The sequence below is a fragment of the Medicago truncatula genome, chromosome 5 (genome assembly GCF_003473485.1).
Source record: "Medicago truncatula cultivar Jemalong A17 chromosome 5, MtrunA17r5.0-ANR, whole genome shotgun sequence".
NCBI lineage: Eukaryota > Viridiplantae > Streptophyta > Magnoliopsida > Fabales > Fabaceae > Medicago > Medicago truncatula.
The window spans coordinates 26,237,558-26,298,505 of NC_053046.1; the positions used below are offsets into that span (position 1 = coordinate 26,237,558).

Consider the following 60,948-nt stretch of genomic DNA (forward strand, 5'->3'; position numbering starts at 1 on the left):
TAGTGATCAATTTGATAATTATTCAAATAATCAAGGTTTGAAGGTTTTTGAATTGGGGAAGAACGTTATCATTGATTATTGGAAGAAATTTTGGGAATTTTGGAGTGTAGATTACTTATTGTAAAATTAGAGTTTCAATTTTATATATTTAGGGAAGAAATAGCCATTGGGGAAGAAAGAGCAAAACATTTTATGCAAATCAATCAATTTGGTCCTTGTAAATTTTGATCACTATCGGCCAAATTAGTCTCTGCTTATGTGGCATCTAACATGGAGACCCATGTGTGAGATTAACGGTCACAGCAATGTTAACACTCAAATTGGACAGAGGGACTAAATTGATTGACATATGACAAATTCAGGGACTAATTTGATTTATCGCATAATTGAGGGATGATTTTGACCGATCCTTGCAAATTCACGGACGAAGTTAATGATTCACTCTACATTGTTATATGCAAGAGTCTGGATTCGAACGCAAACACCTCATTTATTCATCTTAAAAATGAATTTGAACAACTAGATTAGTTGAAAAAAAAGTCTTATAAAAAATAGATAATCCCTTCAATCACATAGCGCAATTAATTGAAATTTTAAAATCTTAAATTTATATTAACTTAATTATTGCCGCTAGGTATATACCATATACGATGATAAAACTTATTATTTTTAACCTAAAAAATGAAGTGCAAAATAAAGATAAAATACATAAACCTGATTAAAAATGTTAATTTCATAACTTTCTAGAAATTTAAAGTGCAGCATTTAACTTTTTCTTCCAACCTCTAAATCATCGATCATGCATTTTTATTCGTTACAAGTTTCTACTTATACAGGCAATTGAATTAGTCATAGGTTTTACTGTCCTCGTGAGCTTAACTCAGTTGATATGAATAATGCATAAAATATGTAAGGTCTACGGTTGTCAAGTAGCCTAATGACTAGAAGAAGTGGAGTGTTCGAAGTTCGAACATCAGCTCTGCATATAAAATGCAATATTCCTATCAAGTGAACTAAACTCACGGAGATAATTTCTTCTAAGAGAAAAAATTTCACTCCTTCTGCACGTGCATTTAATTAAAAAATTCAGAGTAAGAGGCTGCTTTTATCATTCTTTTTTAAAACGGCGGCTTATTATCATTTGAATTAGACTTTTAAATGATAGTAAATGATATCCTGTGATTAGTGACTCAACAAAATTCAGATATGTTCAACCGAGTTGTTTGGGCTCTAGTAGCAAGGAGCTCCTTCCAAGGACGTATCTGGAGAATATCGGGTTCGATTTCTAAGAAAATAACGCTTGATCAGTGCGCATGCCTCTACGTACGAGCCGGATTAATAGTCCATCTTTGGTGGGTTGGAAATTGGTGCGAAAGCCAAAAAAAAATCAGATATGTTAAAGAAGAATTTTATATTATTAAGATATAAAAGATATAACCTATTAACTTGAGTTTTCACCAACAAAAAAACTTATTAACCTGTGCAGTCAAAAAAATATACGTAGGTTCAATTTACTATTTAGCCGCGAGCAATCTGCGTTTCTGATCTCGTATATTTCGCTTCTCCGACATATCTTATTGAGTTTCTCCCTCATCTTTTTGCAAAAAGCCGCTCCACGGTAGTAAAGTCTCATATTGTGTGTTGGTCGAAGTTACAATAATCACATTGAATCCTCGAATATGTTCGAAGATCTCGATTTTAACAACAATATCTATTTTTTTACTACCATATCATAGATATGATGTTTACATTGATATTTAACAGATTAATCTTTTGAAATTTTATGAGATACACAAGCTGAATTCTTTTCTTCCTAACCAACAAACTCTATAATTTAATATGTTCAAACAGACAAAATTTTAATAACATGTTAATTTTTTTGAAAGAATGACATATTAAATTATAAGCAATAATCATATCGTGTAAACATGTTACACGGTTGAAACATATTATTATTAGTTATATTAGTTATTTAGTACCGTCCTTCGAAGTTGTTGTCACGACGAACATTTCATTTATTGTTTTGATATGGAAAAATCGTAGTCATTGGCTTAATGTTCTATTTTTGCAACAAATATAAAATCGTATTCATTGGACACTTGGCTAATGTAGATTCTATGTTATATGTCTATGAACAACTCCCTACCTCATTGACTCACGTAACCTCTCAACAATAAGCCATCTGTCCACCTTTCTTTAGTAACTATTATTATTCTTATTCTTTTCTGTTTTGACCGACTATTATTTTTTTTTTCTTCTTTTGCACCGGTTTTTGACTCATTAAAAAGAGGCGATTAATCTGGTTCGTGCGTAGAGGCATGCATATTAGTCAAGCGTTGTTTTTCCTGAGAATCGAACCAGGTATTTTTGAAATACGTACGTCCTTAGAATGAGCTCCTTGTCACTGAAGCCCAAACAACTTGGTTTGACCGGCTATTATTCTAATTCTTATGTTGCTAATCATAACGGTCATCCTGATCAATTATTTTTTAGTTCATTAGTTTTATTCTAATAGTTTGATTCATTAATATATTACACTTAGGTAGTTTATTGATATGTTTGTATAATTTATTGATTGATATTGTTGTATGGAAACAAATTTGGAGGTGTTGGAGTTGGCTGCATGACACGTCTATGTGTCGGGTTTGGAACATTATTTGTCTCTAAGTTATATAGAAAATGCCAGGTGGGAAATGGTACCACCCTTTGCCTTTTGTTTTTGCAAAAGTCACATTTGACCTCTTATTTTTTCAAGAGAAATAATAATTACAGCTTCAAATTCTTTTGTTTATAAGCATTATTGTTTTATAATTTGAATAGGATTGTTTGTATTGAAACAATTTAGCATATTTTATGATTGATTAAGGATTAGAATAGTTAAAGAATTTAGGTTTAGCAATATACATGGACGCGGAGAATAGTAGATGGTTAAGCACACAACATGCAGAATACACGTAAATATTAATTTAGACAAACACATGTGAGTCACCATTCAAGGGTACATGCATGATGTAATTATCTAATCAAGGATTTACATAGTTCAAATTTTCTAGGTGTTAATTTAATGTGGCAGGTCAATTTATACAGAGTTTCGTTTTGATTTTAATGGAGTCTCTGTTATTATACATTGAAATTGATTCTTCGAATTAGTCTTTTCTTAATTGGATATTGAGTGTAAGAAAAAGAAAAAAGTTGTTTAATATATACGAAAAGAAAAAATTATGCAAGTTTTTTTTTTACTATGAGTGGTGCATAAAAAATAGAAGAGTAGTCATCAAGATGAAAATTTGAAACTTACGGGTGGTAACCCGTTTAACCCGATCATCTAACCATACTTTATTATATTTTTGCAACAGCAAAAGAATTTTATTAAAGATTTGTTGACCTAACCCAAACCCAAATCGATCCGTTTATCATTTGGGTTGACCGGTTTGCGTTTGACATAAAAAAAATATGAAGTGTTTGTCCAACTAAAATAATTTAAACGAGTCAAATAGCGGGTCTCACCAAAACTCAACCAAATCTAACCCATGAACACCCATGAAGTTTATGTTCTCTTAATCAATATGACACATACATATATAGCATTTTGATTAAAAAAGAACCACTAAGGATGTATGGATATATAATTATACTATAAGAATTAAGAACTAAAAATTGAAATGAAAAAGGAAAAGATGGACGAAAGACATAATTGAGAAGAAGCCACACACTCTCAAAACAAGTTCAATGAGAATTTTTCATGTACCTAATCCTTGAGTCCATTTGGCCTCCAACAAGAGCTCCTTGGTCATGATCATGCCCTTCCTCATTGAAAGAATATGACCTCAAATTTAGCACCTGCATAACGTACAAAATGAAAGATGCTCTAGTCAATGACAATATGACATTATCCTTCTGCTAATATGTAATGGAAATTGGTGAAACTCACTATTATGAATAAGAGGATATGGCATGGTTTTAGATCTCATACAATGGAAAGATAGTGAGTATAACGCTCTTGACGAGTCATTGTAATGGATAAAGTTGATAATGTGAAATGATATAATTAGTAGTCTTATTTATTGAGTTAATTGGTCTAACTAACTTCGTAAACAACTTTACTAATCTAACTACTAGAAACTAATATTTAGTGAACAACAAAAATTGTAGGTAAATGTCATTTTTTTCGTGGTCAATTTCTCCATTAAACAAAATAAATAGGTTTTACCTACAGATTTGGGACTTAGGTATTTGACCTAATCAGAACTACACATGTTTGTTTACCTACACCTATTTTCGTCACTATAGACTTCTACGACACCTAATATTATGTTGGTATAAATTGTAACGGTAAATAACAACTACTTATTTTCACATTTTATCTCTATCAGTACACACTTTAAATGTCAACTTTTACAGCTATGTACACATCTCACATTCTTGATGCAATATTATTTAAAAACTATTTTATGAAATTAATCAAATTACAAACTAGACAATTAAAATTAATATATTTTTCGGCTGACACCTATTTCGAATGAAGTACTTCAAGGTTGAAGTGTGCACTTTCAACCAAGAAACATAATGGGAAACTAACAATTATATATCAACCCTTTGGGGAAACAATGATCTTGTTTGATTATCCTAGCTTGCAATCCTATCCCGTTACAAACATATAAAAAGTGTCTCTTAATTTATGGTTGCTTTCACAAGAAATGTAGTAGAGATATAAGTTTATAGTCAATCTTATGGTAGGATTTGATTTTTTATGAACAATGAGTGGAAACAGATCACCTTGTCATACAATGAGTGATAATGTGAGGTGAATTTCAATTTCTCATCGACTAGAGTCATTCTTTGATCGGTAAGATTTATAATTCATTATGTTTTGAGTTTAGTTTGTGTTTACACCTAAAATTAATAATCCTTTTAGCTTATCTCAAAAAATAATTGATTAGATTATTAGACAAGGAATCTTTGAAGTCGGACGAAGGTCAGGCAACACTAGAGCAGCCGAGCGAAGGAGCTCATTCTTTCTCGAGGCCCCTTAACTTAAAACATGAGTCTTGTAAGGCTCAAAACTGAGATAAAACATAGTGGGTCTAGACAATGACGAGATAACACCATGATCGTTATTTTTAGCACCACTAACCACTTTGAGAAATGATGGAGAATACACTACCTATAGTGGAGCGGTGAACCAAGGACATTGTCACCAAATTACGCCGAAAAGAAAAGACTGAAACCAAACATGGGGTGTCACAATCCCACTAGCAAGGGAGTTAACATGCATAGCCAATGAAGTTAACCCTGAAAATCATTGTAGGCCAGATCAATTGGGCAGGTGGCTTAATTTTTGCTATAAATATCAGATCATATACTTTAATTAGACACATCCAATCAATCAAACAATTTTTTTTTTCACTTTTTCCCTTTACTTTTCTATCTTTATATTTAATTAATGCACTTCTTATGATAGTTTAAAGGCTTAAACGATCCATTGGTCCCTTAATTAATTACCAATTTTCATTTTGGTCCCATAAGTAATAAAACGTACCTTTTGGTCCCTTAGTTTTCTCTCTGTTTGCCAAAAAAATCCCATCCGTAAAAAAATTTGCTCTCCCGTTAGTTTGAGCCACGTGTCGTGTCCTACGTGGCTAGTATAAAACGTTATGTTTTAGTTTAGAGAGAGAATCAGAAGTGTTTTTCAGAAATAGAAAGAGAAAATGAGAGAGCGAAGAAGTTGAAGAGGTGAGAAGCTGAAAAATTCTTTGGAACTAAAGGAAGAAGACGAAGTGGAAACTGAAGCAAAATCGTTCCATGGTAGGATCCGACTCCAATGAAGATTTCGATGCGAACGACGAGGTTAGTTTTCCTGTTTCTTCTCCATTTCGAATTTAGGGTTTATGTTTTGTTGAAAACCGGTTTAAGGTTTTGGTAAACGTGAATGGTTTCTGGTTTAGGGCTAGGGTTTTGATTAAAAAACACTTTTTTAAACGAAAACATCATTCACTGTTTGAAAATCTTAAGGTTGTTTTTCATATTCATGTTAGGCTTTACTGTTTGTATGTAAAACTGTGTGCAAAAAGCTTATGTTGTTTTGAATTGTAACAGTTAGAAGGTAGGTTTGTGTTGGTTCTTCACCATGGGGGGGAGTTTTGATGAGTTTCACCATGCTGGTTACAATGGGGTTGAGACTGTACTAGAGTGTGAATCAGACTATTGGAGTTACTTCTCCATTTTATCAACTGTAAAACGTATGGGGTACCCAATAGTTAGGTCACTTTGGTACCATGACCCAAGTTTAGATGTTGACTTAATTAGGTTAAGGAATGACAAGTGTTGTAGGAGGATGATGAATATAGCAGAGATGTTTGATAGAGTACATTTTTATGTAGAACATACAGTAGGAGAGCAACCACAAATGGGAGAACTGAACCCTTTGATAGAGTATCCTATTCAATATCCTGTGCACAATGAGGGAGAAAATGTAGGTGTTCATTTGGAGGAAATAGTTGAGGAAGTGGACAATGATGGAGTTGCTGTGGAGATGGAGAATGAGGGAGAAAATGTAGCAGTAGGTGTGGAGATTGAGAATGAAGGAGATGTTGTGGATATTGGGAATGAAGGAGTTGCTGTGGAGATGGAAAATGAGGGAGATGATGAAAATATGGGGTTTGGAAATGCAGAAGGAGAGAATGTAGTGACTGATGAGGGTCCCACATATGTGGTGGATGATAGAGAGATTGTGGGTCCTACTGTGGGAGTTGAAAGTGTTGATGTGGGTCCTACTGTGGTGGAGGAAAGTGTTCATGTGGGCCCTACTGTTTTGGAAGATGGAACAAATAATGGCCCCACTGATTTAAATATGGGAGTTAATGAAAGTGGGTCTTCTAGTGGAGTAAATGACTTTGAGCCTCCTATTTATGGACATGAAGAGTATAGGGATGAGTATGTGGATGAAAATGGTTCAAAAGGGGATGGAAATGTAAGTGAAGACAGTGCACTAGGTGTACAATTTGGGGACCCAGAAGAAGAAGAAGAGATCTGCAGGGAAGATGGTTTTGGTGATGCAGTAGATGAAGAAACACAACAAGAAGATGACTTATTTGCTGAATGGATCTCTGAACCAGTTGATAATTTTAGGGATGAAGAGGTGGTAGTTGAAGCAATTCCAGAAGGAGTTACTGAATCTGTAGCTGAAACAGATAGAGTGACAGAGAAAGAAGCAAAAGTAGGTCAGTCAAGAGATAAGGCTAAGAAGAAGAGGGGTAGACCACCAAAGCAACTACAACAACAAAGAGTAAGTGAACCTGTGTTTGAAGAAGAATTGACAGCTGAGGTAGTTAACAACTTTGAGCAGGGTGGACCATTTGGTGTAGTTAGAGATAGGGGGTTGAGTGAGGATGAGGAGTATGACAGTGAAGATTTAGATAGTGGGTGTGATACTGAAGATGAAGATGGGGGTCCTGTTGTTAAATTTCCAACTTTTAAGCTGCTTGATAACATGAGAGACTACCATTGGGAGTTAGGTACATACTTTGTGTCTAAGAAAGCATTTCAAGATGCAATAAGAACATATGCAGTTCATTCTGGAAAGGATCTAAAGTTCAAGAAAAATGATAAGAGAAGGGTGAGAGTGATCTGTAAGGGAGCTAAGGGCAATTGCTTGTTTGAGGCTTTTTGTGCTAAGCTTCCAAATGAAGAGACTTGGCAACTGAGAAAGATTCAAAGGTTACACAAATGCAGCAGAGGGTTTAAGTTGAAGATGTTGAATTCTGATTGGTTGGGAAGTAGACTTCATAGTAGAGTTAGAGAAAATCAACCTTTGAAACTGACAACTATCATGAACAAAACAGTTGAGAAATGGGGTTTGGAAATCAATATGAACAAAGCTTATAGAGCTAGAGCTAAGGCAATAGATATGATTGATGGGTCTTTTAGGGATCAGTATACCAGGATATATGATTACACTCATGAGCTTATGAGGTCAAATGTGGGGTCCACTGTGAGAGTGAGTACTATGCCTTTTCAAGGTACTGAGGAAGATATTGAGAGGCCTGGAGCAGTGTTATGTCCTCATTTTCAGAGGATGTATATTTGTTTCAAAGCTTGCAAAGATAGTTTTTTCAAGTGTAGGCCTGTGATTGGACTGGATGGATGCTTCTTGAAAGGATATTATGGTGGGCAATTGCTAGCTGCAATTGGGAGGGATCCAAATGATCAAATGCTTCCAATTGCATTTGTTTTGGTAGAAGGTGAAACAAAGGAGTCGTGGAAGTGGTTTTTGGAGCTTCTGATTGCTGACTTAGGTGGAAGCAGGTTGTGCAAGACATACACCTTTATTAGTGATCAACAAAAGGTAATTTTCTATTTAAAAATGTCTGATGTTTATACATTTTGTTGTTTCGTTAAAACTGATTTTATGCTGTAAACTCAATTTGTAGGGTCTTTTGCCTGCCATGGATGAACTACTTCCAGGTGTAGAGCAGAGATTTTGTGTTAGACATCTCTATAATAACTTCAGAAAGAAGTTTCCTGGCAAGAAATTGAAAGAATTAATGTGGAAGGCAGCTAAGGTAACTTATGAAAATGCATTTGATGATGCAATGAAAGAGATAAAGGACATATGTCAACCTGCATATGATTACCTCAAATTGATTCCTGCTAAGCATTGGAGTAAGTCCAAGTTTTCAGGTATGTATATTGGCTTTATGTCTAGCATTTTTTAATAACTTTATGGATGGATAAATATTGTTTTGTAAATATGTTTAAAACTGATTTATGATTATTTTCAGGTAACTCAAAGTGTGACGCTCTAGTCAACAATATGTCAGAAGCATTCAACTCAACCATTGTTATTCCTAGAGAAAAGTCAATTGTGACAATGTGTGAAGATATAAGGGTGTACTTGATGGAAAAATGGGATGCAAACAGGACAAAAATTGCTAACTATGAGGATGATGTGCTTCCTAACATCAAGAAAAGGATTGCTAGAGAATCTGCCTACAATAGTAACTGGTTGGTTAGGTATGTTGTTTATTGAATTTTCTGGATGTCTGTTGGAACTTATTGAAAATGTGCAAGTTATGATAATTCTGATATGCTTTATGTGATTTTCTGTGTATAGGAGAAGCACTAAGTTTGATTATGAGGTGAGACATGTGTCTGGTACATGATACAAGTACCATGTTAATCTGCAAAGGTGGGTGTGTGACTGTAGGAAATGGTTATTGACAGGGTTGCCCTGCTGTCATGCCATTTCCTGCATGAGGAACCAAGACTTGAATGTTTATGACTATGTTCCAGATGATTACAAAAAGGAGAGATATGCTGCTCGCTACTCAAGTGTCATCTACCCTGCTAATGGACAGCCCTTGTGGGAAAGAACTAAGTATAATGATCTGCAGCCACCCCCAATAAGGAAGCAACCTGGAAGACCAAAGAAGAAAAGGAACAAAGAGGCGCATGAACTATTGAAATATGATGGCAAGGTGGGGAATGAAGTGTAGCAGATGCAAGCAAAGTGGACATAATAAGGCCACTTGCAACCTGCCACCACCTCCTCAACCTCCTACATCTCAACCTCCACCTCAGCCTCCTACATCTCAACCTCAACCTCCACCTCAGCCTCCTACATCTCAACAAACTGCACCAAGAATTGCTAGAACACAACTAACAGGTTAGAGGAATGCTGCTAATCCAACTGACCAAGGTGCACAAACTACTCAAGTGAATGTTCAAGGGACTCAAAGTGCAGGAACTACTCAAAGGAATGGTACAACACAACAAACTGCACCAAGAATTGCTAGAACACAACCCACAATTCAAGGTGCTGCACCAACTGTAGGTGCTCACACTTCTCAAAGACCTGCAACTACTCAAAGGAATTATAATACTAAAAGTGCTTCAGCTCATAGGAAAAGGAAGGGAAAACAGCAGGTGTCTGCAACACAGCCTGAAGGTTCAAATGCCAAGAAAAAAAGATCTTCTGCTAGAGTTGAGGGTTCTGTTTCAACCCAGCACTAGACACTTGTTTATGATGTTTCTTTTTGGTTTATGTAATGTTTATATTTCTTGCTTATAATGCAAGCTTCTGGTTTTTGGGTTTTTGTAAGCTTATAATGCAACTTCTGGTTTTTTGGTTATGTAATGCCTATAATGGTTATGTAGTAGTGCCTAAGTGAGTGCAAGCTAGAAATTGCAACTTCTGAATTTTTGGTTATGTAATGCCTAAGTGCAAGTTACTTATCACATCCAATGTGCAATGAATATGAGTATGTTTATGATTAATTACAGTTACTTCTTATGCTTCTTAACTGAATTTATACTTCTACTTATATACAGAAACTGGTTATATACTTATGCTTAAACCACATTTCATACAATTCATACAGCAACTTCTGCTTATATTTTCCAAGAAAAAACATAAACATTCATTTCATTCAAACTTACACATTACAACCATAATCCTTCATTCATTCAATTCATATCAAATAGCATTACAACCATAATTTCATTCATTCATTACACATTACAAATTCATTCATATAAAATAACATTACAAACATTCATTACACATCATCAACTCAATTACAATCAAACTATTTCAAATACATATTACTCAATGACCCACTGATCTTGCATATCAGTACTGTCCCTAACACCAGGCAAAAAGCAAAACATGTTAATCCAAAAATCAATGACATCTTCAACCAGTTCCTTGTTTTCTCCAATTCATGCTTCAACTTGGCATTTTTCTTCTGCAGCTTTGCAATCAACAAATCCCTCTCATCAGTAAGCTCTTCATCCAGTAACTTAAAAAAACTACAACCTTTATCATAGTGATTTTTGTAGTTCTTGCATCCCCAAAATCTTTTTCCACAGTTTGGATTTGTGTTATCAGTGACAGTACGAATCACTGATTCTTCACCACACCTACATTCAGTCGCAACTCTTCTTCTCATGCTCGAACCAACAGACCCAAAGGATTGACCCATTTGCTTTGACATCTTTGACATCTTTTGGTTTGAATTTGTATAGATTCGATTTTTAAAGGAAGTGGAATTTTTCCAGATTTTCGAATCTATGAAGATGATGACGAATGAATTTGAATACAAAGGTTAAGGATTCGAAGGAATGGAAGAGGAGAGGAGAATTTTATACAAAGGGAAGAAGAGGAATGAATTTTATAGAAAGGGAAGAAGAGGAATAACAGGGAACAAGACCGGAACCCTAATTATGGAGAAAGGGAATGAATTTTTTTTTGTCCCTTTTTTTATACTAGCCACGTAGGACACGACACGTGGCTCAAACTAACGGGAGAGCACATTTTTTGACGGATGGGATTTTTTTGGCAAACAGAGAGAAAACTAAGGGACCAAAAGGTACGTTTTATTACTTATGGGACCAAAATGAAAATTGGTAATTAATTAAGGGACCATTTAAGCCTAGTTTAAAATACCCAAGAACAAATCGTGTCTAACGTTCTACTTGAGAAGTTAGGAAACTCATAACTAAGGGACAAAGTTTCTCCCTCAGCTTCAATCGCTTTAAGGAAACAGGTAATTTCAACTTCCCTCAACTGTTTGAAAATACATTTTTCTTTATCCTTAATTTTATTGATTATTCTTTGAACTATGTTGAAAAATTAAGAGTCGGTGCGTTGAAAGAATCCTTTTATTTTATTTTATAAAATTCATGTTAAGCAGTGCATTTCCAATTAAGGTGTGAAGGCGTTTAATCATGAATATGATTGGTGAGGGTTTTAATATATTAAATTGGGATGTCATAGACTTGCCACATAACATGACCACTAGGTTAGGTTTTTTTACGCTTACACTGTTGATGTACGAAGTGTTGTTATCAGTATATCATTATGTCATATGAGTCGTAATATGAGATATGGTTTGTCTAATGATAGTCATTTCATTGTAAATGAAATTGAGTTGCATTATGGGGTTGAAAGTCGTTTGACAGTGTCAATGTTGATAAATTAATTCATTGTAAGTCAACTCAAATTGCATTATGGGTCGAGTGTCGTTTGATGGAGATTTTATAAACAAATTTCCTTTCATTCATATAAATTACACTTTGGGAGTTAGTTTTGAAATTCTAGTACTCGTAGGACAAATGTTCTACATGATGTCTCTGACAACAGGTACAACAATATAGCACACTAAATTATAGTCAGAAATAAAGTAAAGTGCGATAAAGAAGAACACAAGAGTTTTGATAACCAGTTTATGCAATGTCACCTACATTTGGGGGCATTCAACCAAGAAAAAAAAATTCATTCTCAATAGTATCAGTTCCTAGTCTTATGTTAACAAACCTTGTTCACTTCCTCTTCACCTAATACTCTCTGTAGGGGTGGGAATAAGCCAGGTCAGACCAGACTTTGATAGGACTGAGCTTGATGTACGAAATTCTTTGTAAGTCTGAGTCTGGCCTATGGCCTTTCGTAGGCCTTTGTTTTTTGTTTTTTTTTTTGCCTGACCTGGCCTGGAAGTCTATTTACAGGCCTACTTGATATTAAAGTCATTAAATATTCAATTTTGTCTACTTCTAAATAGGCTAAATTGGTCTTAAAGCCTATTTCACCGTAAGGCATGTCTATTGCTATATGGCCTTAAAGGCCTATTTGACTATAAGGCCTCAAAGCCTATTTAAAAAGACCATTATTTGAGTTTCTTTCTTGATTTTTATGTTTAATATAATTATATTTTAATATAAATAAAAAATAAATTTTAATAATATGTATAAATAGGCCGACCTATCAGGCTTCGTAGGATTTTTTTTATAGCCTAAGCCTGACCTATTTACTTAAATTGGATTTTTCAAAAGTCTAAGCCTAGCCTTTTTCATAAACAGGCCAGACTAGGTCAGGCTTAAACAGGCCAGGCTGTAGGCCCCTGTAGGCCAACCTAGCCTATTCCTATCCCTAACTATATCCGTGTATTTATATCTAGGACTCCGCGTAAATATGAGAAACTCTTCTCACTTTCTCTCAACCACTATCCTTAGTGATTGACTCAATCACAGTTAGAATAATATTAGGAGAACAACTCCAAACACAAACCAACTCTTGCTAGAAGCACCAGAGTGGTATACAAAAACAAATTACAACTCAACTAAACAAACCAACCCTCAGCCTTTTGATATTCAATGGCGGAACAATAGAGGTGTACAAAATAACACACAAAGACTCACAAACAGGGTATGTGCCTCCTTAAATAGCCATCCACATGCTAGGCTTTTTCCACAACAGGCCAAAATATATTTTCATCAAATATTCCTTCTAGAAGTATATTTGCATCAAATCTTTATTCTATAAACATACGGTACAAAAGATAAATATGTCTACTCTTCTTGGTGAAAAATGCCTCCACAACGATCATCCACTAATAGTAACAATGTTGAATAACAAATGTGATTACAAGAGTTCCTTTAAACTATCCTAGTTCTTCAACCCCTATGTAACCACTCCCTTAAACTTCAAATGCCTTTTGAATTTGGTGCTTCTTGATGTCTTCGAATCCTCAAGTACCCATGCAACCCTTCAAGCTCTTCACTCAAGCTCTTCGATGCTACGTCCGGTAAATGAATCCCCTTGAACACAAGAACAATTATAAAGAACCCCCATGACCTTTGCAGGTGGAATGATATTATTCACTTCATTTTAGAACCTTGATTAAGCCCAATCAATTTCCTTGAAAGAACCAACTTACAATCCCTATTAGCACCCTAGCAAATCATATGACTCAGAAAACAAAGTGATTCTAAGAAAAAGTGTTTAATCTTGAAGAATGTATGAACAATGAGTTTTAGAGACCTGGAGAGAATAAATGCAAATGATTCAATACTTTGGGTGTTATGAGGAAGTGAGTATATATAGAATGGGGCCGTAAGTGCAAAATTTCGGACAAAAACAACATAGTGAATCAATCCACTAAATATGTGAATCAATTCAGACAGCAAAAATGCAAATCAGATGATCTATGATGATTGATACAATTTAGTATATATATGAATCGATTTAACTGAGCCCAGGATGAAGATTGATACGATTCAGACTTTTTTGAATCGATTCAGTACAAGTTAAAGAAAGTCCATGATACGATTTAGGCAAAATCAATACGATTCAGTAGTGATACGATTCAAAAACTAGTAAATTGATTCAGACACTGAAAAAGATGAATATGGCTAAGTTTCATATATGTAAGAAATGCACAGGACACCAATGAATCATATGAAAATGATACATAGTTGTTAGGTGCTTTAACATGACTATATGCTAGAAAAATAATAGCAAAACAACTATCAAAAGGATGAACTAAAAGACATCATAAAAAATACAAAAGGTAAAACTATACAAGCTTCCTACCCTTGCACAAGCTTTTATTTATTCAAAAAGTTGGCGGTATATGGCAATGGTCAAGCATCCGGAGTTTCAAAGATGATTTTCTTCCTCCTATTGTTCTCTAGCAATGTCTTTATTTTCTTTTGTTATTTCAATTACCATGAGTAACTAAACCTCTGAGATTTGGAATATGAGATGAACGTCTGTTTATTTGTTTCACGATTTAAATCTTGTAAATACTAAGTCAGGGTTCATAGACTAAGTCTTGCACTTTAACCGAATCGTTACATATGATTTTTGGTCAAGAGTATTTAGTTTATTAGGGACCCTTAGGCTATGAGGGTTAGACATCTTCATGGAGTGTAATTCTTTTAGATTACAATTTAGGAGGCATATGAGATGTTGATTTCAATGGATATGTCTATGACTTTCATAATTAAGTTATAGTGGTTATTGAGAAATCTAACATTTATAGGAATAAGAATATTTTTCCTACAAATTAACCTTTGTTTACATAATTCTTATGTCTTAATTAATTGTTACTTTGAACTAATCCAATAAAGAAGATAATTAAGATTCAAGGAAACCCTAATCACTGCTACTTAGTTGAATCAACCATACCTAATCTCGCATTGGGCAAGGCAATTCAAAACTTGCAACCTATATTCTCTCTTCATGCTTTTTAAACAAATAAATTCAATTAATTGCTTAGTTGAACGACAATCTCTATATAGACGATAACTTACTACTTTAATACTTATTACGATTTGTTGAACTTGCTAATTCGTCTATCAATAATCTTCGTCAAATAAACGTCAAGAATGTTGTAAACGTGAAATTGTTATAGAAAACAACTGTTCAAATTATTGTGGTCATAGTTAAAAAGCCGAAAAGAAAAAATGAAGTGTAAGATTTCCTAGCAATGTAGATATCTTCTAAAATTTACTAATATCTAAAGTATCTTCTTTTCATATAATAAATATTAATGCATTATTATGGCAACATAAAATTTCATCTTTATTGAAAACATTAATTACATAGAGTTGTTGAAACTATTAGGATTAATTTTTAATTATATACATAAACAAGTCGATTTGTTAGTTTTATAGCCTTTTTTGAGAGGTAGGCTTGATTACATGTGATTACAGGTCATCTTACGTTATTCTTAGCATGTTTTTCAGTAGATTTCAGCAGCAAAAAAGAGGAGTATTAGAGAATTTGCCTATGATTTTGGGACATTTGTAATGTTTTATATATTTGAATTTGTAATTCTAGTTTTCCCGAAACATATCAATTTTAGGGGGTTTTTGAAGTAATTCACGAAGAAATCATGCAAATCAACAAATCAAAAACATATGAAGATTTGTGAAGACTTTGGGAAGATCAAGAAAGAAGATTCAAGAGGCCTCAAGAGATTGTACAGAGGGAGGAATGTTCCCAGGTCCCGAGGCAGGTTATGTTGAGGAAAACACCTAAAACAACAAAAAAAAACGGGCACTATAAGAATTTATGGATTTTGCGTGCGACAAATTCTCACGCAAAAGGTAAAAAAGCCCACGCAAATAGCATTTTGCCGCGGAAAAAGGCCCTAGCAAAAAACACCCTTGCAAAAGGTTACGGCGGAAACTGGCCACAGCAAAGGCCAATAGGCATTTGCGTGAGACATAGGCCGCCGCAATTACCATGCTCTAGGCTGGCTTAAAATGCCATTGTGTGGGGCTCTCAGTCCGCCGCAAAAGCCAGACGGACAAAGAAAATGTATTTGCATGGGACTGTCTTTCGACAGCAAAGTACATGGATTTTGCGTGGGATTATGGCCCACGGATTGCCACATAGACACACATACGCATTAATTTAATAATAATAATAATAATAATAATAATAAGGGTTAATTAAGAAAATGGTCCCTATAAACATTCAAAATTTTGTTTTTTGTTCCTATAAAATCACAGTTTTTAGTTCCTATAAAATTTTGCATCAACATTTTTAGTTCCTATAAATTTTTTCCATCAGCATTTTTAATCCGTGTCAAAAATTTTCATCAACATTTTTGGTCCCCAAAATGCTTAAGAAAAATGTCACAGAGACTAAAAAGAGTGAGTTTATTTTGCAAGGACTAAAAACAAAACTGTGGATATTTATAGAGACTAAAAACTTAATAATAGTAATAATAATAATAATATACATTAGTTATAAAACATAATTTACTTTTTGTAATACATTTAATATTATTAACCCATATTATTAACCATAATGCATATTATTACTATTTTATTAAAGATCATGTTAACCAGTGCCCCCGAGACACTAGTTAAAAAAGTAAAAATTAAAAATTTTATCTTGAAAACAACAAAATTTTGACTTTTAAAAACTTAAACATATCACTTTTTAACAATTTTCAATGCAAAATTTCTATATTAGTATCCTTAACTAATGCCCTAGGGCACTTGCTAACATTACCCTTTTATTAATAATAAGTCAAAATTAAAAAAGTGTAAATATGGATGTTGTAGATAGAAAGTAAAGAAATATTGATAGAAAAGTTGAAGTATAGAAGATGTAGAGAGAAGATTGAGAAGTTGTAGACAGAAGTAGTAGTGTAAGAATGAAGTAGTAGTGTCCATATACAAATTTCGCGTCCAGTATTTGTGTGGGTCGTGAACCGCTACAAAGAAGGGAATGAGATAGCAGACGCCCTAGCCAACATGGGTTTATCTTTACAAGCTTTAACAGTTTGTTTAGAGGTGCCTAGTTTTATCAGTTCGTTTTATGTGAAAAACAAAATAGGAATGCCTTCCTTTAGGTTCATCTCTTTTTAATGGAGTTTTGGTCTGGACCCCTCCATTTTGTTCTCGGTTTATCTTATATATATATATATTTTTTAGTAAGCTAGCACTTTAGCTGCCTACTATTTTGCAAAAAAAAAAAAAAAGGCTTTTGCGTGGGACTATCTTTCGCCGCAAAATCCAGGCTAACTAAGAATGGCTTTTGCGTCGATTATTACTCCCCGCAAATGTTAAAATCAAATTTCACGTCCCTTATTTGCGTGGAACTTTTTCCGCCGCAAAAACGACTATGCATTCCCTTAAAGTGCCTTTACGTGGGACTGTACGTTCGCCGCAAAAACCAGGTTGACTAAGGAGATCATTTGTGTGGGATTCTTTATCCGCCACAAATGATTTTTTAAGTTTTTCAAACAAAAATACATTTTCGTGGGCTTTATTCCACTACAAAAGTATATATTGCCGCAACAAATTTGCATGGGACTCAAATCCACCGCAAAATATGCTGCTAAAACCATTAAATTGTTGTAGTGGGAGAATTTGGGCCAGAACACACACACATGCGCCTAGAGCATGTGCCATGCGCCTAAGGCAATTGAGCATTAGAAGTTTCATGCAGGTGTACTTGAGCATTTGAAACTCTTTTGGAAGAGTCCTTGAGCAATTGTAATTTAGTAAGATTATAGTGAACTCCCTTGGAAGTGCTAGGGACTGGACTACTCCTGTGTTGTGGGAGGAACCAATATAAATTGCTTCTCTCTCTCTCTCTCTCTCTCTCTCTCTCTCTCTCTCTCTCTCTCTCTTATCTATGTGTTATGTTTTATCCACTGCACCCAAACTCTGAGTCAGACTATGACCAGTATCAACACTTAGAAAAAGAACAAGAAAAAAAGTCAACACAACTCAAACCCCCTTCTTCTTGTGTTTTTCACACCTCCAGTAACATTGATGGGAGAGGTTTGAATTATTTTGAGAGTTTCATGTAAGCTTTTGGAGAATTTTAGAACATCAGATGATTATTAGTTTTATAATAGGCTCAAATTTTAAGTGTAGGGTACGTTCTGATGAATGGGGGTAATGAGAGATCATATAAGGCTTGATTGATTTTTGGTGAATGGGGAGATTAGGATAATTTCATAAATTCATCATTCTACATTCTCTAATTTTATACTTAAATGCATGCATCATTAGATTAAAATCCCCTAATGTCAAGTATTAAATTTCTAACCAAGTGTGTGAGAAACAAGGGAGAGAAACCCGCCTTCCTACAATGAGGAATGTTCGTTACTAATATTCTCCTAATACTTTTCTCTTATCTTTGATTCAATATAAACCTTAATTCTCCTTCAATCTCCCTTCATTATCTTGAAACCATAAATTTTCCTCAATCTTTAATCTTCAATCTCTAAGCTCTTAAAGCCTTATAATAAGATAAACAATCATAATTAACCAATTTCATGAAGGATTATAGGGTTAAAGGTTGAATAATGATGGTGTACGGTGATGATGGTAGTGAAGCTTCTATCGTAACTGGCCAAGTCTCAAAGGTCAGATTATCGTTTACTTCAAGATCATCCACTTGAATCACGTGAGACGCATCATACACATACTTCCGTAACTAGGACACAAGAAACGCATCATGAAGATTCGATAACGATAGCGATAACGCAACCGACACGTTACAACTCCAACCTTCTCAACAATCTCAAACGGTCAAACAAAATGTGGTGTCAACTTCCGATACTTCAAAGCACGTCCAACACCGGTTACATGATTTACTCTAAAGAGCACATGATCACCAACCTGAAACTCAAGAGCACATGATAACTAAAAGACTATTTTACCCTTGCTCATCAAATGACCAAAATACCTTTGAATCTAAAACGACTAAAATACCCTTAATAAGCCAAGATCCACTAATCTCAAAAAATACACACAGAGACAATTAATCACATACAAGCACATATAAACGCACATAATAATTAATTAAAATAATTTTAGCAAAAATCAGGCTATTACACAAGACGTGTCACTAAAGCTCAAATCATAAAACTTATTCATTTATGTATTCATGTTTAGCAAACATTCTCAATCTGATCCAAAGATAAAAATATACGTGATTCGATTTGATTTTGGATGACTAATTTAAAAAAATATATATGGATATGATTCGATCCAATTTAATGCGATTTAGTTTTGATCGATTTTTGGATATCCAAATTACAACTTGTAACTTTTTCTTATGAATAATAATATTATAAAAATATGAAAAAATAATAGGTTTGATGCAAAACGTAGCATTTATTTTATTAATAATGAATAGTGCAGAATAACAATGATTGATTATCTTTGAAACATATAAAAAAATTAATATGCAGTATTATAAGGATTTAAAAGATTTTTTTTCTTTCAGTTGTAGACTGATGACAGAACATTAGAGGATTAGAGGACAAATAAGAACATTAAGTGATATTTTAGTTATGTTTTTAGTTCTTTGCTTTGCATTTGAAGACAAATAAGATGAGAATTAGAGGAGTTGTCAATGGTTTGAGGAACATATTGTATTGTTTTCACCCGAGTCGTTGTAATTCACATTTATCCTTAATCATGTAACTCCATAGGTGTTTTGTAATAAGAAATCATGTAAATCGGTAAATCAATACATCACGTGAAGGATCAAGGATACAAAGATTGCAGACCAATGGTTATCATAAGGTTTTTTAAGATAATAGAAAGCGAAGAAAATTCATTTCAAGTTCCTAGGAGTTTCCAGATGAAATAACGATCGAAAATGGGAGGAAAACACAAGATTTTGCACAACATGGGATGCCTCATGTGCCTCCTACGCATGGCCATGCGCCACTTGCGCATAAGGCAGTGTTGCCATTACCTATTCCGCATGAGGGAGTGTTGTCATTGCCATGTGCAATTAAACCTCTTTTATTAGGGTTTTAAGATGAACCTATTCTTATTTGTTGGATTCAATAAAGTTTTTTTATTCATTATGATTTGAGTTATATATGCTTTTCATATGTTTTGTCGTTTCAATCTGTTGCAAACTCGATTAGGGTTCACAAACTAATTCTTGCGCTTTAATCGAATCGTTACATATGGATTTTGCTCAAGAGTCTTTAATTTATTATGGATCCTTAGGGTATAAGGGTTAGACATCTCAATGAAGTGTAATTTCTTTAGATGACAATTTAGGAGGAAGACGGGATGTTGACGTCAAAGGATATGTCCATGGCTTTTATAATTGAGTTATGGAGTAATCCGACATCTATAGGAGTATTCTTCCTATAGTTTAAACCCTTCAAACCTCCTTTACATCTCTTTTCTATTTTCTTTATAATAAGTTTTGCTAATTATCGAGTTGAACGACAATCCCTATGGAGACGATAAACTTACTACTTTATTTTTTTTGAACAAACAAAAATGATGTATGTATATATTTATATAAACAGCTATAGTTTACCCCGCACAAGATATGCAAAGGGGAAACCACTCAAGAGTATTTACAAGATTAAAGTGCTAACCAAATCAAAGCACCATCGAAACAACAAAACAGAGAAATTTTTTTTTACAAGTGGACGCCCATACAAAGGAGCGGTTGCTTCCACCAGTCATGATAGCTATAAGTAAAAGTTGTCTGTTTTGACTTTAACCATAAAAAAGATGTCATTTTAAACTTTTCTATGAGGGTGAAAGATGTCGATGTCGTGTTATTGAACACATGTTCGTTCCTTTCCTTCCAAAGAATCGAAACCGAGGTAAACCAAATAATCCTGAAAAACATATGCGTAGATCTATGCAAACCAGACATTTTAATAAATTGAGTGAGGTGTTGATGAAGATCACGAGGTGAAACCGTAGAAATACCTAGCCAAAGCCAAACCTGAGACCAAAGGGATCCGAAGACGTCACAACCCAAAAATAAATGCGTTGTTGTTTCTTGACTCCCACATCCAGACACACAAACCGCGTCTTCATGAGAGAGAACCCTCCGCCGCACAAAATTGTCCTTGGTTGGAAGTCTATTGCGGAGAAGGCGCCACACGAACACTGACACCTTAGAAGGGATTTGTTGATGCCAAATATCGACAACTTGGGACCTATCCACCAACTTACTACTTTATTACTTGTTACGATTTGATACACTTGCCAGTTTCGTCCATCATAGACATATTTATTGTTTTTTAGTTACACCAATTATAGATATATGCTTAGTATTTTTTAGGATTGACTTGAGGTTGAGTCCACTTGTGTTGTTTTAAATGTTTGTATTATTTGTTTGGGTTAACCTAAACTTTTGTGTGGATTTACTTAATTAGGTTTTATCTCCTCCAAGTTTTGTTCTTTTGTAAGTTATTTTTTTATTTTTTATATATAAATATATTATTACGAGTATGCATGAACTTGATTCTTGTTTTATAGGGGTGTCAACCTAGTCGAATATCTATTAAATAGTTTGATGTATGACAATAACTTAATTAAAAAATATAATATTATATGGATATTTATTATATAACTATATAAAACTGTGCAATTTCTTTTGAGTCATGTTAACTTATGCCTTTAAGGCACATGTTAAGTAATAAAAAACAACAACTTTGCATTGAAAAATATAACATGTCAACTTTTAAGAAGTTGAATGCACGACTTGTGATACAAATATTCCTATAATAAATTTTTTAACAATGTGCCCTTGAGAGCACAAGTTAGCATTTGTCTTTTTTTTTTAGAGAAATATTGTGCAAAGTTCAACTTCAAAATTTTAACATCAATTTTTGCAAAAAAAAACTATTTGTAATTTAAATATAACATTTTGACAAGGAATGAAGAGACATGTTATGAAGGAGAGTGATCGTATAACCCACTGATAAAAGCAGGCCATGGCAGGTGAAATTGGTCCATCCCTCTATAATTCCATTTTTTTCTACCACCATTCCCAAAGCTTGTATAAAGTCAAGTATCATTTTGCACTTTCTCAAGAGTTGTTAATACCAATTACCAATAGTACCACCTAAAATTAGCCTTCATTTTCGTTTCCATTGCTTCCAATTTCCAAATACGTTTCGTTTTTAACTTGCTTAAAGAAATTGCTAAATCACAAAGTTATAAAATACCAATAACAACAAAAAGAAGAATATCCCCCAAAATAAAAGAGTAATTTCATATTTTCATCATTCTAAGAAACCCCACTTTATAATATTTTTAAGCAAATAGTGTAAAATATCCCATCCAATCAACCAACAAATAATAATGGATAAAGCTGAACCAAGGAAAAAAGGATAATGATGAAGCTAAATTCAAATCAAAATTATTGATCCCTACGCTGGTGTGACCAAACAAAATCGTCGCAGAGATTATCGCCCCTATTAGAAATTTCACAGATATATTTTGCGACTCCGACACACGTATCAATGTATATGTTTTATTTTGATATCTTCAATTCTCTATTAAAATTTTTTATGAAAATTTAATATTTTAAAAATATTTATCGAGACGAATACAACATCTTACATGATATTGTTTATCTTTATGAATTAGTAGAAAAATATAGTCAAAATAATTGAAAGAAGATAAATGTAATTAATATTGTGTGGGGAAGAGAAATTATAAGTTGTTTTACAAAATTATCCTTAATAAATGGTATGGAAAAGATAAATGAAAAAATAATTGAAAGAAGGGAGAGTAATTAATAGTTAAGGATATAATAGGAAAAATAACATTAATATTTAATTGGTATTATAAAGCGACATATAATTTAGGACAATTTTTTTTCTTCAAAGCGACGTACAATTTGGGACGGATGGAGAGTATGTCATCTATTGAGAGGGGAAGAGAAGATCGTAAAAGAATATTTTTATGATTACAAGCAAAGTACAAGATCTACATCTAATTAATATTCAGGACTCTATTAAAAAATATATCCAATTTTAACAATAGTCCAATTAATTAGCTTTCCAAAGTAGTAATTTAATCAAATACATAGAGAGAACCTGAAACCGTGACATGACATCCTCTCATGCTGGCAATCCTAGGAGATTCCGTTACGTCACTATAAGGAAGGGATTTGGTTTAGATGCTTTGTCACGGCATGCAATCACAAACATATGGACCGTTAGATTAAGATTCGACGATCTATATTTCAAAATCTATTTTTTTAAAATTTAAATTTAGATAGTTTGATTTTGATCGAATAATTGAGATGTCAAACTTGCACTGATATGAAAAATAAAGATTGTTTAATTGTATTATTTAAGAAAAAATAAGTATGAAAAATAAAGTTTAAACATGCCAAAATCGAGAATTAATACGAATTAATATGGATATCAAACTTGAGGAGAGGAAGATCGAACAATTTAGATGTCGAACTCGCATCGATATGAAAAATAAAGTTTGAACATGCTAAAATTGATAATTAATACAAATTAATATGGATATGAAACTTGAGGAGAGGAAGATCGAACAATTTAGATATCGAACTCGCACCGATATGAATAATAAAGATTGTTTAATTGTATTATCTAAGAAAAAATAAATATGAAAAATAAAATTTAAACATGCGAAAATTGAGAATTAATATGGATATCAAACTTGAGGAGAGGAAGACTGAACAATTTAGATGTCGAACTCGCACCGATATATGAATAATAAAGATTGTTTAGTTGTATTATTTAAGAAAATAAATATGAAATATAAAGTTTAAACATGCCAAAATTGAGAGTTAATACAAATTAATATGGACATCAAACTTTAGGAGAGGAATAAACATATAGATTCAAGAAAATATAATATAAAAGATTTAAAATTATTATTTTTTATTTAGAAAAAGTTTAGATGAGTTAGACTCTACAAATTTACCTTACCGGTATTAGAGAATGTCAATTAATTTTTACATATCATATCATACACCACATTAAAAGTTGATAAGTTGAACACATGACCTTGTATGTTAATTAACTTTTTATCAATTGATTCAAGCCATTATTCATTAGGAAAAAGATTAAAACAATTTTAGTAGATGGTATTTTTTTTTATTTTTGTCCATCAAATTAATATATATTTTCATAAACCATCAAATTAACTTCTTAATATATATTTAGACCATCCAAAATTTTAACAACTTAAATTTTTATATTTAACCATTTACTATCCAATTTAATCTACAACATACTCTTATAAATTGGATTAGTATGAATAAAATTTGTCATAATCAAATTACTTTTTATTTTATTTATAATTTTAGAAACTTATTTGAAAATGTTTTATCTAATAAAGGACGAATTTAATAGTTTACTCAATTTTTTTTGATAAAATAGTCTAGTAAAATTTCAAATTTAAAAGTTCTGATCAAAATCAAGTAGTTTAATAATTAAAATATCTTCTTTTCAAATAAAAAAGTGAGATGTATGAGTTTTGAACTTTAATTTTACATATATTATTATTATATAATATAATATTTTTATCAATTGAGATAAACTTTAACGAGAGTTTATCAATCAATCTTTTTAATTTAATGTAAGAGAGATGAAGATAGGTTGTGGTAAGACAAATAAATCAGTCAATTTACAGAGAGGAAGAGGATATATGTATGTAGCCATCATACACATTTAAAATAACTTTAATACTTAATTAATGAATAAACACTGACCTAGGCAAAGCAGAGCTGGCACATTAAACACTCTTTTCTTTTCCTTTTCCATTTTCTTCTCCAAAAAAAAAAAAAAGCCTTCAATTAATTAATTAATTATTTAACATTTTTGTGTTAAAACTGAAAATACATCATTTCTTTTCTCTCTCTGTATACTCTCTCTTTCTATCCTCTTCTCTTCTTTGCTTTCTATGATTCCCACTCGTTTTTCTCCAAACACTTCAAAAAAGTAACATTAGAGAGAGAAAATAAAACAACCTCGCCGCCGGCACGAATCTCGCCGGAAAATGCACTGAGCATTGATTTCTCACCGGAAAAAGGTATATTCGAAAATGAGTGATACAGTGGTGAACGATGAAGTTGTTGAGGTTGTTAGTTCAACGAAGAACAACATTCCGGAGCCGGAGAAGGAAAGCAAACCTTCTCCACCGGCGGTGATTGCTGGAAGAAGCCGTTCACAAGGAGGAGGTAGAAGAGTGACACCGACGAGCTTCACGGTGGTTTCTGATGGTAGATCCGTTGTTGAGAGAGTACTTCCGAACGGAGATTTCTATGCCGGAAGTTTCTCCGGTAACGTACCGAATGGATCCGGGAAGTATCTATGGACCGACGGTTGCATGTACGAAGGTGAATGGAAACGAGGTAAAGCTTCAGGGAAAGGGAAATTTTCATGGCCTTCAGGCGCGACTTACGAGGGAGAGTTCAAGTCGGGTCGAATGGAAGGATTCGGAACATTCGTTGGATCCGACGGTGATACATATCGTGGGTCATGGAGCTCCGATAGAAAACACGGGTTCGGTCAGAAACGTTACGCGAACGGTGATTTATACGAAGGGTGGTGGAAGCGTAACGTTCAAGATGGTCAAGGACGTTACGTTTGGAAGAATGGGAATGAGTATGTTGGTGAATGGCGTAACGGCGTTATATCTGGGAAGGGTTCGTTAGTTTGGGTTAACGGAAACCGTTTGGAGGGTTTGTGGGAGAATGGTGTTCCGAAAGGACAAGGTGTTATGAAGATTCAACATGGTTTTGGTGGGTTTGTTTGGAATGACAATTTTGCCCCTGTGATGATGAGGAAACGTTCTTCTGTTGATACTACTGTTAGTGGTAGAGGGAGTTTGAATGAAAAGAATTTTCCTAGGATTTGTATTTGGGAATCTGAAGGTGAAGCTGGTGATATTACTTGTGATATTGTTGATAATGTTGAAGCTTCCATGTTTTACCGCGATGGGACGTGTTCCGATCCTGATGAGTTTCGAAAACATCCTTGTTGTTTCTCTTCTGAGGTTAAGAGACCTGGTCAAACTATTTCTAAAGGGCATAAGAATTATGATTTGATGCTTAATTTGCAATTGGGGATTAGGTAAATAAGAGACCCTTGTTGTTATTGTTATTTTTGTGTTTGAGTTTATTGTTTAATTTAATTTAACTCATCATGTTATGTGTAGATACACGGTTGGGAAGGAAGCATCGAAGTTGCGAGAGCTTAAACCTAGTGATTTTGATCCTAAGGAGAAGTTTTGGACAAGGTTTCCGAGTGAAGGATCCAAGATTACCCCGCCTCATCAAACCGCGGAGTTTCGATGGAAAGATTACTGTCCTGTTGTTTTTAGGTATAGCTCGTTTTTGTTGTTGAATATGTATACATGTTTGTTTGTTTTTAGTGTTGATGTTTTGGTGAGGTGACCTGTGTTGAAATTAATTCCGGTGTTTTGGATGATATTTGGATTAGAGTTGTTTAGCATGTTGAAATTGTGTTGTGCTTTGATGTTGACTTTGTTTTGCTTTGATTCTTCAGACATTTGAGGAAGCTGTTTCAGGTTGATCCTGCTGATTATATGTTGGCTATATGTGGGGATGATGCTCTCAGAGAACTTTCCTCTCCCGGGAAAAGCGGAAGTGTTTTCTACTTGACCCAAGATGACAGATTCATGATTAAGACAGTGAAGAAATCTGAAGTCAAGGTTAGATGCATGTGCTGTATAGACTTTTGTTGAATTTTGTGACTTGTTGAATATTACACGGGTTTGGGTTTGACGATATAATGCTAAGAACAAAACATACCACGTGGAAAAATGATTATTTGTCGTTTTTTTTTTTCTCTTATAGTCAACTGTTTAGTCAAATTGTTACTAGACCAGACAACTTAGGTTTCGTAAGGAGGTCTGGTCTATCTTTGTCGCTATTCGAATATCCCGGTTAAACGTAGATTCTTAACTTTTATAACGCAAGTTATGCAATTATAAGTTTTTGGCTCGATTGTACTCGCATTGACGATGTGTTATTTCTGACTTCCAACTTTTAGGTGCTTCTTCGGATGCTTCGAAGCTATTACAAACACGTGTCCAAATATGAGAATTCACTGGTGACAAAATTCTTTGGGGTACATTGCGTGAAACCAATTGGAGGCCAAAAGGTATGGATTGATAGATATATATTGTAGTTGTATGGAACGTTTGTACCATGTTTCCCTGTGCCTGACTTTTCATTGTTATTGGAAAATCAGATCCGGTTTATTGTGATGGGCAATCTTTTCTGCTCTGAATATCCAATTCATAGACGATTTGATTTGAAAGGATCTTCACATGGTCGTGCAACAGATAAACCTGAGGATGAGATTGATGAAACAACCACCCTCAAAGACCTTGATCTGAACTATGTGTTTCGTGTACAGAGAAATTGGTACCAGGATCTTATTAAGTAAGTTGTTGTGTTTGTTTGTTACATTTTTTTTTTTTTCTAGGTTGTACCTTACCAGTGAATCATTATAGAATACGTATCTGACAAGTTATGGTATTGTGTTCCAGACAAATTGAGCGGGATTGTGAGTTCTTGGAAAACGAGAAAATTATGGACTACAGTCTTTTGGTTGGCCTTCATTTTCGTGATGACAACACTTACGACAAAATGGGGTTGTCACCTTTTCTTCTACGCACTGGTATTGATCTATCACTCACTTCAGTGCATAAGGCTATGGTTTATGTTACACAAATTTTCAAACAATATTCTTTTCCCATTTAGGCACTCAGGATTCATATCATACTGAGAAGTTCATGCGTGGTTACCGCTTTCTCGAAGCAGAGCTGCAAGATAGGGATCGAGTTAAATCTGGAAGGTATGTCATGATCTGTTCTAGTTCCTTAAAATTAATGTAGATGGATAGTTAGGTTTAATTTATCAAATGGCTGGGTTTTTAAATGACTTGCTACCAAATCTAAATTGGAAAAGCTTTCAGGGGCGTTTCTTGAATCAGTTGAAATCTTTTATTAATCTCAGTAAAAATGAGAATTGTTTGTAATCTTGAGATATATTAGGGTTTGTGCTGTTGGTTGTTGTGTTATAATGCAAATATTATATATTATCTTGTTATCTCTTGAAAGTATCACAAATGAATAAGTTGTAGGCCTATAACACATGCCGGCTTAAATTCAAATTCTTTATTGGCATTAAAATTGGTTGATAATAATAATTCATGATAATAATTGTAAGTAGTTTGCATTATGTTGGCAAGTTAAGTGGGTATAGTTTTTCAGGAAATAGTTGTTTGTGGGACATATGCAAGCTGTGGTCTTAATTCATTAGATTTAATTTGATTTCTAATATATTTTTGGCCTGACAATAAATTCATTGATTGCAATCGTGTTTTATTCTTACCTTCTTTGCATTCATGTTCTTTCTGGATTTTTCCCATATACCATATACAGACACAACAATTTCAACTTTCTGTTACTGTGTACGTGGTCTGAAGATTCTGAATTGTTACTATTTTGTTACACTCTTAAACTGTTCAAGATTGTTGATATTTTCCATATGAATTCATATTTGCAAATTTTGTGACATGTATTAAGTAGGATTCTTCTTTCTTCAGGAAATCATTAATCAGGCTAGGAGCCAATATGCCAGCAAGAGCGGAACGATTGGCAAGGAGGAGTGATTTTGATCAATACACCAATGGTGGAATCAGTCATTTGAATCCTTATAGCAGTGGGGAAGCTTATGATTGCGTTCTATATTTTGGGGTTATCGATATTTTGCAAGACTATGATATCAGTAAGAAGCTTGAGCATGCTTACAAGTCTTTACAAGTTGACTCTACTTCAATTTCTGCTGTTGATCCAAAGCTATACTCAAAAAGGTTTCGAGATTTTATTGGAAGAATATTCATTGAAGATTGGTAAGCAGTGACCAGTTAGTACAAAATGAGGCTAAAATATCTTCTCCTGAAGGTTAAAAAATGCCATGAATCATATGATGATCACAAAAATCCAGGAAAAATATTTGGAAGTTTGAAACCCACTTGCAAAGGAGGGACCTTAGAGTTGACTGTTCATCAGATCACTGTAAGTGGGGCCTCAAAGAATCTCACTTGAGTTGGTGTTGTTTTTTGGCTGAATTTTGAAGATACAGCCATGATGATGATTTGCTGGATCAGGGAAAACATGTATATGAAAAAAATGGGTTGTATTTTTTTTTTGAAATGGGGTGGGAGTTATTTAATTTATTGTGGTTACCAATAGGATATGAATATGATGGAAAAAAATATAGGAAGAGGGGTGAAGGGAAAATTGTTTCCCTGAGATTAGATTAAAAAAATGCTTGGATAGTAGAAAAATAAAAACAATGTACAGTTGTTATACAAAGGGTGGATGGAAAGTTCTTTTTTCAACTAATTATTTATTATTCTTGAGGTATTGTGAATTTGAGATACATTTTTCAAACCATGTAATGAAATTTTTGTCTTGAATGCAAGTAAGTCTATTATCTATTGAATAAGCAGAAACAAGTGGGGCTTCTGTACAGTGTTGAAGGAAATTAAAAATGAGGGTCGTTGTGTTAGCTTTTTGCAGTGAAAGTGAGTGTGTTGGACTTGAAAAAGAGTTTTATTAGACGACATAAAAAGCAGAGAAAGTAGATGAAATAAAGATGTGTTGGCGTTTCTATAATTTTCCTCTGAATATTGTTCACCTTCTTGCTTTCTGTCTCTAGTTTTGTGCCTATAAATTAATACAGTTAAAATTGACTATAGTTTTTAAATTTTTGGGTTTTCGAGTACATAAAAAACACACCCTAGATTGGTAATCACGTCACGTGGTACCTGATCCGATTGCTCCATTGAATCTTTCTCGGTTGTAATTAAAAAGCCTTCTCTATTCTTCATGTATTTTATGTTTAATCATGATATTTTAATAGTAATTCTTAGCAGTAATAGCAGCACTTTGTCACCTATGCTGTGTATTTTGACCTTGTCTTTTTGAGGATATTAGTGTAATGATGTTTGTAATGTCTGTTTGCTCTGAATTAACGTTTGTTTGAGTGGTTAGAGTGGGGACCCATCACGTTTTTTTCTCTCTCTTTGTAATAAGCTGATTAACGATGGGTGGATTTCAAGCGTGGCTTCCACGTCCTTTCATCTCCCACTCACTAATTCACACTAACCTTCTTTTCTCTTACCGTAAATTCGAAAATATAATCATCTTGTCTTTTACATCATTTTAATATTGAAGCTCTAAATCTTCGTCACTATCAAATATGCCAGATTTGAATCATTGATAGATAGTAGGCTAGATATGTCATCTGTTGCCAAGTCACAAATATTTTACTTGGATATGTATACAAACTAGTGTGATACCCGTGCGTAACTAGTGTGATACGCACGGGTTAATGTATCTGTTATTGAACAATGTAGTTTAAATAAAACAAAATAAATAATGACACTAAAATTCAAGTTGATATAATGATTAAAACAACAAAGTAGATAAACATACAACATGCAATAGATATTAAACAAATGACAAACAACTCATGATTACAAATTACATTACACCAAATAAATGATATCGACATAAAGATTCAAAGGCTACTAACCAGCATTAAAAATTAGTATAACACCTGTACTCAATTCTTCTTTGTGACAATATTATCAACCATATTAATGATCCATGAATTTTTCCCAAAGGATTTTATGAACAAAATTCATGTTAACACATTTATCATGGATAAGATGAAAATGGGCAATATGTTAAGAGTCCCGATCAGAGAGGACATGGTCTGACAATGTGTTTATAAGTGGGGGCAATCCTCACCTCACAAGCCGGTTTTGTGGGGTTGTGTTAGGCCCAACCATGATTTCTAAGATGGTATCAGAGCCTCTCCATGATCCATTGGACCACCTGCTATTAGTTTTCTATTATCGAACCACCCAACATTTATGTCCACGAACCAAGCCTAATAGTGCTTGTCATGAGGGGGTGTGTTAAGAGTCCCACATCTGAGAGGACATGGCCTGACAATGTGTATATAAGTGGGGCAATCATAACCTCACAAGCTCGGATATCACATAAGTGGGGCAATCATAACCTCAACAATTATATTTAACAACTTGGAAACGTCATGATAACATCATGGATAATAATATATCACAATCACTTCATAAATGAAACATAGCTCAACATCTTGACAACTTATCATCTTCGACTCGACAATGTGACTATGCAACTTAGACCTCTTATATGCATGTGGTACCAATCCAGGGCATCAAGCCCCCATCGCTATTTGAGTATTAATATACTTCCAGGGCATAAAGCCCCCATCGCTATTTGAGCTAAAGCTCCATCGTATTAAGTACAAAGCTCCAGGGCATCAAGCCCCCAACAATGAAATGCTAATGCATGGACTCAACCTCTTAAACATCTTAAATCGACAAACTCTTATATAATCCAATAATTTGGAACTTCATCATCTTCATCAACTTAGACCGACTCATGCAGCTTAGTTAAATAACAACAACAACATAGGCAGTATACAAAAACAACATGACATAATGATATCAAATGCAAGTCAACAACATCTTAATTATACATTCATATCTCAAGTAATGCTTATAACATTATATCACATCATATTCAACATCAACACATCTTAAACAGCTTCACAGATTATAGTTAACATCATCATTAAGTTTCAATACTACCCCAAGGTTCAACTCTCAACTACTAGTGCAACAAAGGTCGCAAAAACCTAACAAGACTCTCTGTTTCTGGGTCACTCGCGAGGCGAGAGCCTCTGCTCGCCGTGGCGAGTTCAGATCAGAATTCCAAAAGTTTCATTCTACAACCTTTCCAGGTTCAATCTCATCCTACATTCTTTCCTAATCATTATTAGACATGTTCAGGCACTGAAAAGCATCTAAGGATCAACTCAAAAGTCAAAATCACGAAATCTTGCATGCTCTCTGGTCAAGCTCGCTAGGCGAGTACATCTGCTCGTTATGGCGAGCTGCAGGGTGCAACTCGCGAGGTGGATAAGGTTTGCTCGCGAGGCGAGCGATGAATGTCGCTACGGGCAAAAGTGCAGTTTTTCATAAAAATCATCAATTTTCATGGTTTTAAGCCTAACATCGATTCCATAATTCATCCTACACATTATCTAAGGTCTAGGAACAGTTTCTACATCAATATAACAACTTTTCACCGTTTAATCATCAAATTCTATCATTAACCCTAATTCTCCGACTTCTCTAATTCAATCCTACACTTGCCAAATATGATCATCAGACTTACATAGATTAATAGAATTGTAAGTTAGTCTCACCCTTACCTTATAGATCAAAATCGCAGCCCTTCTTGGTGGTTTCCCTTCTCACAGTCAACAAAGTCTGTCAATTCTTATCTGCACCTTTAGAGGATCACTGGAAAGCAGTAAAAAGGATCCTCAAATATCTGCAAGGCACTATCAACCATGGTCTCCTTATCATCCCTGCATATTTGCATGAACCTCTAACTCTCACAGGTTTTTGTGATGCTGATTGGGCTTCTGACCTAGATGACAGAAGAAACACCTCAGGTGCTTGTATTTTCTTAGGCCCTAATCTCATTTCCTGGTGGGCTAAGAAACAGCCTCTTGTTGCTAGATCCAGTGCAGAAGTAGAATACATGAGTCTTGCACAAGCCTCTGCTGAAATTTTGTGGCTACAGTTTCTCCTACAGGAACTAAAAGTACCTATTAAGGTGCCTCACATATACTGTGACAACTTGAGCACTGTGTCTCTGGCTCATAATCCTGTGCTTCATTCCAGGACCAAGCATATGGAATTGGATATATTTTTTGTTAGAGAAAAAGTCCTTCAGAGGAGTCTGCTTGTTTCTCATGTTCCAGCACATTATCAATGGACATACATTCTCACCAAGCCTCTATCTACATCCAGGTTCTTGGAACTCAGAGACAAACTGAGGGTTACCAACCTCCTCAGTTTGAGGGGGGAATGTTAGAGTATATAGAGACTAAGACTTTATGTTAACCAGTATAAGATAGCTTAAGTATCATAGCTTAGCCTCTTAGAGTGTGACATGTGTCATCACTTATATGAATCTAGAATGCTTCTATAAATACATTGTAACTCTCAGTTTATCATTAATATACAGAACTACAACTTTCTCTTCTCTTCTCTCTCTTCTCTTTCTCTCTCCTCTAACTGAATTCAGTTACAAGCTTCACCATTGTTCATCAATGGCGGTTGCTAATTTCTAATAGTTATAAAGTGCGTGAGTTAAGTCACACTGCGTGACTTAACTCACGCAGGGGTATATTTGGAAATCATGCTGGACGCGAGCAAAATGTGCTGGGGAAGAGCATAAATAATTCATCCCACACTAGCACATGTGTGACATGTCATCTCTTCCTCTTGTTAGAAACCACAACCAACCGAAATATATGTAAAAAAATAAAATAAAAATAATTAATGACATATGTTAGCCTGTTAGTGTTACTTACGGGTTTTCCTATTCCTAATTTAACGTTACATTCATGTCTTTGAGGCGGAGCTACATATGCCCTTATGTGGGCATGTGCCTCATAGGGGCAGACTTGGTTTCACAAAATCAGTGTGGCACAATTTTTTGCAGGTCGTCATATATATTATTTCTCACAATATTATTCATAAAAAAATTGTATGAATAGTAGATTAGTGGTACATATGAATGGATTTTACTTTAGGTACTCCGGTTCAACACTTGCATTATGCACTTTTTATGGTATTATTAGTTAAAATAATATAGTTAAAAAGCTAAAATGAGCAATATGTTAAGAGTCCCGATCGGAGAGGACATGACCTGACAATGTGTTTATAAGTGGGGGCAATCCTCACCTCACAAGCCGATTTTGTGGGGTTGTGTTATGCCCAACCACGATTTCTAAGATGGTATCAGAGCCTCTCTATGATCCATTGGGCCACCTGCTATCAGTTTTCTGTTATCGAACCACCCAACATTTATGTCCACGAACCAAGCCCAATAGTGCTGGTCGTGAGGGGGTGTGTTAAGCCCAACCACGATTTCTAGGAATCAAACCCAAGTACCTTGGATGAAAGAGGCGCGCCTTTACTATAACGCCCACTTTCGCTTAATTATTTATTTAATCGAGTTTAGGCGATTATATTATATTTTTATAATATATGTGTGAGTTTTGTTGATTTAAGATGATTTAAGTTGTTTTGGATGTGTTTTGATGATTTGTTAAGATTATGAGACTTATTTTATTGTTAAATAAAATAAGATTTGATAAGAAAATAAAAATATAAAATATATTTAGTTGATGGCTGTTTTGAGATTTTAGAGAGTTTTAGGGGAGATAGTGAGATAAGATAAGATATTAGGAAGAGGTATATAAGAGATAGACCTAGTTTTAGAAAACATTGTACGTACGACTGTTTTTGGAGAAAAGGGAGAAAAAGCCAGAGAAGAGAGAATCACCTATGAGTGCTGCGATTTTCTTCATACAAGGTAAGGGTGAGACTATTAATTCAGTATTGTTAATTGATATAATTCTGATGAATAATTGACAAAGTTAGGATTGATTTAGAATAGTTTTGAAATTAGGTCAAATCCCTAAAATTGATGATCAAACGGTAAAAGTTGTTTAGATTGATGTGGAAACCGTCCTATAACCTTAGAATATGTTTAGGATGAATTCTGGAATTGAAATTAGGCTTAGAACCTTGTTAGTTGATGAAATTTGTGTGAAAACTGCATTCTGTCCGAGCCAAAATTCATCGCTCGCCATAGCGAGCTATGATCCTCGCCTCGCGAGTGATGAAGTTCATCGCTCGCCACGCGAGCCATTCCCTTCGCCTCGCGAGTTACAAGTCATAGCTCGCCACGGCGAGCAACCCTACTCGCCATAGCGAGCTTGACCAGAAAGCATGTCATTTTCTGAGTTTTTGACTTTTGAGTTGAACCTTAGATGCCTTTGAGTACCTTTAGGTGCCTACTATTGATTAAGGAATGATTTAGAACGAGATTGAACCTGGAACAACCTTAGTTGGGATTCTGGCTTGTACTCGCCATGGCGAGCAGATGCTCTCGCCTCGCGAGCACTTTTAGAACTGAGTGCTTTTGAGGATTGTGAGACCTGAGCTGTTTGGATTGGTTAGGAAAGGAACTCTAGGTGCTTGTGAGACCTATTAGAGATATTGACTGAGAACTGTGAAGCCTTTATGATATACTAAGTGATTATGAAGTGAATTATGGATTGATTGCCCTTACTTGAATTATTGTTGATTGATCAAGAATTGTTGAGAATGATTTGTTATTAAGCTTGACGTGATTTGATTATGTTGCAATTGTTATTAAACTATGTTGCATGAGTCTGAAATAAGTTGATGATGAACTCCAAATTATTGGATGTATAAGTGATAAGTTGTTTAAGATGTTTTGTTGTTCAAGTCCATGCATTAGCATTCATTGAGCTTTGTCCTCACCATGTTTGGAGCTTTGTCCTCCATACGATAGGAGCTTTGTCCTCCACACGATTAAAATATATTAATACTATGATGACGATTGATACCACATGCATATAAGTGTCTAAGTTGCATTGTCACATTTGTCGAGTTTAAAGATGTTTATGTTGTTGATGATGAATGAAGTTGTGATTATGTGATAAATGTTTATCAAAGATGCAATGTTGATTAAGACTGATTATGATGTTAATTACGATTTCGTATTATATTGATTAATAATATTGTGTTATGAAATCTCACCCCTTCTGCTTGAAAATGTTGCTCTTCGTATGAGTAACTTGCAGGTGATCGTGCTTAAGTGTGCAGTTTGCTGTTGTGAGTGGCCTTACCTCACTGAGTCGTCTAGGTCGCTCTGATACGTAACAGGATGGGGTTATACGTCATGCATGCTTCATTCTTTTACGTGAACTATTACGTTATGTTATGATATTGATTAACTGTTGAGATATTTTGATGGGGCCTACGTGCCAAAACGATTTATGGATTTCGAAATAATTTTCCGCTGCATTGTTTAAGTATTTGGTTAAATTGTTATTTAACTAATTTGGATTATGTTAAATGTGATATCCCATTTGTTTATGTGGTTTACTCTGATAAATGTTTAAGAAATTTTTATATTGGGAAAACGGGGTGTTACATTTACCATTAAAACACACCATACACATGTGAATAATTAACAAAATTTTATTTATATAATATATCATTTAGCTAAAATTTTTTTAAAAAAATTGGGTCTGGACTAGTGTGACACTTGCCACAGTGGGCCTAGTCCAGATCCGCCCCTGATGCCTCCACAAATAATATAATTCTAGTATTAATAATGGTGTTAAGCCTACTTCATGCCCTCATTAGTTAGTAAAAAAAAACAAAAAACAAAAAAACTCATTATCAAAGTAAAATTAGTCAAATTATTTAATATCTCAATTAAAGTTGAGATTCTATACAATAAAAAAAAAAAAAACCAACTTTGATATGACAACAATGAGAAATGTCAAGCTCTTCTAAGAATGGCGTCTTATTCACAACTTCCTTGTAAGCTTCACTTGAAATTTCATGGCATCCTTCAAGCCGTATGCATCTTAGGTGATGACTTGCACTGAAAATAAATTAATAAAAAAACAAAGGATGGAAAGAAAAATACTTAAACTAATCATTATAAAAAGTAAGTTCTACATTCAAAGGATGTACCAAAGAAAAATAATTATTTATTGTAGCACTCTTTCCGTTTCATAATAACCGAATCATTTGTAAAAAAAAAAATTGTTTCAGACAAATTGATTAATTTCACTTTTCAATACAATATTAATTACTTTTTTTCAATTATAACACTAATTAATACAACTTTTGCTATTGGATGTGGCATTATTTTTTGATATTTTTTCTTCTCACAAGCAAGTATAATAAGCCTCCCTTTTATCTCTAGACAACATCACGTTTGAAAAGTGAAAACAATTGGAAAAATGAATATAAAATCTCGAACATAGTATGACAATAACCAAAACAACTATGAATGAAAGCAACTATGACAATTGGATATCAGTTGTAAATTTGTGGCATATTAAACAACAATAGGGGGAGTAATATGAAATTAGATTGCATTTTTCTTATGTAATCGTAGACAGAGAAGAAGATTTTTTTAATAATGGTCTTGCCTTGTGTTTCGAATTTTTTTTTAGGGAAGAAATTCATAGCCTTTCATTATCAATCAAAGTTTGGATACATGATGGTACATTATTATAGACATGGAAGCTAGCATGGGATGGGGCTACCCAGTTGCAGATCTCCTTGGAGACCTGCAGATGCCACTGCACCCCCCAACTTCTCTATAAATATCATATTAGTCATAACATGTCACATGAGTAATGGCTGTTGCAGGGGTTAGACAACCCCCTAACTATCTTGAGGGTGTGTGTTTGAATCTCCCACACCCTCTTTTTTATATTTCAACTGTATTTTTAATGTTTTATATTAAAAAAAATCACTCCTGGCGAGACCTGAACAAGCGTCCTCCAAGTATCATTCAGGCTAACGAACCACATCCTAATCCTGGAAAGTGTTCGAAACTGTTTAATATATATTCTATCGTTATTTGGAACCCCGAACAAAATAACTCAAGATCCTCCACTGGGGTTACCTGTGCTAATTCATGAGTAACCTCATTAGCTTGTCTCGTATTAAACTCGACATAAGAGTTATGAAAACTATCGATAAACAGCTGTCTACAAGCATATGCGATACATCCAAATTCACCATGATAAACTATACGTCGTGTGAAGGCCAACAACCTCTCCCACATCAACATCACAAAGGGGAGAAAAACAGTCTATCTTCGCGAGAACAAACACACCTAATCGTTTCGAAGACATATTCTAATACCTACCATATTCGAAGAAGATAAGAATGAGGCATCAATGTTACATTTGTATCTACCTCGTGCCGATTTTATCCACTCCACCACTTTGATTTTATATTTTACTAATTCTTGAAATTTATCATTGATACAATTCAATACAATATCTTTAGATAATTTCTTTTTTGAGAGAATCTTTAGATAATCTTTTAAAATCATAAATATGTAAACATTTATATAAAGTAAAAAGAAGGAAATGTCAATTGATATATATATATATATATATATATATATATATATATATATATATATATATATATATATATATATATCGAGCTGGTTCATGATCCAAACTAGTCGAGCCAAACATAGTTTAAATTCAACTCGTTTATTTAACGAACTTAATTTTGAGCTCAAATTTAGCTCATTTGATTCATGAACCAGATTCAACAAATTAATTATCAAATTAAGTCTTGAACTATTTTCAAGTTGGTTCAGTTCATTTTCAGCCATAATTAGTAGGATTGAGATTACAAAATTGAAGTTATTATTACATTTATATGAATTAGTTTTTAGGTTTCATACGTAATTTTTTTTTTTTTTTTGACAAAGGTCTCTTACTTAAATTTGAGCCATAGATTTAAAAGATACTTTAACTCATATAAACACATTTCTCTCAAATATTACACAAAATAATGCTTAGAGATTGGAAAATATATCATGAGCGGATGCTAAACCCACATTTGATGAATGTTGAAATTTTCATATTGCATTTCAACATATGTGAAGGGAAAAAAACAAGACATGAAGTAATTAGGCATGGGAATGGGGCGAGGTGGAGTTTTGCTGTCATACCTAGAAGTAATAATACGTTGGTTCGAGAACACGAAATTGATGACTGCTTCATATTGAGCAAGTTATTACTAGTATAGTTAACAAACATTTTAAATCTCAAATTATAATAGGTTGCGGTGTTTGATGTTAAAATTCTCACGTATTAAAATCAACGTTTTAATATTGTGCAAATTTATAATAGGTATCATGTATTTACACAAAAAATAGTGCATGTATAAAATACTTGCAATACATGTACATATTCTTTTTACACAAAAGCTTGTTAAAATACAAGTCACACAAATACTTACAAATAAATACAAGTCACACCATCTTCATGAACAAACTAACCTTCAACTATAAGACATTTTAAATACTAAGTTTCTTTTCTTCAAAACAAACTAAGGTTCTTAATATTATAATAGGTATCATGAACAGTATCATGTATTTACGCTTCTTAATATTTATTTTTATTATCTCTATTTTTACAACAACCACGAATGCTTTCATATATGATCGTATTGTTGTCGTTCACCAATGGTCTCCAGCATTATGCCGATCATCATCATGCTCACTAAATCCACTGCCCATGTTCACATTACATGGGGTGTGGACGGGATTACTAATACCTAATAAACCACCTCCAACGAACTGTGTGTCAGGATATTTTGGCAAGGTTTATGACGAAAATGTGGTAAGTTTGTTTGAACCATTTACAAAAGAGGGGAAAGGGAGGATATTAAAGTTTTAGTGTAGTTATTTTTTATTTAAATTTTTTTTTATTTATTAATTTATATCAAGTGGGTCAAAGAAAGTTACTCAAAATATTTCATCAAAAAACAAAATATATGTAAAAGTGGATCAAAGAAAATTGATGTGTTTGGACTAAATTTTAAACCAAATACATAAAATTTGTTTGACTCGCTTTTTATTATATTTTGTAACTGAGAGAGTACCAAATATTACTTCGACACATTAATAATAGTGAAGTTATAATTTAACAATACTTTCTGGAGGTTAATCTTTTAAACCATATATATGAGAGAAAAATAATAACAAGAAAGAATAAAAGAGAAAATTAGACCAAAATTTAGAAGATTAATATAAAATTGATAACTAACATAGTATTAGTGCTTCCAAACCTCCTAAATATGAATTTGAGTTTACATTAAATAATCTCATTGTTGTTTTATTTATATGGTGAATAAAATTGTTCTGTTCTTTTTCTTCAATAGTGTAAAATGAAAGAAAGGGAGTTGACGCGTATTTGGATCGATTTCCAGCATGGTGACGATAATGAATTTTGGAAAGCCCAATGGGATATGCATGGTAGTTGCTTTTACGAAAATTTCAATCAAGAGGCATATTTTCAAATGGCCATAGATCTTTATCAGGAAGTTGATCTTGTTAGAGTTTTGATGAGTCAAAATATAGACCCAATATATGAGCAGGACTTTGAACTAGAGGATCTTAAGAATAAACTTCGAGATGCACTTGGTGGAGTAAGGGTTCAAATTAGGTGCACAACTCCAACCGATCAGAATGATCGTCCTCTACCGAACGAAATTGAAGAAATCAGGGTATGTTATGACCCAGTTGGAAACCAAAGGGTAGATTGTGAAGATCCTGATATAGGTTGTGGAAAAATAGTAAAATGGTTTATCTAACAAAATAATAAACCTTTTTGGAATTCAAGAAATTGTCTATGCAATAAAGGTTTATATTATTTTGTATTTCCTTTTAATTGTTTCTAGTTGGGTCTTTAGTCTATGCAATAAAGGTTTGTATTTTCTTTTAATTGTTTTTAGTTGGGTCTTTAGTCTTTAGATTCATTAGGGTTATTATCCATTGTCATTCCTATATGTAGTGTCCTTCACACATCATTGAAGCTAATGAATAAATCAAAATGTATTTTATTTTCTTTAGTTAATTTATCTTTCTTGTTCTTTACTTGTTTTATTACTTTGTTTATTTTATTTCCGGTAATGTAGTTCTAGCTCTCTATCAGCCTCATTAGTTGAAGTGTGATTTTTTTTTTTTTTAGAAGTTTATGTTGAATATCTTGTTTTAGGTTTGAATTCATAATTTTATAACAAAAAATACAAGCATCCATAATGGCCCTAAATTTTGTGATATCACCGCTACCTCTCAAAATAATCAATGACTTTCTTCGAATCAACTTCAAACTTAACATTCACTAATTCTAGTTCATTGATTCACACAATATCGTGATAAAGGTCGGAAAACCACATATTTTTTTGTAAGCCTATATCATCCCGTATACACATCTCACTTCTCACCTTGTCGTGGGTAGATGAAAACGACACATTTATATTGCATTTGAGTCTCCTCACTATAGTTTCTTCCATCTCGACACCCCCCACTTGGCATGTGTTGTCGCCGCATTTGATTGGATGTAGCTAAGACATTTTAATATCTAAGGCATTTTTTTAAGGGATTCAAGCCTTTTTTTTATATTCATATTAGGTCTTTTTATTTTTAAAACCTAATTAATATATTTGTTTGTTGGTGGGCTTAAGACCTAAAGCGAAGACTTTAATAACTTTTTCCTTGGTCCGGCCATGTACAAATGCAAAGAGTCTAATCCATTTCTATCTTAAAATAAGCAAGAACCTTATAAGTTGAAAGTTAAAAAACAAAATAGCACTTGGTCACAATGTAACTCAATGGGAGTTGCCATCACAATCAGCACATCTTTGTGAACAGACCGTATGTGCAACTCCGAAGGGGAAAAAGTGTGTAGAAACTACTTCCAAAAATGTTGATTTTCCCTTGGTAGTGGGTGGGTTGAAGGAGATGATAAGTGTGTAGGCATGATAGTTTCATGACAATGGGTGGGTTGAAGGATGTAATGGTTCCTTTATTTTACATGTAAGGCTATTTGCTTCAATCAAATTAGGTAGTGGGTCGTATGCACATGGTGGTTGGTAGTAAAATCTACTTTTGTTTCTTCAGTTTTTACAAATTGGTTTGATGTAAATAGATTAAATTATGTAATTCATTAAGATCATGAATCAATGAAATAATATCATAATTAATACTCTTAATAATATCATGAGGGGTTCTTGATGGTGGATCACAGACACAAAAACCTGACACTTAATGGAGATATGTTAATGTATCAAGTGTGAGTCCAAATTTTACATTATAAGAGTGGTTATTGAGCAACGTATAAGTAAGATGACTCATATACCTAATACTTTAAGACTTTGGGTGAAGATGTGTTGTCAATCTCACTTGTGTGGTTGATCTTAGCCTAATATGATTATACAACCCAATGTAGGCTCGCGGAAGTCCCAACTTTATGATATTTGTTACTTTTTTGCCGTCGTTTGTTTGATTTTTTTTATCTTAAATTTAAGTTTTTGGATCCCATTCACTTTCATGCAAAAAAAAAAAAAATCATTTCAATCTCTATTATTTCAAATTGACTAATACCTCAAATTCGTTACCACGTCAGATGCCACGCAAGCAGGGACCAAACTGATTGATTTACACAAAATTTTCAAGGACCAAATTGATGGATTTACACAAAATTTCCAAGGACCAAATTGATGGATTTTCAGAAAATTGGCAACTGCTCTTTCCCTTCTTTGTGAGTAACGGCTCTTTTTCCTCTTCCTCATTAAGGGCTATTTCTTCCCCAAATATATAAATTTGGAACCCTAATGCTATAATTCCTTACATAGAGTTCAAAATCCCCAAAATTTCTTCCATGAATTGATGTCAAATTTCTTCCCCAATTCAAAAAACTTAGAACCCTAATTTTTTTTGATTAAATTCGAAATTCATAAATCAAGTGGTCTGCCTTGTAGATTCGGTGTTCAGAATTGATGGGTGGTGCACGAATGGGCAAAAACAACTACAACAACCGGTAAAAAGTAAAAAGTAAAAAGTACATTTGCGCGAATGGGCATTTGAGTCTCCTCACTATAGTTTCATACCATCAAATAGGTCCTTGAATTTTCACAACATATATCACTGTGATCCTTGGTGCATACATTTGCTGAACAAAGTAAAAAGTAAAAGACAGACACTTTGATTATAAAAAGACATACATTTTCATACCATCATAAGTCATATATTTGATGTTCATAAGTCATTACATAGCCATAAAAATAACATTACATAGCCATCAAGTCATCAAATCATTTGATGTTATTAAGTGATCACATATCCAAAAAAGCGTAAACTAAACAAGTCCAAAAAGCATTAATTAAACTAGTCCAAAAATATAATTTAAACATGCATCAATGCTTTGGAAATCCTGGAGTTGGGATAAACTCCATGTATTGGGGTTGAGTAGAAGCGGATGACCCGTAATTTGGATTTGGAATTCTAATAACTCCAAGAGTTGTTGGATCTTGTGGAGCAGGACCCCTCAGTGGTGTTTGTTTATGCATGTCATTTGAAATCATTGGTCCTCTCATGCCATATCTCCTTGTACTCATTCTCTGCAAATAAAATCAATCATATGAGCCTTTAAATTATAACAAAATCCATCAAATTAGTCCTCAAATTATGACAGTAAGTCTCAAATCGATCCAGGACAACACAAGTAATAGAGGGGTATAATTGGAAACATAGGAAAAAAAAGACTGAAATGTTAAATATCGAATTTTGACCATTTCCATCAATTTAGTCCTTGTACATGTGGCTGACTTGCTGACACGTGTACAGGACAACAAAGCATGCAAGAAGCCACATCATCACTATTAATAGACCTTTTGGACGGAGGAGATGAATTTGATGGACGTCTGTAAAATTCAGGGACTAATTTGATATTTCGCAAAATTCAGGGACGAAATTGGCCGATTTTTCAAAATTCAATGACGAATTTGAGGTATTAGTCATTTCAGATTCCTTCATTTTTCATTTTTGGTGGGATCTACCAATGGAAAAATGTATGTGTTATGTTGAGTTTACAAAATACTTGTTTATTAGACATTTAAAATTGATGTGACATTTTTTAATGAGTCTAAAATTTTGGTAGCATAATTATCCAGTAATCTCCAACTCCTTCAATAATGTTATAAAATTACCGGCAACTAACTCTATTTCTTATACTCTCGTGGATAAAACACACACTTCTTAGTTTTTACCATAATCTTTTTCTCACCTTCAATTTTTTTTCATGTATATATTTTTTAATTTAATTTCTTTGTTCTCATGAAAGAAAGGAACAACAAAACATTCATCTATGAAACTGTTATCAACCAACATTTTTTACCATGTTGTACCTTTGACATTTGGTTATCTCACTATATAACAGATGCATAGAGTCTCCCACTTAAGAGAAAGATGTTGATATGTCATGTGTGAGTTAAACTTTTATGTTGGATGCAAGAGTGTATACTGAGAAAAATATACGTGAGATAACCAATATACCTACTGTGTTAAGGTTTTGGATGAAGATATGATGTTAATATCACTTTTTGGGGTTTCTTTTAGTCAAATATGATGATCCAATTCATTGTAGGCTCCCTCATAACATTACGATGAACACTCAAAATTGTTGAATGCTTTTTTCAACAGAATTTCAACTTTATTTTTACTGGGTGGAAGAATTCCATACTTAGTGCTTACACCCCCTATTGAGCTTAATGAATTATCAATGTTAACCATGACTAAGGATAGTCTTAGGGAAGAACTAGGTTATCCAACGAAGTTATTAATTTAGGATGAGACATCAATGATACACCGATATTGTTTTGAAGTAGTTGACTGATCGATATTTGACATCGTAGAAGAACTATATCCTCACAATAAGTATAAACTGTTTCGTGAAATATCCTTGCAATATTATAGACACATAGTGCATGTAATCATGAAATATCAAGATATGGTATCGTTGTTTATTCAATTAATTTATTCATTCTATGAGCAAATTGTATTCTGTTGAGGCTTACTATGAATATGAGATTGAGTCCATCTTGCCTACTAGAAAAGTAGGAGGAAATTGAAAATTTTGATAAATGGACCGAACTAGAAACAATGTTATAATATTTTCACATATAAATAGAATAAATATTTATCTATGTGTTATAAGGAAATTCATGGGTCTCACAAAACCTAATGTCTCACACTCACTGACTTGAGTGTTGGAGTACGTGTAGACACACCACCCCCCATTCATCGGAAGAAGGTCAAGGGCACAATAGAGAAGACGCAACTACTCACAAAAGTTTCCTGCTCAAAGGCCATTCAACGTCTTCAAGCCAATGATCTGAGAACCGACATGACCAACATATGATTATTAATTCTTCTCAACCAAAAAAGTCAATTTATTGTAATTTTAGTTTATAAATAAATGTGTTATCACCTCTTGGTTCATTATTTCCATAGGTATTTTTTTCATAGTTCATTATTATTATTTTGTTTTTGAGACTTTGTTCCTTCTCTCTCATTTAAAGTTAAAATAAAAAATAAAAAATAATCTTTAAGTGAGCTAACAAATAAACACGACACATTAATCTATTGTAGAGACATTTAACAATAATTTCAATTTAATAAATGGATTTTGAAACACTTAAGTGATTTAAAAAACTATTTAATTGATGTTACCAAATCATTAGATTTTACTTATAAAGTGGTTCATCAAATTTTCATATATTAGATATAAAGGCAGAAAAATATGGCTCAAATTCAAAAATTTGTTTATACTTTGATAATGTTTCTTTCTCTTTTTGTCATGGTAACCAATGGCAGTAAGTAATTCTTGAAATAATTTTATCATTTTCTTCCTTATGTTAGACACAACGTTACATATTCTTTTAATATCATTATGCTATTATTATTATTTGACTTTGCAGTGGTAAGTACCAACGCATATATTCATAGGTGCATACATCAAGATGATTGTCCAAAATATATGTGTGAAATTTCTGTGCTTCCGGAGTGCATTAATGGTTTTTGTACATGCGTGTAACTGCAAACTTTTTACTTTAATAATTTCCTCGCACTTTAATTTATGTTTCTTTTAGCTCTAAATTTCTATCACAAAATCAACAATGTATTATAATAACTTAGTTATAAGATTATAATACATTTTATGTACCTATATTATAATTACTTTGTTATAAGATTATAATATATTTTATGTAATAATGTTGGTACCATAAGAATTTTCCTTCCACTTTTATTATGTTTCTCTTACCAGTTTGTTGTTTAGTTGCGCTGCACTTTTAGTATTGTACACATAAAAGATGAAACTTCACCATACATTATTTTTACCATATATTTTTAGTATTTTAGTAGTGATTTGAGTCAATATAGGAGAGTTTTAGTTTTTCAAAAAAAGAAGAAGAGAGTTTTAGAGAATTTGTTCATGGTTTAAGGGTCATTTTGTAATGTTTTCTTAGAGTCATGTAATTATAGCTCTTCCTTAAAACAAGCAATTCTTAGGTGTTTTGTAAGTAATCTATTGAAAAATTCTATAATTTGGTAAAGTAAAACACTTCATGAAGAATTGGGAAGACATGAAATGAAGATTCAAGAGGCCCCTGAAATATTACAAGTTGGGAAAATACTATCCAAATTACCAGGTGGCATTTAGCATACACAACAAACTCTTTTTGTGTATCATACAAAAGTGAACTTTTCACCATTGATATATTAGTATTTTATTCAATGGTCAAGATTAAAGATGGGTTACCTTCTTGGTGGGTTTTTGTGATACCATGTGTTATTTGCATTGTTATCCTATATTATATGTAAATTATATTTATAGAATTTTAAAAATTCATCTAAATTTGTGATGAATTGTTTACCCATTTTATAAAAAAGTATAGTCCGAATAAAAGGTGATATTTACTTTAATTTTTTGACTAAACTTAAAATTATTTTACCTGACAAGATGGACTATTAATTTTTTTTGACAAAACTTTAATTAATGTTTGAATTTTTTAAAAATAAATAATACTATTTGTTTTCCATAACAACCCTGTAATTTTTTTTGAAGGAATAATAACCTGTAATTAGTTAATTAGAATTGCAAAATTATGACGGAAAATATTGCTTCATTTAAGGATGTAATAGCACTTAAATTTACTAAGGATGTTTAGGTAGAATTTACGGATAAGAATAACAAAAAGAAAAAAGAAAGAATGAAAATGGATGAAGAAGAACAATAGGCAGGAAAAGGCCATACTTCATCAATAAATCTCAAAAGTACCTGTTAATATACATAATCACAGTCAACAATTAGTGGCACAATTTTTTCTCTAAAAAGAAGGAAAAAAAATGGTGTGGGGGTGTGGCATTTCTCTTTTAGAGCTAAAATATTTGATTTAGCTTTCTTAAAAACACTCAACCCCGTACTAAGATTTGGGGATTTTCTTCTAGATCTGGATACTAACCTTCAAATAATTAAATAAAGAAACTTATCAATAAAAATGTAGCAAAGATCAAAGGAAAACAAAACAGAGGAGATAGATAAGAGATTGATGTTTGTGAGTTTGAGATCTAGACTTGTAGAGGTAATATTGTGCGTGATTATGCATGTCTCTGTGGTGGTGAGTAAGAGAGAGAGTCAGAGAGATATGAGGATGTAGGTGGAGGAGAGAGAAGCTGAAAATTATTTTGGGGCCAACCGTAAAAGAAATAAGTTTAGGGTCGAATATGTATTAAATGTATTACCGGATAACTTACTATTGTGGGTAAAAATTGTTTTTGGTATGATACACAAATTCATTAACTTGTGTAGGCTAAATGCCACCAAATTACCAAGATAAATTTGGAGGCCGAAATCACTCAAAAAGATAAAGAAAAAGACAAAAACGCACATGGAGCTGATTCATGTGTTCAAAACGGTAAAAAAAAATCATTGTTTCTGACACACACGTGCGGCGGAGTGTCTTCTGGCGTAGTGCACATGTGAGGCCGGGAAAAATAGCTAAATGGTGTTTTTTCTCTACGGGTTTAGGCAAAAAATCCAGTTTTTCAACCCAAACCTAATCGGAAACTTGCCTATAACTACAAAAATTCTCATTTACAATTTTTCATTCCGAACTTAGTGATTCAAGAGGAAGGCAATCACTACGAGTATCAAAGGAGGAGTCTATCCTCAACATATGTTCTTAGAGTATGTTTTATTTGTTCCTGCTGGTCTAACTGAGGAGGGTCGTCGGGATATGCTAGCCTCTTCCTTAATTGATTTGCAACACACTTTTAGTGGCTGCAGTTGGTGATCCAGGTGTTTATGCGGAGAGGGACATCTCGAGGGAGAAGCCGAAGGGTTTGGCTGCGGGTTGTGATGCCACGTCCATCAAGAAGGTAAAGGAAGAGATGGTCTTCAAGGCCAGGGAGACAGGTGAACTATATGTGGATTGCTTTCTTGTGCTGATGGTTTGTCTAAGGTGTTGGGGACTCGGGTTTAGGTTCTCTCCGACCAGGTGGCCACGTTCAAGAATGATAAACTGAGATCCTCTAGTTTGCAGATGAAGTATTTCATTTGACTCAGACCAATTAACAATATCTTCAATGGGGATTCTCCTTTGTGAATGAGATCCTCTATGCTCATGTTCACCAATAATAATATTGTAATCAACAATATAACACCAAAGGTATGTTATGATTTAATTGAAGTTGACTTAATGAATTTCATATTTGCCTTCTTTTAATATAGTTAACAAAAGCATAAATTGGAGTTATGTCAAAAGTAATATAGTATTATTTTCTGATATAGTGAAAGAAACAAATTGCTTAGCTATTTCAACTATGACATTATTCAGGTTCAAAGAGCATACATGATCTATCCGGTGAGAACGGTTGAGTTACAATAGCGGCAGCGAATTCTCCGGTGTGACGGGTAATGGCTTTCGGCACGGCAACAGTGAGTCTTCATGGTGGAACGAAAGGTGTCTGCAGGCACGTTAGAACTCCACGCTAAAGTCAGTAATGGAATTGAGAGTGTATAAGAAGTGTTGTGAAAGTGATGTGTACCTTGAAGGTGAAGCAAAGTTCACCCTTATATAGGCGCGCGTTAGCCATAACCGTCTCCGGGTTATGCGGCGTGTGATTAGGGACGGAGCAAGACACGTGTAGGGTGATCCTTGCGCGGAGGTGCGCTCCTGTGTGGCACGGTGCACGCAAGTTGGCGTGCTCCCTTAAGTGCGGAGTCCTGAGGTGATGCAAGTCCGGCCACGTGTCATCATACGGTTGGCAATAAGGAAAAATTCATCGTGATGAAGGGAATAAGGAAAAATTCATCAATGTTCCACAATGAATATAATATCATGTCTTTGTTTCTCCTTGTATTCCAAAATATGCACCTCGTTTAAAAGGCATGGGTGTTCCAACTATTGATGAAGTCACATATTTACTCCCACTTGCAGATAGTATATAATTAGGTGTGTTCTTATTCTTCTCTTGATATTTTTTTCTTCCTATTGTCGTAAGTTGAAATATAGAATCTACAATGTTTTTCTTTTCCTCCCTATATAGGTTCTCATCAATGTGCTGCTCATTTTGTACGTCTTCATTTTCTATAAAAATTTCATATTCATCTTGCTTGCAAGAGTCTTGCGCATTTTCTGCATAAACTTCATTCCAATTCTAAACCCTAGCTTCTATAGGGATTGTCCTGTTATGCTCCATATTTTGATAATGTTGGTTATCATGTTCTTCAGTGCTCTTCGTATTGTTTCCCTGCTCATTTTCATTTTGTTCAGAGGTTCCCTACCTTTTTCGTTAGGCTTAAATATGTACTTGATCCTTGCAATTAGGGGTCGTTAAAAAATTGGTCCCTGTAATCGCTAATCCTTGCAAACTAGCCTTGCAAACTAGCCTTGCAATCATTAATCATTTAAAATTTCGTCATTTGACCAATTTAATCACTGCCACACATGAAATTCCAATTTTGCCCTTAAGAAGAGGACAAAATATTGAAGAAAGAATTGGAAACCCAGGGGTAAAATTGGAATTTCATGTGACGTGGCAGTGGTTAAGTGGGGAGAGGGACGAAATTTTAAATGATTAAACAATGCAAGGGTAAATTGCCAGGATTAGCGATTATAAGGACCAATTTTTAAACGACCCCTAATTGCAAGGATCAAATACATATTTAAGCCTTTTCGTTTTGATCGCATTTACTTGTTTTTACATTGTTATCACCATCCATATTCTTATTCCTTCTGCAATTTCTATCATGATTGCAATAACATGGCACGTTCTCATAGTCGAATTCCACGAAAAAAGCAAAGCATTTCCTTCCCATTAGCACCTTCCACTTTAAATCACTTGTCAGGTCAATATTAACAAAACCCTAACAAGTGTCCTAATGTACGATCAAATATAGGCTTACTAGTTACAACATCGGTACATATAGGGCTTTCAACACTACTAGCTATAGCAAACAATATTTTTGTACCTGGTTTTTGTGCTATCATTGGTTCATATTTTCCAGCAAGACAAGGACAGGGGGTTATTGTTAGAACAAAATATGTTTAACAATGTCTCTTTAAGTTTTGATGATAATAAGATATTAAAAGTTTTGATGATAGCAAGATATTAAAAGTTCATCAAGGTCTCTTTCGCCTTGGAAACAAACCTTACCCCTAGTACCCCCATCAGTTTGCGCCACTGGTTTAGTTTTAGGTTTCTGATAAATTAGCTTTAGGTGTTTGAATATTCTATGTAATAAGCTTTAAGCTTCAACTCTATTGTAAATGTATCAATTATATTAATAAAATGAGATTTTATGTGTATTATTTTTGTTTATATTTGCCTTTATTTTATGATTTTGGCATCTAAATAATATAAAATAAAGCAAACTGTATTTAAATTATGGTAAAAGTGATTTTCGGATTATATAATCCAAAAATTTATGGAAAATTCATTTCGGATTTCATAATCCGAAGGGTATTTTTGAAATTTTATAGGGCGCGCGAGAACATAGAAGGGTGAGAAAATTAATAGTCTAATTTCCAAATTGCATTATGATCCATGAGGCTTCTCCACAACCATTTAGACAATAAAGACATACTGAACACTCAACAATACTTTTTGAACACACATTTTTGACGATGACACTGTATTATTTTTGAACACACATTCCCCTTTCTGAAGTGAAACATAGATTTGTTTTGCATTGGTTATAATCCTATTTCTTTCCTTGTTGTGGAAGTCGTTATCAATCCAAGAAGAGGTCCATCAATCAAAATTCAAATGCACGCCACATAAATACAGAAAAGATGTATACACTTGAGTAGTAGACAAAGAAATGTCGTAATTCAAAGAATAATGTCTTTCAAGCTGAGTACAAAGAAACACCACTTTAGGACCTAACTATTTTTATTTTTAAGCCAACAGAAACAAATGATCCACACATTATCCAAACGCCCTCATGTGATATTTAGGTTTTTAGTCCCATATGTGGCCAATAATGTTGACTTGCATGTGGTAGATGGTTGTTTTGGAGATTTTTGAAAGGGTCAAATCCAAAGCATTATCGTTGGCCAACCTCACATGCTAGAATATATATATTTTTGCATGTACTTGCTAGATTTTAATCTTACAAAGAAACTTTTTATGTGGTCCTTGTTTATGATTGAGAACTACGGGCTAACAATGAGCCAAAAATGAGTTTGTCTCATTTAGAATTTTAAACTTGACCCTGACTTGCCCTCAATACATTTAACCCCCAAGAATTACAAAGCTGAAAATAACTATAGTTTCCTCTGCATCATATAATAATATTAAAATACTATCATAAACAAATAAAAAATAATTAAGTTCTACCAACCCTAGTTTTCTATCAAGGTTCTCTCTTCCATTTTCTTCATTGATGGGGTGTTTTGGGTCATTTTTTTTACCTGAAGTTACTCATCTTCATCTTTTCCTCTCAATTTCAATCCAAATAACCGATTTTCACAAAGATTTAAATTTTTACCTTCATAGTTTTGTGTCTAGTCCGACGTTGTGTTGTTTGTAATCTTGTGCAGTGTTGTTTGATATCTGTCTTGTTGTCATTTGATTCTTATTAAAAGAACAACTACTTAATTAAATGATTTGGGCATCATCTTTCCAGCCACGTTAATTTTATCATATTATATGTAGGCATTTTATCTTTGTATACTGTTAACTTAGATGCTGTAAATTTGTTTGTAAATTCATCATTTACGTTTTTAGTTATGTTGAATGAAATATTCTATTAATTTAAATAAATGAATACCTTTTTATTTTTTTCAAAAAAAGTATATTTAAAAATACTCTATCACACTTTTTTATTCGTTTAAAAAGTGACAAGTTATCACTGCATTGTTTTCACGTCATTTTTGACAAATGAGTAATCAAATAATGTCACTGAATACAATTTATACATGAGACAATTATTTGTCACTAATATATTTTGTATACATTCTTAAAGAAATTCTAGTCTGCGTACGACAATATAACGCAATAATCAACATACATAAAATAAAGGAAAGTGCAATAAAAAAGAACACGAGATTTGGTAACTCAGTTTAGTGCAATGTCATCTACATCTGGGGGGCATTCACCCTAGAAAGGAAATCCACTCTCAATAATATCAGTTTCTAGTCTTATGTGAACAAACTTTGTTCACTGCCTCTTCATCTAATACCACCCGTATATTTCTATCTAGGAATCCCCCTAAATATGAGAACCCCTCTCACTTTCTCTCAATCATTATCTTTGTTGATTGACTTAATCACAATTACAATAAGATAGGAGAACAACTCAAAACACAAACCAACTTTTGCTAGAAGCACTAGAGTGGTATACAAAGACAAATTACAACTTAACTAAACAAACCAATTCTATGAACAATGGAGGCGTATAAATAAGTATACAAAACACAATGACTCAAACACAAAGAAACTTTAATGACTCAATTCTTCGATGCTTGATTTCGTAAGTAGAAGGTAGGGATGAGTCTACTTATATAGCCATTGTTCTCCAATGGGATTTTTCTTCAATGGACTAAAGAAATTAAGTTTGTCCATAATAATATTTTCAGTAACAATCGTCTAGAACAAAATATTTTTTTCTTAAATCTATTTTGGATATAACTTCAAATATAGGACAGCATAAACCGACTGATGAAAACTTCTAGAACCACATGCTTCTTGGAGCCTAAGTAACATAAACCAAATCTTCATTCGGATCTTCTTAGAACACACGCGAAAATACATCACTCCAAAGAATGTGAAAAATGGCGCAACACCGTAAGTACATATGTCGTATTACATGTTTAGGACATCTGGTACTACATCTTGCCATAACATGTTATTTTAACAAAATGAGGCCAACACAGCAAACAAAAATACAACAATCTCCCTCTTTAGCAAATTTTGACTAAAACAATCTTCAATAGATAAAATGTATATATGAGAGAAAAACTTTTTCAAAAAACTGCTTCAGTTTAAAACAGTCCCTCATATAGAAAACTTCATCAAAACTTCTCGAATTAAAAAAAAAAATCTTCAAATAGAAAATATATCATCTTCAAAAGAATCTTCAAGAACATTTTAGAGAACACAAGTAGCGGAAAAGATAAGGGAAACACACCCAGAAGACTTGCTACACAATCAAAACTATCACCATGGAAGAAAATGCATCTACGAGCCAGAAACAAAAAGTCATACTATAACCATCTCAAGTGAACAAATAAGTGTCAAAGACACACATTACAGAATCATGACATACACACATACTAACATAACATAATACTCCCCCTTGTTAGTAGAATTTGGCAAAGGTCAGAAGCATAAATACAATTCCTATCATTCACAAATTCTCATTGGTGAAAAGGATCAGTTTTTCAGCCTAAATCTACTTGGAAATCAACCAAAAAATATAATTTATACTCATTTACAAATTATCATTCAGAATGGAGCGGTTCAAGAGAAAGGTAAGTGCTAGGAGCTTCAAGGTAGAAGTTTCTCTATTCTAATTGGGTAGGGTTCTAAGATGAGCCTCTATTTTATTTTTTTGGATTAATTTTAATTAAGTCTTTTATTGAGTTATTTTATGTGTCTTAGTTAATTTTATTATATAGATGTCTTAATGCTTTCATAAAACCTAGGGAGGTGACATACCTAGGAAGGTGTTTGAACTTAGAAATATGTGGAAACCATATTACAAACATTGCATAGTAATTTCACCCTTTTCTCCTTGGTAAGGTAGATGACATAGGGCGCCCGTTTGTAGAACTATTAAGGTAAGAGATGATATGTTGATATACTTCTAAGATTCACAGATTAAGGAGAGCCTTTAGATGATAATTTAGGAATTCTTCTCCTTCTCTATTTCAATTACCTCTGAGAGACCCCACACTACAAACTAGTGAATGTGTGTGAATCCGATGCAACTAAACATCTAGAGGGGCACAAACACCCCACGAACTCATCACTTAAATGAGAACCATTTAACAAATCCCTAAATAACTATTGTTACTTTCATCCAACATATAAATAGAGGATTTGAAAAATCACAAATGTTGAAGGTGTGAAAACACAAGAAAGAGGGGAGGGGGGGGGGGGGGGGGGGGGGTGTGAATTGTGTTTTCTTTTTTTAGAACTTTTGTAAAACAAATCAAAGTTTGATTTGAAGCAGATTTCTTTCATAATCTAAAATAAAGTATGCAGCGAATGTAAATTAAACACAATGAGAGATAGAAGCACAAAGAAACAACACAAGAAGATTATCATTGTTCCTCGCACAATCCGAGAGTAGCCCATTCCCCTTGTGAGAGAGATGAAGACAAATGAAGAAGAATCAAAGATCGATACAGAAAGAAGAGAAGAAGACGAGTGAGATGAGTGTGGCCTTTGAGTTCGATGAAGAGTTAGAGAAGGAGAGGGCGTAGTGTGGCGGACGGTGGAAAATGGATCGAGGTGGCACTGCAATCGCAGAGAGTGAAAAGATGTTATCGCATTTCAGAAAAAACTAAGAGTAGCAAGTTTGTCAAAAGATAAAAATATCTCTTTTAGGAGGCCTTATAAAAGGTACTCTTATGTTAATAAAAATAATGATTACAAATCTCATGAGCACAATGTTTGTTGTCATTGTTGTCGAAGATTTGTCATATCACACCTCATCACCATTGGAAGGTTGAAGTTTCTAAAGGGTAATGATGTGGGTTCTCAAAAGTTTTGATTGTATCAAGGTTTCCAAGGACCTAACTACGGTCGGGGGCCTAAAGGCTCCAAATTAATTAGTTCAAAAAGTTCCTTACAATTGTAAAAGGATTCTCATATTAGGTTCATCTATTCACTTTATAGATAATGGATCCTCTATTCATCTATACCATATGGGTGGAATATGACTACATCTTAAAAGTCACGTATCAATTGTGGAGATCCTTTTTTTTTTTACTTACTTCCAAAAGGATGGGAAATGTTTTTTCTTTGTTTCTAGTGTGTTATTGGAAGATTGATCATGAGTCAAGTCGAGGATGGCACTCAACGATAAGCTCCCTAAAAATAATGGGACATCATGAGTTGAAGGTGTATAAGAGGACATAAAACATTAAACCTCACCATCACCTTGTCACATTTGGATTGACACGAAAGACCTCTTGTCGAAATTGACTTCAAATTTCAGATTTTGTAAAGGCCAAAACCGTGGCGCGATTTTGGGAGCCGTGATGCGATTTCTCTTGGCAGAATGGATGTTTTTGCTGAAGGCAAATCGTGGCATGATTTAGTACTAGCGTGGCGCGATTTGTGGATAAGGCCGTTGTACCTTGGGTCGTACGTTTATACCGTGGCGCGATTCTGACAGGCGCGGCGCGATTTCGTCTGTCACTGTGTACTATATAAGTGTTTCTTTGCAGATTTTTGAAGGAGAACTTTTAGAGAAAGAAACTTGGATTACAAAGGAGGTAACTTAAGGGTTGAGTGTCTTTGTAGTGAGGTTCTCTTGGGTTGGGAAACATTGTAAACACCTTGGGTAGTGAGATTTCACCATTAGAAGGATCAAAAAGCTTCCTTTTGTGTTTTCTCTTAGAATTCATTAAGAGTGTGGGTCATATAAAAAATGGGTAGAAATTAGGAAAAGCTAATTTCTTGTAACTCATTGTAACACTTTCATCTTAGTGGAGTGGAGGCTGCTCTCTCCCATAGATTAGGTCATATTGGACCGAACTGGATCAACAATCTTGGTGTGTTTGTTCCTTTCTTTCATTGCTTATCTTTATTGCTTTGATTATGCTTGTGGTGTTTCTCTACACTTAGATTTAGGTCTGTTTTTGTTGATGTTGCTTGGAGACACTTTATCCATTGATTATCACTTCCTTTGCTCCACATGTAACACCCCGTTTTCCCAACATAAAAATTTCTAAACATTTATCAGAGTAAACATCATAAACAACGGGATATCATATTTAACATATTCCAAAACAGTTAAATAACAATTTAACCAAATAACTTAAACATTGCAGCGGAAATTATAATATAATCCATAAAACGTTTTGGCACGCAGGCCCCATCAATATGATCTCAAAAGAGTTAGTTCAATATCACAAAAAGCATATTATTCACGTAATAGAACAAAGCATGCATAACATATAGCCCCATCCTGTTACGTATCAGAGCGACCTAGACGACACAGTGAAGGCAAGGCCACTCACGACGGCAACTGCACACTAAGCACGATCACCTGCAAGTTACCCATACGAAGGACAACAATTTCAAGCAGAAGGGGTGAGATTTCATAACAAAATAATATTAATCAAAGTAATTTGAATCATAATTAACATCATATCAATCTTAAACAACTTTGCATATTTGATAAACAATTATCACGTAATCAAGTATTCAATCATCATCAACAACATAACATCTTAGACACGACAATGCGACAATGCTCTTAGATTCCTTATATGCATGTGGTACCAATCGTCATCATAAGTATTAATATACTTTAAACGTGCGGAGGACAAAGCTCCTAAAAATAATCGTGCGGAGGACAAAGCTCCTATCGTGGTGAGGACTAAGCTCAATGAATGCTAATGCATGGACTCTATCAACAAAACATCGTAATCATCATATCAATATGCATCCAATAATTTGGAGCTAAACGTCATCTTATTCATCATATATAGACATTATGCACTTAGTTAAATAACAGCAGCAGCATAGTCAAGTCACAATAACGGATGATATCAATATATCAATTGCAATTCAATAGCATCATAATTATTCATTCATATCTTACTTAATGTATAATACATTAACTCATACTCATTTAATAACAACATATCTTAAACGGCCTTACAGATTGCATTAAACGTCATCATTAGGTTTCATTACCAATTAGGGGTTCACTCTTGATCAAACGTGCGACACAGATCGCACAAACACTCAAAGCACTCCAATCTGGAAGTGCTCGTAAGGCGAGAGTATCTACTCGCCATTGCGAGTACTAGCCAACTTCCCAACTAATGTTGTTCTAGGTTCAATCTTGTCCTACATTCATTCCTAATCATTACTAGGTATATTCAGGCACTCAAAGGCACTCAAGGTCCAACTAAAAAGTCGAAATTGCAAAATCTTACATGCTCTCTGCCCTAGCTCGCTATGGCGAGTAAGGTTGCTCGCTGTGGCGAGCTGCATTGTGCAACTCGCGAGGCGAGGGAAAAGGGTTCGCGAGGCGAATGATGAATGTTCATCACTCGCGAGGCGAGATTCATAGCTCGCCGTGGCGAGCGATGAACGTCGCTACGGCCAGACCTGCTATTTTCACAAAAACTCAACGATTCACATGGTTCTAAGCCTATCATTGATTCCAAAGTTCGTCCTAAACATTATCTAAGGTCTAGGAGCACTTTCTACATCAATTTAACCAATTCCTACCGTTTGATCATCAATTCTAGGGATTTGACCTAGTTTTCGTTTTCTCCAATTCAATCCTAAAGCTTGCTAACTAATCATCAGAATTACAATCAATTAACATTACTGAGTTATTAGTCTCACCCTTACCTGGTTATGAAGAAATCGCAGCCCTCTCTTTGATCTTCTCCCTTCTAAGCTTTTTCTCCCTTTTCCAAAAGTTTTCACGTATAATAGTTTTTCTAACAATTAGGTCTTCTCCTATTTATATCTCCTCTTAATAACTTATCTTATCTCACTTTCTCCCCCAAAACTATCTAAAATCTCAAAACAACCCTTAACTAAATATTTTATATTATTTTCAAATCTTTATTTTGTTTAACAATAAAATAAGTCTCATATCCTTATCAAAACCTTCAACTCATAACTTATCAAATTATCAATCAAATCATCGCAAATCATCAAAACATACCAAAATCATGCATATATTATATAAATATAATATAATCGCATAAACTCAATTAATTAAACAATTAAACGAAAGTGGGCGTTACACCATACATCTTTGTTATTCATTGGTGTGATTTTGTCCGAATTCACAACAAAAGGCGCCCACCGTGGGGCAAAGGCGTTATTGGTATAGTTGGTATCATGGGTTCAAAGTGGGACATCGAGAAGTTCACCGAAAGAAATGATTTCGGGTTGTGGAAGGTTAAGATGTAAGCGGTTTTGACACAAAAAAAGTGTGTAGAAGCATTGAAGGGTGAAGCGGCGATGCCGACGAATTTGACACAAGCGGAGAAGCGTGAGATGATAGACAAGGCTAAGAGTGCCATTGTTTTATGTCTCGGAGATAAGGTTTTAAGGGATGTCGCAAGGGAAGCTGCTGCGGCATCTCTGTGGGCTAAGTTGGAGTCATTGTACATGACTAAATCGTTGGCTCATAGACAACTCTTGAAATAACAACTCTATTCATTCAAGATGGTGGGGTCTAAATCAATCTCGGAGCAATTGACGAAATTTAACGAAATTCTTGATGATTTGGCCAACATTGAAGTTTATATGGAAGACGAGGATAAGGCTTTATTGTTACTTTGTTCATTACCAAAGTCTTTTGAGCATTTCAAGGATACCATCCTTTATGGTAAGGAGGGCACCACTACTTTGGAGGAAGTCCAATCGGCTTTGAGAACCAAATAATTGACCAAGTTCAAGGACTTAAAGGTTGATGATGTTGGTGAAGGCTTGAATGTTGCAAGAGGGAGGAATGATCATAGAGGAAAAGGCATGGGGAAGTTGAGGTCCAAGTCTAGGTCCAAGAGTTTTGACAAATCAAAGTATAAATGCTTTCTTTGTCTCAAACAAGGTCACTTCAAGAAGGATTGCCTGGATAAATGGGGCAATGGTAGTCCTTCCGTTCAAGTTGCGGTGGCGTCCGATGAAGATGGTTATGAGATGTGGGTGCACTAGTGGTCACAAGTTGGGAACCAGAGAAGAGTTGGGTTTTGGACTTGGGATGATCTTATCACATGTATCCTACAAAGGAATATTTTGAGACTTTGGCTCTAAAAGAAGGAGGAGTTGTTCGACTCGGAAATAACAAAGCGTGCAAAGTCCAAGGCATGGGCACCGTTCGTCTAAAGATGTTTGATAGCCGTGAATTCCTTTTAAAGGATGTGAGGTTTGTTCCCGAACTTAAGCGAAATTTAATTTCCCTTAGCATGTTTGATAGTTTAGGATATTGCACTAGAATTGAGCATGGGGTTTGTAAAATTTCGCATGGTGCATTGATTACGGTTAAAGGGTCTAAAATGAATGGTTTATACATTTCAGATGGTTCCATAGTAATTGGTAATGCATCGGTAGCTAGTGTTGTACCTCATAATAATTATGAATTGTGGCATTTGAGATTGGGGCATGTTAGTGAAAGAGATTTAGTTGAACTAGCTAAACAAGGTTTGCTAGGAAAAGATAAATTAGACAAGCTAGAATTTTGTGAGCATTGCATACTAGGAAAGCAACATAGGGTCAAGTTTGATAGTGGTATGCATTATTCTAGTAAGCCTTTTGAGTATGTACATTCGGACCTTTGGGGTCCTTCTAAGACTCTTACTCATGGAGGGGGTTCCTATTTTCTTTCCATCATTGATGATTATTCTAGGAGAGTGTGAGTCGTTGTTTTGAAAAACAAAAGTGACACCTTTGAGAAGTTTAAGGAATGACACACTCTCATAGAAAATGAAATGGGAACTAAACTAAAAGGGTTGAGAACTGACAATGGCCTGGAGTTTGTTTAAGAGCAATTTAATGAGTTTTGCAGGTTGAAAGGAATCAAGAGGCATAGGACCGTACTGAGAACACCGCAACAAAATGGTCTTGCTGAACACATGAATATGACCCTTTTGGAGCGGGTGAGGTGTATGCTTTAAGGAGCTGGGTTACCTAAGAGTTTCTAGGGTGAAGCAATGACAACTGCTGCTTATTTGATCAATAGATGTCCATCAACGGGAATAAACTTCAAGACACCTATGGAAGTATGGAGTGGGAAACCGGCAGATTACTCATCATTGAAGGTTTTTGGAGCTTTGGCATATGCGCATATCAAGCAAGACAAGCTTGAGCCTAGAGCTTTGAAATGTGTCTTCATTGGTTATCCGGAAGGTGTGAAGGGTTACAAGTTGTGGAAATTGGAATCTAGTGGAGGATCAAAAGTCTTGATTAGCAGGGACGTTACCTTTGATGAGACTCGTATGGGGATGAAGTGTAAAGACCTAGAGACTTTAGTACCGGAAACAATGGTGGAGGAAAATCATTTTGAGGTGGAGCTTCCAAATGAAGATAAAGATGATGAAGAAGATGAAGCTTCAACATCGGATACAAGTGGAACTCAACCGGTAGTGGATCCTGATTATCTTTTGGATAGAGATAGAGAAAGGAGGACCATTACGGCTTCTAGTAGATATGGTTATGCGGACTTGGTGTGTTTTTCTCTAAATGCGGCTGAAGATGTGCAAGACTCGGAGCCTAGAAACTTTAAAGAGGCATTTGAGAGCAAAGAAAGCAAGTATTGGTTAAAGGCGGTGAATGAAGAGAAGGATTCATTGGAAAAGAACCAAACTTTGAAACTTGTGAAGCTACCTATACACCAAAGGGTAGTTGGATGCAAGTGGATCTTCAAGAAAAAGGAAGGTATTCCGGGAGTTGAAGGTCCTAGGTACAAAGCAAGACTTGTGGCCAAGGGTTTCACTCAAGTGGAGGGGATTGACTACAATGAGATCTTCTCACCGGTGGTGAAACATTGTTCCATAAGGATACTTATGGCTATTGTGAATCAATTCAATCTTGAGTTGGAACAAATGGATGTAAAGACCGC

The 60,948-nt window shown here is 34.1% G+C and overlaps 2 protein-coding genes and 1 long non-coding RNA gene across 3 annotated transcripts; all 3 read left to right on the top strand.

Annotated features, from left to right (window-relative positions):
* Positions 1–24,916: 24,916 nt before the first annotated feature.
* Positions 24,917–29,528, top strand: LOC25495021 (phosphatidylinositol 4-phosphate 5-kinase 1). Its single transcript, XM_024784090.2, has 8 exons — positions 24,917–26,147; positions 26,233–26,397; positions 26,583–26,748; positions 27,090–27,200; positions 27,291–27,484; positions 27,592–27,722; positions 27,806–27,899; positions 28,653–29,528. Exons 1-8 carry the CDS (start codon positions 25,117–25,119, stop codon positions 28,960–28,962), a joined length of 2,202 nt encoding a protein of 733 aa, XP_024639858.1. The 5' UTR covers positions 24,917–25,116; the 3' UTR covers positions 28,963–29,528.
* A 9,654-nt stretch (positions 29,529–39,182) lies between these two features.
* LOC25495023 (ribonuclease MC) lies at positions 39,183–40,513 on the top strand. The gene is made up of 2 exons (XM_013598542.2): positions 39,183–39,454; positions 39,996–40,513. Exons 1-2 carry the CDS (start codon positions 39,191–39,193, stop codon positions 40,425–40,427), a joined length of 696 nt encoding a protein of 231 aa, XP_013453996.2. The 5' UTR covers positions 39,183–39,190; the 3' UTR covers positions 40,428–40,513.
* Positions 40,514–45,337: 4,824 nt separating this feature from the next.
* LOC25495024 (uncharacterized) lies at positions 45,338–45,936 on the top strand. The gene is made up of 2 exons (XR_003012156.2): positions 45,338–45,488; positions 45,594–45,936. It is a non-coding gene; the product is annotated as an uncharacterized lncRNA (long non-coding RNA).
* The last annotated feature ends 15,012 nt before the right edge of the window (positions 45,937–60,948 follow it).

Coding starts and splice junctions, on each gene's coding strand:
- LOC25495021 (XM_024784090.2), top strand. CDS start 25,117: ATGAGTGATACAGTGGTGAACGATGAAGTTGTTGAGGTTGTTAGTTCA. Junction 26,148..26,232: donor AATTTGCAATTGGGGATTAG/GTAAATAAGAGA, acceptor TGTTATGTGTAG/ATACACGGTTGGGAAGGAAG. Junction 27,485..27,591: donor TGGTACCAGGATCTTATTAA/GTAAGTTGTTGT, acceptor ATTGTGTTCCAG/ACAAATTGAGCGGGATTGTG.
- LOC25495023 (XM_013598542.2), top strand. CDS start 39,191: ATGAACAGTATCATGTATTTACGCTTCTTAATATTTATTTTTATTATC. Junction 39,455..39,995: donor AGGTTTATGACGAAAATGTG/GTAAGTTTGTTT, acceptor TTTCTTCAATAG/TGTAAAATGAAAGAAAGGGA.